General features: G+C 48.9%; 1 protein-coding gene across 2 annotated transcripts; it reads left to right on the plus strand.

Moving 5' to 3' along the window:
• Positions 1-4,850: 4,850 nt before the first annotated feature.
• Sparc (secreted protein acidic and cysteine rich) lies at positions 4,851-30,466 on the plus strand. Of its 2 annotated transcripts, none has more exons than XM_052195533.1 (10): positions 4,851-4,967; positions 14,654-14,723; positions 17,371-17,430; positions 17,698-17,785; positions 19,261-19,382; positions 22,963-23,083; positions 25,280-25,413; positions 25,921-26,069; positions 28,607-28,755; positions 29,332-30,466. In XM_052195533.1, exons 2-10 carry the CDS (start codon positions 14,667-14,669, stop codon positions 29,358-29,360), a joined length of 909 nt encoding a protein of 302 aa, XP_052051493.1. In that variant the 5' UTR covers positions 4,851-4,967; positions 14,654-14,666; the 3' UTR covers positions 29,361-30,466. The 2 variants fall into 2 exon arrangements, with proteins under 2 accessions (XP_052051493.1, XP_052051494.1); XM_052195534.1 differs by having other exon boundaries at positions 17,374-17,430.
• The last annotated feature ends 40,510 nt before the right edge of the window (positions 30,467-70,976 follow it).

Consider the following 70,976-nt stretch of genomic DNA (forward strand, 5'->3'; position numbering starts at 1 on the left):
GGGGAAACTGAGGCTGGGGGTCAAGTAACATGCCTCCATTTATACAGAATTAAGTAACTCATCCCAAGCTCAGTCTGAGAGCTCTGACTGCAAAGGCAGCCCTGATATCACTCTCTTGGACTGTCTTCTGTCTGCCTTAGCCAAGGTAGTCCTAGAGAACCCCAACTCCTCTACCTACAGATCAAATCAATCCACCACTCAACCAGGCCAGATAAAAGTCTTTTATGGATTGCCCAGCACTGAGAGAGAGCTCCCAGCAGCACCCAGGGAGAGTTCCCAGCGGCCCCAGGGGCAGTGTGGTGATAGGAGTAAAAACCTGAAGTCAAATTGAAGTCAAATTTCATCCTCCATGTGCTTGGCCTTGTCCTAATGAGTAGCCTATGTGCCCAGGGGACCAAGGACTAAATGACAATGAGATCTTTGTGTCCCCTGGCCAATGGAAAGGTCTGACTGCTGAAAGATGCAGTAACAAAGCAATGGGCTGAGTCTGTCTGGTGTGCCTGGCCTTGTGACTCTAGCAGCCTTGGCTCTGAGCCAGATACACAGAGGGCAAAGCCATGAAGGCTGGATACATGATCCTGCCCCTGTATCTGGAGCAGGCCGAGCTGGCAACAGCTCAGGCTGGGCTAGGATGTCAGGGCCCCAGGCTTTGTGATCCACAAGGTCCCATTGGCCTCATTAAGCCTCTATTTCTTAGTCATTCCATGAGAATGGGGCTGGGTTGAACTTTGTAGATTAGGAATTTCAAGGAGGAACCAAAAATAAATAAATAATCGAGGTGGTGTAACGTTGTTATGCATCCTTACAAGATGAAGGCAGGAAAATCAAGACCAAGGAACTGGCAGAGGCTCTTACAAAGCAGAGGGAAGTAGGTTGGGGATGTAGCTCTCTAGGCAAGATGCTCAGGTCGCTTGCAGGAAGACTTGGTTTCAGTCCTTCAGACATTGCACAAAATAGGCATGGGGAGCTGGGAGCCACATGCAACGGGCTAGAAGGACACAAGTGGAGTAAGACAAAGAGAGCTGGGAAGGGCAAGGACCTCAGAACCATGACTTGTCAGTTTGCAAGATGAAAAACAGGTCCAGGGGTTTGGAGAAGTGGCTCCGTAGTTAGGAGTGCTTGCTGATTTTGCAGAGGACCCAAGTTTGATTGCCAGCACCCATGTTGGGAAGCTAACAAGCACTGGGAACTCCATCTCTAGGGGAATCTAACACCTTTTTCTGGCCTCTCAACACACACACAGTTCTCATTTTGTAAGGGTCATCTATGCAAAACAACTTGCTTGGTCCAAAGTATATATTTTAAAAATGCTATTCAACTGGCTCTTCCAGTCCCCCAATGAAAAAATATATAGTGTAGACTATATATTAGGAAAGAGCACACATTTACTTTGTAGATTGAGGGTTTCAAGGTGTTACAATGTTATTGGGGACTTAGTAGCATGCAAGGAGCCCAAACAGCCCCCTTCCTGTACTTCTTCCTTCCCTCCCCACAAGTCAGGTGGTGGTGGCGCACGCCTGTGATCCCAGCACTCTGGTAGGCAGAGGCAGGCAGATTTCTGAGTTCAAGGCCAGCCTGGTCTACAGAGTGAGTTCCAGGACAGCCAGGGCTACACAGAGAAACCCTGTCTCGAAAAAACCAAAAAATCCAAAAAACCAACCCCCCCCCCCAAAAAAAAAAACCAAAACCAAACCAAACCAAAAAACCAGACCTTCCCTCCCTATGAAGACCCAGGTGAGGCAGCAGGCCTGGCCCTCTACGCTGTCCTGTCTAGATCAGGGTCAGTCTTCTTGCAGAACTTCTGCATTTTGACTTTTTGTTGTTGTTGTTGTTGTTGTTGAGACAGGATTTCTCTGTGTAGCCCTGGCTGTCCTGAAACTCACTGGCCTCAAACTCAGAAATCTACCTGCCTCTGCCTCCCAAGTGCTGGGATTAAAGGTGTGCACCACCACTGCCTGGCTTTGGAATTTTTTTTTTTTTTTTTTTGGCTTTGGAATATTTTAATGCTTAATTCAAATCCTCTCCGGAATTAAATCTCTCTCTCTCTCTCTCTCTCTCTCTCTCTCTCTCTCTCTCTCTCTCTCACTCACACACACACACACACATACACTTTCTCTCTCTCTCATTTTTTTTTATTTCTTATTTGTTTGTGTGTTTGTGACAGAGGTTCGGGTTGGGGTGAGAACATCACGGTGGGCAAGTGGAGCTAGAGAACAGCTTGAGGGTGTAGGTTCTTTCCTTCCTCTGCGTGGGCTTTGGGATAGGACTCAGGCTCTCATGCTTGGTGACAAGCATCTTCACCTGCTGAGCCACCTGGCTGGCCAGTGACATTCTAGCTCTCTGTCCTCCCAGGGACCTTGAGTAGCATTCCCATAAACTGCACCCCAACCCCTGGCCCCAGACAGGTTTCTAACTCTCGCACTCAAGGCTACCTGGGTCTATCTTTGGTCTAACTTTGGTATAACCTAAAGTCTATACTAGGTATAGTTTTTTTTTGTTTTTTGTTTGTTTGTTTGTTTGTTTGTTTTTGCTTAGGTTTACCAAACTGAGACACGAGGCTGCAGTTAATGTTAGTCTCCTTGCTGCCCAGAGCTATAGCTATCAATCCTGTGAAAATAGACATCTGTTCTATGGGCAGAGCAGATGTCTATTGAGTCTATTGGAACCCTAAATTTGGTGGCATAAAGTTCCCAGTTGTTGGGTCAAGGAGAAGACTCAGGGGTCTTATATGGGTCCAAAGGTCTCCTTAGGACTCTTTACAAGCTCTTTGGAGAGGGACCCTGAAGGAAGCCATAGCTCTTCTCTGCAGAAAAATGCCCAGGTACTCAGGAGGTCGGAGGGTCTCTGTCCCAGGTAAAACCTTCAGAGTCCTTTCTGTTCTCTTCAGGTAGAACAGTGGAAGACCACTTACTGATTGAAAAACAAAGCAAAACAAGCTAAAAACCTTCAGGCTAAGAGATGCATAAAGCCCTCCTTTCCCTGGGCTGCTGTCAAGGGAAGGAGGCAGATGGTGCTAGATGGTGTGGGAGGGAAGGAGATGATGTTTGAGGTATCTGCCTCCTGAGAGAGAGGCAAGGAGACTTATACGCTGAGTGGACAAGGAGGGCCTGTCTAAGACGGTGACATTAAAATAGAGTTCTGAAGGACGAGAAGGGTCCAGGCTCAGCAAAATCACGTGGGAAAGTGTCTGGCAGAGGAAAAGTAAGGATCAAAGAACTGGGGGGCATGGATGGCTTTGGGGTGCCCAAGGGACTGAGAGCAAGCTGCTTTGGCTAGAGAGAGTGGGTCAGGAGGAGTGTGGTGTATGAGGGCATGGCAGGAAAGGTAGGGACCCCGGTGTACATAAGCTTATCTCTAGATTGTTCCCTGCCGTCTCCAATCCCTGTTATCCAAACCCAGTGGCTGCTTCGATATCAATGCTTTCAGTAAGGCTCTGCCCGTTCAACCCTCTGGGAGATGCCTTGGGGGGTCTGCATCACTGAGCAAGTGGTTGAGGTACATGAGGTACATCCACACCCAAAACTCCCGCCTCATCCATTCTGGTACCTCCCCAAGTTGGCAGGCACAAAGTGTCAGTCAAGAGCTGCTGCCCGGATGGGGCAGTCTACGTTTCCAAAGGAAGAATGGGGCTGAGATGTAGACTCAGCATTCTCAGACCACTTCCAGTCAGGTGTTATGGGCAGGCCATTTGCCCTGCATGAGCCTGGGCCCTGGTTATTAAAACGGTCTCTTGAGGCTAGAGAGATGGCTCAGGGGTTAAGAGCACTGACTGTTCTTCCAGAGGTCCTGAGTTCAAACCCCAGCAACCATGTGATGGCTCACAACCATCTGTAATGGGATCCGATGCCCTCTTCTGGTGTGTCTGAAGACAGCGACAGTGTACCCACATAAATGAAATAAATAAATAAATCGTAAAAAAAAAAATAGTATGTAAGTCAGGCTGGAGATGCAGCTTCATTGGTAGCATGCTTGCTTAGAAGTATTAAGTCCCGAGGTCAAGCCCCAGCACTGTATAAACTAGTCACGGTAGGTAGTGCGCACATGTAATCCTAGCACCCAGGAAGTAGAGGTAGGGAGATCAGATCAAGGTAATCCTCAGCTACATAGTGAGTAGTCAATCTTGGCTACATGAGACTTCATCCAAAACCAAACAAAAACTAAATGAAAGGCCTGCTGTACCGACAACGGCTTCCCCATCAACCCTGGTTATTGTTTCTGATCTGACTGTCAATATTATTACTCTCTGAGTTCTAATCCCTTACTTGTCTATGGTTGGTGCCACTAGAGTTAGAGGGGACACTTTTTAGATTAAGATGTCACCTCATTATCAAGGATGATGCCACCGGTATCACCAGTGGCAGCTTGTTTTGTTGGCACTGAAAAAATTGAGTACTTGTCTTGGTCACAACCCCTCACAGCCGTGCCAGTGCACACTCTTTTGAATCACTCTGCCCTTCTCCACATCACTAAGCCCAAGAGAGTGCTTGGTCAAGTTCACTGGCTACTATAAAGTAGGACAAGGGGCTTAGCGGTGTCTTCGCGGCTCTTGGGTAATGCCTAGGACTCTTCAGTCTTTAGCCTCCGCTCTGAACAAGGCCTGGCCTGTTCTAGGTGATTCCTGCAGCTGTTCCAGCCCTGACCCTCATGTCTGTTTAGGCAGGAGCCCCAGAACAGATGAGGCAGGTGGGGCCAGGGTGTCTGGGTAGCACACAGCCTGCCCCAAGGCAAGGATGGAAGAAAGAAAAGACAGCTTTGGTTCTGGGAGAAGGGAGAGAGGCAGGCCAGGGGAAGGAGGAGACAGAGGAGGAGGGCCTTTGAGTGGAGGCGGAGGGTGAGACAGACCCTGCCCAGAGCTCCAAGTGGCTTCCTGCTGCTTGTCTCTAAACCCCTCCACATTCCTGCTGCTCTCAGACCGCCAGAACTCTTCTGCCGCCTGCCTGACTGTCCGCCTGCCTGCCTGTGCCGAGGTATGCACCTCCCTGTCAGCCCCTGCCCTTCTGTAAGCTTCATCAGCCCCTCTGTCCCATCACCACCAGCCTCAGAGGGGTGGGGGAGGTGAGCTGGAAGCCTGTTGCTCACTCACGGGGGAACTTGTTATCTCTGTAGCGCTGCAGAAAATATCCATGGTTTGCTGGAATTTCTTTCTCAGTGTTCTCTGGTGGCCGAGGCTATTGGTCTGTCCTCTGTCACCCTCGGTGGCAGCTGCCTCCTATTCTAAGAATCTGATTCTCCTTTGCCCATCACAACTGCCAACCCAGAGAAAGTCTGGCTGGCAGCCTGCTGGGTCTGGCTTCCTATTCTAGGAGAACAGACATCCAGTTCTGGGTCAGAGCACTGTTGTCCAAATGGGACTTTGCAAGAAGGATAAACAGATCTGTAAACAGCCACGGCAAGGTATTCCCATTAGTTCCTCTGGGAAAGCTCAGGTCCCTTGAATCTCTGTCCGCCCCCACCCCATTACCCTGTGGCGACAGTCAGCCTGAAGTGCCATTGTGTCTCCCAGCCTGGGGTTACCATTGTTCCCAGCCTAATTCTGAGAGCATTCACTAACGTTGCTTTTTACTGTATCTAGACATCTGAGAAAACAGTTTGATACAATCCAGAGACGACAGGGAGGAGGGTGTGATGGGGAGGAGGGAGACAGAGTGGTCTAGCTCCAGGACACCTTTCACACCACTACTGAGCCTACCCAAGACTCAGACCAGCCAGTGGAATACTTGTCTGCTCCAAGCTGTTCTGTAAACTTCCTGTGTTTGACACCTAGGATGGCTGAAATAAGTAAGCCTCACCTAAAGGGAACAGGCTTCAGTCTTCAGCCCTCGGGACAGACCGCATACCTGCAAGGGAGGCAGTGTCTCCACTGGCAACTCTTACGTTTCTAGAACCTTCCGAGTGCAGGGAGCAGAGTGAGATGCAGTTCGTTCCTGGAGTGGCAAGCTTTAGGTAGTTTGTGGGCGATCTCACATAGGCATCTCCCCTGGGTGTGGCCTTCCTGTTCTAAGGAAGAGGGATAGTTTTGGGGGTAACCAAATTCCCCTAAGACTTCCTAAGCAAGGTCTCTTAATCGAGCCTATAAAGTGGTCTATGAATGAGCTTCAAAGAGTCTCTGGAAGTAGTGTGTGAGTACGTGTGCATGTATGTGTGTGTCTGCATGCGTGTTTGTGTTGGTGTAAGAGATGTGGGTGCTTTTTAAGTTTAAGACATTCCCAAACAGAGGCCGGGCCCCCAGAATGGTGCGAGGGTACAATTCGGAGAATAGAAACAAATTTGTATTTGCCAAGGATTAAACCCGAAAGAAGTGGTTGAGGGAAGAGTTAACTCTCGTTAACTCAGCCATCAGCTGCCACATCGACAGAGCCGCGCTGGGGGAGGGGGAGGAGGTGGGGGTGGCTCTGAGAAGGAGTCAGCTTTTGAAACTTTCTCCAAGCCCCACCCACCAAGAGGCTTTTCTCCCTGGTGACTTACTCCGAGAGGAATGCGAGTTGCCACGGCAACCTTTTTTTTTTCCCCCTAGGGTCTCTGCCTACTGGCTGGGAGGGGACTCTGGGAAGGCTCAGGGACCTTTAGGTTTCAGTCCCCCAAGCCTCTGTCACAGCCACCACCCTACCCCACCCTTGCCCCAGATACGAAAAAGACCGCAAACTCCTGCCTGTCCCCATCTCCCACGTCCCACGGCCCCCAGGACTGTGATAAGCCTCTCTAGAACTACCCTTTGCGGGACAGAGGGTTTGGATCAGTGCTTAGAAGGTATCATTTGACCTTGAACTAATCTGCCTTCCTGAGCTCTGGCTTCCTCCCTATTTCGGGTAACAGCAGCAGTCCCTTGGAGAAGGTGCAGTAAACGGGCTAAAGCTTGCACTGGGAAGCACTTTGCAACCTCACTCCCTTCCTTCTGAAGAGACTGAGTTTTAGCACAAAGGGGATTATTCAAAGTCCTTTTTCTTTTGGCAGCTCCAACATTTGGAGTCCAGAGAACATCGCCTTAGTAAAAGTGGTGGCAGGAGTATTTTAAAAAATGCATTCTTTAAATTCATTTCAATTTGGGGAATCTTCTCATCAGTTTCCCAAGCGTAATGCATCCTCCCCTAAAGAAAGACTGGTGACCAAGGGTGGAACCAGGACTCAGTCGGAAGTGCTTACTGCATCAGCCTGAGGACCCCAGGTTTTTTCCTTACCTCAGACCTGGGGAGCCAGGTGTGGTGATGCCTGTCTGTAATCCCAATGCTACAATGAAGGCAGAGTCAAGCCAGTCTGCAGAGTTCAATGGCCCGCCTGTCTAGCTGACTCATTAGGTTCCGGTTAGAGAGAGAGAAGGCGTAGTGGCAAACACCTTTAATCTCAGCATTTAGGAGGGAGAAACAGGCTGGTCTTTGGGAGGTAGAGGTCAGCTGGTCCTATAAGTGAATTCCAGGCTACTGAGGGTTTCGTAGAAAGATCCTGTCTCAAAAACAAAAAATAAAAAAAAAAAAGAAAAGGTAAAGAACAACTGAAGAAGACATTGACTTCTGGCTTACACACACACACACACACATACACACACACATACACACACACACATACACATACACATACACACACATACACACACATACACACACACATACACACACACATACACACACATACACACACACATACACACACACATACACACACATACACATACACACACACACACATACACACACACACACACACACACACACACGCACACAAGGAAGAAGAACGAAAGGGCAGGTATTGGTCAAAAGCATGGGTTACAGCTCAATGATGACATTGGGAAAGATGCTCCCTGTCCTAGCCTCAGTTTCCCAATCTGTCAGGTGGGCACGATCTAAGCTAGATGTTCCCTGAACCCAGTCCCGGGCACTGGTTTCCTTGGAAGGAACAGCAGCCTGCCTGTTTAACAGGAGCCTCCTTTCTTGCTTTAGGAGAGGAAACAGGAAGAAGGCTCAGGAGGCACTATCCCATCCAGCTGTGGGCTCTGCAGCCCAGAGCACAGCTGGGCTTGTTATTTCCAGGGGCAGCTTTCCATGTTGAAAATAAGCTTTAAACTGCAGAGGATATGAGGCAAAGCATATTTGCCCTTCGAAGACTTTTAGACCAGCAGATGAGTCTGGGGAGATAAACAGGCAAACCCGAACACATGGGGCATAGAGTTTAAATATGTAGATACTGATTTTACCACCAGTCTGGCTAAAAATAAGTGCAGGATGTGGCCACGCCTTCACATTCCTCTTTGAGTGATATCCTCACACACGCATGCATGTGCGTGCATACACCACACAGAGGGAAAGAGATTCTTTAAGTACATCTTTTAAAAAAGTATTTTAAAATTTTTTTTTTTTTAAATTTGAGCTGGGTGGTGGTAGCACCACTTTTAATTCCGGCAGCAGCAGGCAGACCTGTGTGAGTTTGAGGCCAGCCTGGTCTACAGAGTGAGTTCCAGCACAGCCAGGGCTAAGCAGAGAAACCCTGTGGGTGCCTTCAGAGCTCAGGAGGGGGCATCTAAGTCTCTAGATCTAGAGTTACACACAAGTGGCTGTACACTGCCCAACATGAATGCTAGATGCCGATCGTGGGGAGTTTCTAATAGAGCTGTAAGCACTCTTAAAGGCTGAGTTATTTCTCCAGCTGCCACACCCTTCCCCCAGGTACTTCTTGTAAGTTTGAAAACCCAATCCTCACCTATTAGCAGATGCCGGATCAGGTCATATGTCTTCTATACAGACAGACAAGGTTGCAAACATGCATACTGTTAAATAGACTACTCAGCAATGAAGACACCTCTCTCTCTTTCCATATATCTGTTTCTGTCTGTCTGTCTGTCTGTCTCTCTCTCTCTCTCACCCCCCCCCACACACACACACACTCAAGCACACTTCCCGCATCCCACCTCAACACAGGCCCATGAGTGCCTTTATTTCCCAAAATACAAAAGTTGAAACTCAGAAAGGGAAATTAGCTCAGTGGAGATTATACAGCAGGCTGGTGTCTGTGTCCAGCCTCCCGACCTTTGGAACCGTGTCAGGTTCTGGTCAGTTGGAGCTGACCTTACTCCGTAGGTCCTAAGTCATTCATAATACTTAATTAACAACACTTCCTCCCTCCCTTTGCTGGTCTATCTCAACCTAAAGGACTTGGTCATTAGGCCTAAGACCCAACAAATGTGGCTCATAAGTGATTTCTCAGTTGCTTTCCAGTGGCCCCTCCTTAGCTAGCCTTTGACTTAAACTGACAGAAGAGAAGGCTGGTAAAAGCTTCCAGCCATCCCTGGAGATGGAGGAAGCTATCCTTCCCCTGTACTGTAGTGTGGATCCTGCTTCCTCCCAGCCTTGCTTGTGACTCCTGGGACAGCTGGGTTGCACAGGGCCAGGGCCAGGGCCAGCAAATGGCGACTTATCAGAAGCTTTTAGAGAAACAGCTTCTGCCTCGGTCAGGGGTGTGCTGGGCAGTACATCGCCTCTGCTTTCACCTGCCTAGCCCTAGATATGGAGTAGGGAACCCACGAACAGAGATAGCAGCTTGGTCCTTCCTGGAACTTGATTTAAAGCCCCGGGTTAAAGGATCTCTGGATCATCCTGTGCTGCATGTGGCATTAGGATTTCAGATCTCGATGGAAAAACCAATCGCAGTAAAAGTTGAGCTATTTCTGAATGTTTGGCTCAGAAACAACCTTGCCTAAGGAATTTAAGTGAACTATTTTCTCTAAGCTGTGAAATCTTTGTCTAACATATATAGGCACATATCATGTGGCCCACAATGGCAAGCCACTAGTAGTGGCTGTCAGAATGATGTTCAAAATTTTGATGGCACTCTAGACTTTGAGGGGGAAAGATTATATGATTGATTAGTAATGTCTGCCACATACACAGGAGGGGTGTGGGAAGGTTGGTATGCTATGGGTTTGAATCAGGTTTTCATGCTTGTCTAGCAAGTACTCTATTAACCAAACTCTCCCTTCAATCCCTGTTTTTGTTGTTGTTGTTTGTTTTAATTTCACTCATAGAACATAGTCCAAGATGTGCAAAGGGCGTTGGTTATCTTTGCAATCCTTTAGTCCTTTCCAGATGTTACATCTTAGATACTTTGATGTTTCTTATCCCCTCAATTTGTGGTCACTCTTGATGCAACAGGGATGGCTGGACAGTGAGTCCCTTTCTTCTGCCTTTTTTTGTTCTAGAGAGGATTGAACACTCAGCCTGGGCTGCCAACAGGCCCCAGTCACGTGGCCTAGAGGGTGCGGAGGCAGCAGGAACTCCTCCAGCCTGGTCTAGACAAAAGTGAAACGTGGCACTTTAGGAGACGCTGGAATTTCAGCAGGGCTGTGTCCAGCCACAGAACCCAGAGCCGCCTCCGAGCTGCCCAGAACCAATTCTAGGTTTTCGCATCTGTGACACTCTAATCATTTCCCACAGCTTTGTCTCTTCCAACAAGAAATAGAAATAAAAACAAAGAATCTGAGGCAAGAGGGGCGATGGAGCACACCAAGATATGCTGAGCGAACTCAGGAGTTCAGAACAGTCAGGGACTTTAGGGGCTTCGTAGCCGGAGGGTGTCTGTCTGTTCTAGGGGAAACCTAGAGCTATTTCAAAGATGTTGGAGTATGCTGTGTCCTCAGGCCCAATTCCTCCACTCCTGTTATACTGCTCTCTCTCTCCTCCCTCCCCCCTCTGTGTGTGTGTGTGTGTGTGTGTGCTTGTGGAAGTCAGAGGTCAGCCTCAACGTTACTGCTCAGACTCCTCAGGCTTCACCCTCCTTGTTTTTGAGACAGGGTCTTTCATTGGCCTGTATCTTGCTGATTCAGCAGGATTAGATGATCTACAAGGCCTAGATGCCTCCTGTTTCTGCCTCTCTGCAGTGCTGGAGTTACAAGCTTGTGCTGCCATGACTGGGTTTTACATGAGTACTAGGGATTTAAACTCAGGTCCTCGTGCTTGCCTAGCAAGCACCCTATCAACCAAACTCTCCCTTCAGTCTCTGGTTTTTTTTTTTTTGTTGTTGTTGTTGTTGTTATTGTTTGTTTTAATTTCACTCATAGAACATAGTCCAAGATGTGCAAAGAGCTTTGGAGGACACTGCTCTTTTGGAGCAGGCTTTCTCAACAAGTCCTTCGCACTGGCAGCATTTCAGGGTTCAGTAACCCACTGTGGTCTGGCCTGGTGATGCCTAGCACTCAGGAAGCAGAGGCTGGACGATCACAAATCGAGACCAGCTTTGACTGCATATTGAGACTTCATCTCAAAAAGAAAAATGGCTCCACCCCACCAGAACCAACCAAGCCAAGAGATGATGATTGAGGCCTGTAGTCCCAGCATTTGGGAGGTAGAGGCAGGAGGCTATGGTGGTTGAGACCATCTTTGGCTACAGATCAAGTTCAAGGCTAGCCTAGCCCCTGAGACCCTTAGTAAGCTCTCTGAGATTGCATTTCTCCATATGCTTTCCATCCGAGTTAGGTCATCTGAGGGTCTGTGGTCCTGAGCCACACTGTCAAAACGCCCATAGTTCTGAGGCTGCCCTGGGCTTAGGTACTCAGTGGCGCCTTCATGTCCACAGGGAACTCCCAGGAGCCCCTTTAGGTCTGAAGGGAAGTGAGCTAGGGGCTGGCTGTACTTTTCCATCCCATCCTTTCCGTCCAAAGAGCTAGACAAGTAACCTCTGCTTCAGGTCCTGCTGGCAGCCTCGGTTCAGTTTTCAGCTCTCTCCAGAGCAAATAAAGGCAAAAGAAAGAGACTCAATGTACGGAACGGGAAAGGGGGCGCCAGGGGTGTCTGCATTTGGCGGTCACAAAGCCAAGGGTAATACACCTCCACTTCCCCCTGCTGCCCAGGGCATTTTCCTGTCTACATCTCAGGCCACGTTGGCCCAAGTGGACATCCTCTTAATGACTACTCAGGAGCAGGTGTCTGCCAAGGCAAACATCACACAGAGTTGAGAGACCCTGCTGATACCTGTCACTCATGTGCTGGACTGCTGGCTAGAGGCGTGGCTCTTCCTTTCTAGGCTCCAGTCTTCCCATCTGTATTATGGGGCAGCAAGACCTGCCTCAGGCCCTCCTTGGAAAGCTGGCTTGTGAAAACACTGAGGATATTTGTATGTTTCCTCAAGCATGCTGGACTTAGGTTTGAGTGTGGAAGATCATGGCTGCCTTGTACTGACTACAGGGTCTTAACCTTGTGCCTGAGTTGACTGTTGTGTCTCCAACAAGCTTTGAAGGGTAGACTCCAACCTCTTTGGCCAGAACCTCAGAGATGTGTCTCATGGGCAGGTAGAAAATGTCACTCTTCATCGTAATAGTTAAAGCCCCCCCCCCCATCTCTTTACCCTAACATCCAGACGAAGAGAATTCTGGGATTGGTAATGCAGCAAAGATATAGACAATGATCATCTCCCCTGAGAGTTTCTACGTCTGCCTTTCTCTTTACCCTCACCCAACCTCTCAGCCTAAGGCCAGGAAGCACTCCAGTACTTAGGTTCCAAGACAGGACAGGATAAGGGGGTAGGATCTCAGCGACCCCAGATCTTTCTTTCTGCCCAGATGAGACACCCAGCCTTGGGAGTCGTCTCTCTAGCTCTCAAACCTGAAGCCATGACATATCCTAGCCTGGCTGCCTCTCCAGAGCTTTGACTCCTTTGCTGTTGAAGCCTGGCCTGGGTGAAGTTTGGGCTCCAGCTGCCAGCCACAGTTTGATCTTTCCATTTCAAACAACCCTAGACAAGCCCCTCATTGATGCCCCCCTCCCGTTCCATCTGCCCAAAGCCACACACAGAGGATGCTGGACTCGTGTTTTCCAAACGGAGAAGCAAGAAGGGAAACAAGTGAGCCACTGTGAGAGGGGGAAGAATGTTCCAGAAACTGCGTGGAAAGGGAGCACTAGGCCCGTCTGCCAGGTGGAGCTGCCCTGAAGCAAGAAGCAAGGCCAAGCTTCCACATCAATTTCTTTGATTTCTTATTGTTTTACTTTGTGGTCACACCATGAAATAGGAAGTGAGGCTCTTCCCCGTTTAGCCTAGCACAGAATTGTTATGGCCCCTTCCTCAACTCTGCCTGTTTTGCTATTCAGGTGTTGTCTGAGAAGTTCTGTGGTGCTATAGATTCACCTCAGGGCCTCGTGCATGCCAGCCAAATCCTGTATTGTTGCGCCACAACCTCAGCTCAAAGATGTTTTGGGGTCTTGACTTTTTTTTCTTTCTTCCAAATACTATTATCTGAGGGAAGCAGATGGATACTAGAGGAGGGGATATGCCGAGATCTGCTTTCCATGTATTTGGAGTTGGGGACTGAAAGCATAGGCTCTGCTCCTTAGCTGCACTCCCCACCATTGCTGCAAGCATTCTGAAGACCACCATCAATCATCTCAAACTCCACCTCGTCCGACGATGTTGACAGACAGGGAGCTAAGGTTTAGAGAGAATAAAGATTGTAACTCGTACACGGAGATAGGGACACTATTGAGGCAGAATAAGAATCCTGGATCCTGAATCTGAGCTCAGTGGCTTTGCCTGAGCTGCCAGGGCCTCTCCCAGCACCAAGCTTTGTCAGTTGAAAAAGTTGGAGAGAAGCTAGGGTTGGAGAAGCAGAGAGGGAAGTCTCAGGGAACCCATAAGGAAGGCACCACTATTGCTACCCTGACTGAAAGCTCTGAAGAGGCAGAGGGAGCCGGCTTGCTCTGTGTGGCTGTAGAAAGGGCCAGACAAACCACAAGCCTGAGGGAGGCATATCTAGGAAGAACTTTCTAGATCCATTTGGTAACAGAAGCCTGTCTGGTTAGCACTGGGAAGCAGATGTCCCCACCACATTTCCCAGAGGTCTGCTCCAAAGATCCCTTCCAGGCTATAGTGTGAGAGTTCAGAGTCCAGCATCTGGGAAGTGATCAGGGGAACATTCTAGATCTTAGCTGACATCCCTTCTTCCACACATGTACACCTCTAGATAGTTCCTTAGAGGATCCAAAGAATGCTGTCCCTGTGGGTAGGGTAGCGGGAAGCATGATCCCTCAGGTTCCTTCCTGGCACCCCAGACTCTCAGACTTTGTCTTAAATGTGGATCTCATTGTTTCAGATTCCTGTTGACTTCTCCCATTGCAGAGGAGGGAGTGTGGAGGGGAGGGGAAAAGGAAAGGGAGGAGGAGGGAGAGGAAGGGGGAGCAGAGGGGAAGGGGAGGAAACGCATGGAGCCAAGTAGGGAGCATGGGGGGAGGTTAAGGAATAGGGGGCAAAAGTCTTAGAACCAGAGGCATCAAAGGCCCAAACTTGACTTCTTAACCTGTTGTCTTCATCCAATCACTTAAAAAACCAGAACCGATGTACTAAGAACGGAGACCTCATCTCATGACCATATATAGAAAACTCTGTACCTTTATCCTCAATAGAAGGAAACTGGAGATGGGGGTGGGAAGCCAGGCAGCAGAAAAATGAATTCCATTAGCTGTTGCTTGCAGCTGCAGAGTTTCCCCTGGAGGCTCCAGGCCAGGACTGTTTTTCGCAGGAAGTAGGACAATGGGTGTTGGAGGTGCAAAGGGCATCTTAGCTCTAAAGGAGGCATCTTCTTCACTGGCGAGAGGTCAGCCCTTGTCTTGGTTAGCATTGCCATCTCACTCTGGGAACTCAGAAGGAAGCCTCTCTTGCTGACTCACCTTCTCTTCCCCTGCAGGGTTCCCAGCACCATGAGGGCCTGGATCTTTTTTCTCCTTTGCCTGGCCGGGAGGGCCCTGGCAGCCCCAGTAAGTACCCGGAGATGCTGTCTGAGTTTTAACTCATCCCCCGTCTTCTGAGTCTGCTCTGGATGCTCAAGGACATGTGGCTGGGTTGGTAGAGTGTTTACCTAGCATTGGTGCACAAAGCCTTGGGTTCAAACCCCAGCATTTGAGAGGTAGAGGTAGAAATATCCGGAGCTCAAGGTCATCTTCAGGTTTGTAGTGAGTTTGAGGGTGGCCTGGGCTACATGAGATCCTGTCTTTTAAAAAAAAAAAAGGAGCCCTTGCAGTGGTTCAGAGCACTTGCAGAAGACCAAAGTTCGATCCCCAGAACCCAAATGGTGGCTTACAACCAGGGGATCTGATGCCCTCTTCTGACCTTTAATGGGTATCAATAAAAGAAACAAATCTTAAAAAAATAAAATTAAAAATAAGTAAGTTTTTTTCTTAAGCCAATAAGGTTGGGAGAATTCATGTGAGGGAAACAGCTCTCTGTAAAGTTCAGAGCTTGCACACTAGTCCTGCACACTTAGCAGGACCTGACCTCTTCAGGGAGGGGGTCAGCAGCAGGGATGCTTGGGGGGACTGTTGGCGGGAAGGAAGCTGGTGGAAGGACCTAGATCCAGAGAAAGGAACAGGTCGGCGTCTGAGTCTGGGAAGTTGTTAGATGGTATGTAACCGGCTCTGGCTGAATTCTGGGGGGTAGAGAAGATGCAGACAGAGACTGCGGCTTTGGAGGCTGTTGGAGACCTGGGATAGATAGAGCAGCCCCAGTTGGATCTTGGAGTAAGTCTGGAGCTGGGGGGGGGGGGGTGGCCATTGGAATGAACCAGAAACGGCCTTTACTCTATCTTGGGAATGTGGAGCAAGATGAAACAAAAGAGGAACATTCAAAGAGAAATATTCAAAGAGAGCCAATCTGGCCAAGTGAGGTCCTGGCCTCCCGGCCCCTCCATGGCCTCACTATATACTCAGATTTGCTCCGCCTCCCACTACCCGCGCCTCAGCCTGCCATGGTGATGGTCAGGGCTACATATGCCAGCACTCCTGACTAGGGGCATTTCAAACTGCCATTCCCTGCTCTGTTCGCTAGCTGGTGGATGGCAGCTTCTGGCCAAATTCGTCAGGCAGGCAGATTTTGGCTGAGGATCGGTGAGGTTACCTTTAAGTTTGGAAAGGGTTACAACCAATCAGGGGCCCCAAAAGTTTCTTGTCACCCAACCTGCTCTTCCTGGAGTCTGAAATGTCAGGAGGAAATTTCCTAATAGCAATAAAATGAGCTCACACTCGAGAGGCAGGGAGGTTTGACTTCTATTAGAAGTCACAGAGGGTCTTCCCTGTCTGGGTCTCAGTTTCTCCATCTGTGAATTAAAAGGGAGTTCATCTGTGTCTTCATTAGGGATTTACTACTGTGAACAGACACCATGGCCAAGGCAACTTTTTTCTTTCTTTTTTTTTTTTTAAGATTTATTTATTTATTATATGAAAGTACACTGTAGCTGTCTTCAGACACAGCAGAAGAGGGTGTCAGATCTCTTTAGGGATGGTTATGAGCCACCATGTGGTTGCTGGGAATTGAACTCAGAACCTTTGGAAGAGCAAACAGTGCTCTTAACCGCTGAGTCATCTCTCTAGTCCCCCAAGGCAACTCTTAAAAGACAACATTTAATTGGGGCTGGCTTATAGGTTCAGAGGTTCAGTCCATTATCATCAAGGAGGGAGCATGGATGGCAGCTTCCAGGCAGGGATGGTGCAGGAGGAGCTGAGAGTTCTGCATCGTCGTCTAAAGGCTGCTAGCAGAATACTGGCATCCAGGCAGCTAGTATAAGGGTCTTAAAGCCCCCCCCCCCCCACACACACACACAATGACACACTTCCTCCAACAAGGCCACATCTACTCCAACAAAGCCATACCTCCTAATAGTGCCACTCCTTGGGCCAAGTATATTCAAACCACCATAATCTGCTTCTGTTGTTTTGAGGATATATTGAGGCCTGACTAACAGAAATGCTCCTGCCAATAAAATGAGAGACAGGTGAGATGGTTTGGAGGAAAGTGTATAAGAGTCAAGTGTGATGGCGCAAGCCTGGGATCCCAGTTCTTGGGAGGTTAAAACATAATCGGCAAGTTCAAGGTCAGCCTGGGCTCTGTAGCAAGATCCCTTGGAAATAAAAGGTAATAATGAAACGAGGGCTTGCTTCAGCAGTAGACTGAAACCGGTGTGATACTGAGAGGACCGGCACAGCCCTAGTGCAAGGGGACACCCAAATGCATGAAGCACTCCATACTTTAAAAAAAAAAAAAAAGACATAAAGATGAGGCCCATGAAATGGGTCGGCAGCCAAGCCTGACGATTTGAGAACCCACACCGCAGGAGAGAACCAAACGGCTTCCACACGTTGACCTTTGACTTCTTCCACACGTTGACCTTTGACTTCCACACATCTACATCGAATGGGCGCTTACTCCACCCTCCACATGAAGCTCACATACACAAATAAAATCACAATGATAACAGATTCTTTTTTAAAGGAAGGAAGGAGGATGGAGTAGCATTGTGAGCTCCAGCCTGAGGCATCAAGGCTTGTGTTCCCAGCCAGAGACACTTCAGAGAGGAAGCTGGCCTTGGCCTTGGCCTTGACCAACTCTCTGAACCCTGGTCCTCTTTTCCAGCAGCAGACGGAAGTTGCTGAGGAGATAGTGGAGGAGGAAACCGTGGTGGAGGAGACAGGGGTACGTACGTGGTGTGGTGGTGGTGGTGATGGTGGTGGTGGTGGTGCTGGTGCTGGTGCTGGTGGTGACCCCACCTTTGATCCCTTTCTGCCTGGTCCCTTCTTGGGGTCACCCAGACAAGTGCAGTGGGGCTCCTCACTGGGCCCCTCACACTCTCTTCTAGGTTTCTGAAGCTTCATTCAGGCCCCTTCTTTTTTGCAATCCTCTTCCAGGTCTGTGGTGGGGTAAGAACCCCTGAACTCATTTTCCTTTTCTCTTCCATGCCAGGTACCTGTGGGTGCCAACCCAGTCCAGGTGGAAATGGGAGAGTTTGAGGAAGGTGCAGAGGAAACTGTTGAGGAGGTGGTGGCTGACAGTAAGTCTCTTCCCTGTCACTTGGCATATCTGGATCACTCTCGGCTGTGTGGATGGAGGCTGAAGGACAGCTCACAGGAAGTTTCTAGCCAACAGGATGCATTATGGGGGCTCTGGCAACTGTGGAGGGCCAGCTGGAAACCCTCAGGCTAGGGAAGTCTGGGATAGATCTGTTTTATAGCCAGGCCATCCAAGTTGTGAAGGACAGAGGAAACTCCACAGTTTGGTGTCAGATTCTCATAGAGGTCATGGTCACATCCGGTCAGCAAGATTCCCACCCCGGGGCTTCAGCCTGGGCTCAAGCTCATCCTTTGGAGCCCATCTGAGAAATCTGCCTGACTCATTTAATTTCCACTTGGCCCAAGGGAAGCAAAGCCTGACATAAATTCTAATACCTCAAATAGAGAGACAGTGACTCAGGGTCTGAGGCATCTGTGTCCAAGGAGATAGACTTTGGAAGATTGTGGAGATTCAAACAAAGTTTAAACCTTTTGAACCAGGGCTTCTGGATCTCTCTCTCTCTCTCTCTCTCTCTCTCTCTCTCTCTCTCTCTCTCTCTATGTAAAGATTTACTTATTTACTTTATGTGTATGAGTACATTGTAACTGTCTTTAGACACACCAGAAGAGGGCATCAGATCACATGGTAGATGGCTGTAAGCTACCATGTGTTTGCTAGGAATTGAACTCAGGACCTTTGGAAGGGCAGTCAGTCCTCTTAACCACTGAGGCATCTCTCCAAGTCAGGGCTTCTGTATCTTAACAAAGCAGTGGTGTGGATGGAGGCCCCAAGGAAGTGGCTCAGTGGGTAAGATCACTTGCCGTACAGCCATGAGGACTGAGTTCGAATCCCAACACTCACTTCAGCTTTCTCAAGGGGACAGTTAAGGGTGTCCGGAGAGAGTGGGCAGGGTGTGCAGGAGCAGAGGCCAGGCCTGGGGTCTTGAGTCATATCCCTTTCCGCTCCATGCCCAGCCTTTGTTTACTGTCGTAGCTGGGCCCATTGTCTACTGTGGGCCTGGGTTCTTCCTTTTCCTTTGTGGACAGACACCTGGTTCTATTCCTTCAGACCTCACAGCTCAGTTGAGTCTGTGACGATAGCTCAGTCTTCCAGGTCACTCTAGAAAGCACTTTGAATCCAGACTCCCTGCACTGTGGCTGCTCAGCACAGAACTGAGAAGCTAGCTATTGTTTGAGTCACTGGGGGATCTGTATGCACCACAGTCTCTGAGTCCCAGACTGAGGTTCCAACCCTCTGAAAAGGGTCCAGTCCCGACCTTGAACTGAATCTCTAATCCCCAGACTGAGCAAACTGCTCTCCTAAACCTCACAGTTCAGCACAGAGGATTAGGTAGATGCCCAAAACTCTGGTGCTGAGAATGGAGTACGCACAGAGGCTGCCAGCCCCAAACTCCCATCTGTGTGGTGTGGAAGCACATGCCAGCCTGGTGAGCTGACACTGTGTTCTGTTCCCCAGACCCTTGCCAGAACCATCACTGCAAACACGGCAAGGTGTGTGAGCTGGACGAGAGCAACACCCCCATGTGTGTGTGCCAGGACCCCACCAGCTGCCCCGCTCCCATTGGCGAGTTTGAGAAGGTAAGAGTGGGGGCCTGGGTCCAGCAAAGCACAGTGTCTGTAAAGAAATCCCTGGACATGAGGGAGAAGCTCTGTTCTTAGAAGGCCCCTCCGTAGGACCAGTTACAACAGGCAAGTGGAGCTGAGTCACAGGCAGGAGAGCCTGCCTGGCCCCACTCCTCTAGCTGCTGATGAGAATTTTAAAGAGTTTACTTGGACCACCAGGTTCCAAGCTCTGTGTTAGACATGATCACTGAGAACTACATAGTCTCAGGAGGAATGCACTTCATACTTTTATTATTATTGTTATTATTAATATTGTTTTGTTTTGTTTTGTTGTTTTTCAAGACAGGGTTTCTCTGTGTAGCCCTGGCTGTCCTGGAACTCACTCTGTAGACCAGGCTGGCCTCAAACTCAGAAATCCGCCTGCCTCTGCCTCCCAACTGCTGGGATTAAAGGCATACGCCGCCACCACCACCTGGCTATTGTTATTATTATTATTATTATTATTATTATTATTAATATTATTAACAGTTTATTTATTTTGTGTGAGTGCATGTGGCATACATGTATGTGGACATCAGAGGACTTTCTTGATTGGTTCTCTCTTTCCACCATGTGGAGACCAGGATTCCAACTCAGGTCAGCTGGTTTGGTGTGGCACCTTCACCTGTTAAGCCATCTCACTAGCCCTTCAATAACTGTGTAGTTAGCAAAGCACTGCGCCTACAAATGGAGGTCTGGGTCTGCTTGAAGACTGACTGCCAACCTCATCTCCATCCTTTGAGGGCTGTGAGATTTTAGTTAAAACATTGAGCATCTCCAAGTCTTAGTCCCTCTACAACCAAAGAGGGAGAGAGAATCCTGAACTCCTAGAGCTGCTATGGTATTTGTCAGAGGATGTGATAAGGACCCAGCATTGTTATTTCCCAAATGTCTCCAACATGTATGCACCTACCATGCACTCATCCACCCACCCATACATCCAACATATATATATATATATATATATATATATATATATGCACCCACCCAACCATGCACCCATCCTTATGAATTCATCTAACCACACAACCACAAATTCACCCATGGATCTATGCACCCACTTAGCCATCCATCAACTCACCCACCTATCCACCCACCCATCTGCCTATCTATCCATCCACTCCACCCGCACATTTAACCAACCATCTTCTCATCTCACTCATCCATTCAAAATGCATCCACCCACCTAGCCATCCATCCATCCATCCACCCACTCATCATCCATCCATTCATCCATCTACCCAACCATTCATTATCCATCCATCCATCCACTCATCCATCTATCTACCTACTCACTCATCTACCCATCCACCTACCCACCCACCTACTCATCCATCCATCGACCCACCCATCTATCCACCCACCCATCCACCCGCCCACTCACCCACTTATCATCCATCCATCCATCCATCCACTCATCCATCCATCCATCCATCCATCCACCCATCTATCCACCCATCTACCCACCCACCCATTCATCATCCATCCATCCACCCACCCATCTATCCATCCATCTACCCACCCACCCATTCATCATCCATCCATCCATATATCATCCATCTGTCCACCCACCCACCCACCCATCATTCATCTACCCATCCATCCACATTCTCATCTATCCATCCATTTAAACAAATATTTTTTGAATACTCTCCTGTGCCAACCATTGTGCTATCCACCATCTGGCTTAAGACAGCAAATCTCGTTCTAGTCCTTCCAATCTAGCTGTGCATTTTTCTATTTTCTTTTCTGTCTCTGTAGACCAGGCTGGCCTTGAACTGAGAGATCTACCTACCTCTGCCTCCCAAGTGCTGGGATTAAAGATGTGTGCCACCATTACCCAGCCCATATTTTTCAATATCTTCCCAAGACAACCCCTGCCTTTGGGCTTCACATATTAGCTTCACTTTTAACTCTTTCCTCTTCTTCCCCATCCCACTGCTCTCTGGTGCTGTGGTCTCCCCTGCAGCAACGTGTAAGACTTTTCTGACTCAGCACTTGCAGGTCAGGCCCTTCCCCTATCAAAGGCTGCTCCTACCTGTGCTCCTGTTCTCAGTTGACCCCCAGTTTCTCTGTTTGGTTCCTCTATGACCGAGTTTTTCCAGCAGGACTCAACGAGTCAGTTGGCCCAGCTGAGGTTCACCCCAGTCCATATTCTGGATAGTCACTTGGATTACAGGGGAGCAGAGAGAGGCTGAAACATCCAGGGGAGTCTTTCTCTAGGAGGCTTACACAGGGCTCTTTCATCCCAGCACCAAACATGGGGCAGTGATATTTCTGCTCAGAGGAACCCTCTGGAGTTAGGTACTATATGGTATCTTTACCTGCTGAGCTATCTCACTGGCCGTTCATTTTTATTTGGGCAAACCCTGATGGTTCAGGCCTATCATCCCTGGTACAGAAAGGCTGGAGTAAGAGGAAAGTTGAAAGTTCAAGGCTTGGCTCTGCTACACAGTCTGTTCAAGGTCAGCCTGGCCAATGGAGTGAGAGTGTCCTAAAATAACACAATAAACGGATAAGGATTTTGATCATCGATAGAGCACCTGCCTCATATGCACAAAACTACTACTCACCTTTGGCACAGAAAAAAATGAATTCACCAAGGATTGATCCCATAGCTGCCTTCTGCTGAGTGTGGATCGATCCAGGCTACCACTGCGAGCATGGCTACTCTGCCTAAAGCATGCTCTGCAAGCTGCCTGTGATCAGTGAGCATCCTTGTCAACTAGGGATCTGTCATCAGCATCAAGCCAAGGCCACCTTATGCTGCATTCTTCCTTTCCTCCCTCCTTCCCCTCTTCCTTCCTTTCTTCTTTCTTTTTCCCCTCTTCCTTTCCTTATTCCTTCATTTATTTGTGTGTGTCTGTGTGTGCGTGTGCGTGTGTGTATGGCAAGGTTTCTTTTTCTTTTCTTTTCTTTTCTTTTCTTTTCTTTTCTTTTCTTTTCTTTCTTTGTTTCTCTTTCTTCCTTCCTTCCTTCCTTCCTTCCTTCCTTCCTTCCTTCCTTCCTTCCTTCCTTCCTTTCTTTCTTTCTTTCTTTCTTTCTTTCTTTCTTTCTTTCTTTCTTTCTTTCTTTCTTTCTTTCTTTCGAGGGCTTCTCTGTATTGCCTTGGCTGGCCTGAAACTTGCTTTGTAGACCAGGCTGGCCTTGAAGTCACAGAGATCCTCCTGCCTCTGCCTCCTGAGGACTGGGTTCGCCATGTCTAGCTTGAGTGTCTTTACTGCCTGAGCCATCTCACCTTCCCCACTGTGTGTTTCTGAAGGATAATGGCTCCTGGCATGCTTTTTCCACGCCCGGGTGTCTTTTCCACCTATCTCTTGCTGTTCTTGAAGTCTCTTTTGGGCCTTGGTCCTGTCTCAGATGTGCCTCTGCTCCAAAATCACCCATGGCCCTCATATGGTGGAACAGCAGGGTCTAGAGTGGGCTTCTGTGCCCAAATCTGTAATCCACTGTGTGTGTGTCTCTTCTCATTGTTTGGGTTCCCGTGTCGCTATGTCTGAAATGGCAATGACGGAGGTACTGGGGATAAAGGAAGTGCCCTGTGCTTGGCCAACAGGTGTGCAGCAATGACAACAAGACCTTCGACTCTTCCTGCCACTTCTTTGCCACCAAGTGTACCCTGGAGGGCACCAAGAAGGGCCACAAGCTCCACCTGGACTACATTGGACCATGCAAATGTGAGTGTCCTCATGCCTTCCAGCCTCCTTCCCAGGGAGATGGCTCTGTGCTCTCATTGATGCCAGCTCTGTGGTCTTGGGTAAATCCCATCCCCTGCAGGAGCCTTAGTGTACCCATTCATAAAATTAATTCAGGCTATCTTCTCTCCCATCATGGAAGACTTACCCATCATGGAAGCGCATTTTAGAGAAGATTGCAAGAGCCTTCCGCTTGCACCAAGACAACTGAACCATCTTTCTTTCTTTCTTTCTTTCTTTCTTTCTTTCTTTCTTTCTTTCTTTCTTTCTTTCTTTCTTTCTTTCTTTCCTGATGATGAAGATGTTCTTTCACAAGGCTAACTCAAATGATTCCTGCTTCAGCACTGTAAGACAAAAACAGTGTTTGACCTGGGCCTGCAGGATATTTTCAACATTTTGAATTTGAATGCTTTTCAAATAGGGACATGCCTGGAGCTCGGGAGATGGCCCACTAAGCAAAGTACTTGTGTGAAAAGGCTAGGTGTGGTAGCACACACTTGTACTCCTAGTGCTGAGGCTGTGGAGCCTGGAATATATATCCCTGGGGCTCACTGGAGAGTCATCCTAGCCTAATGAGTGAGCACCAGGCCAACGAAAGAGCGTGTCTCAAAAAATAAGTTGGATGGCCCTTGAGCGATATCTACAGTTGATTTCTGTCCTACACACATGTGTGTATGCACACATGACTGTGAGCACACATATATACCAAAATAAATGGATAAATACAATTAAACACCTGCCATTTTCGCCAGGCTCTATTCCTCTATTGGCACAGATCCTTAGCTTCTTATTCCATGATATTTCTCTTTCCCCTTTTCTGGAAGCCTGGAAAGTTTGAAAAGGGATGCCAGGGGCTCTGACTGGCCCATTGCTAGTGACCCAAGCTGTAAATTCTGCTGACTCTGGGGCCTCCTCCTTGTCTGAGTCTCCCAAGCCATACTCAGTGCCTGTGAGACAACATGAGCTGTGTATCTGTAGCATGTTCTACAGAAGAAGAGCATCATTCCCCATGGGCTGGGGCTATAGCTAAGTGGTGGAGTGACTGCCTGGGTGCCCAGGGGCCTGCATCCCATCCACAGCACTGCAAGTCAAATTGAAGCAAACTAAAACAAAGGAGAGGCCCTCCCCAGCCTGAGGTTTTCAGTGGTAGAAAGTGAGGGAAGTTAGTTAGCCCTGAGCTCTTAATGTTGGCGCTGGGATGTACAAGGGGAGACAGAGATTTAGAGATCCTTAGAGAAGACGAGGTAGAGGAAGTTGGTGGGGAGTCTTCGGCTATAAGGTAAGGCATGTTCTTTTTTTTTGTTTTGTTTTTTGTTTGTTTGTTTTTGGGATTTGGTTTTTTTGAGACAGGGTTTCTCTGTATAGCCCTGGCTGTCCTAGAACTCACTCTGTAGACCAGGCTGGCCTCGAACTCAGAAATCCGCCTGCCTCTGCCTCCCAGAGTGCTAGGATTACAGGCGTGCGCCACCACCACCCGGCTAGTAAGACATGTTCTAAGGAGCCCTTAGCAAGTGGCTATTGCTGAGGCCACCCACCTATCCAGCTCAGCTTCAAGTGGAGGGCAGTGGTCCTAGCCACAGAAGGGCTTTCCTTGGGCTCAAAACCAAGGATGAGCAGGCATCAGATCCCCCAGGGATCCACCCTAACTGGATCCAAAGCTGATGTTCTGATATTCTGGCTGTAAACAAGAATATCAGACGAATGACAGAAGCTTGGAGGAAATCCCTAGGTGTGCCATTCTGGGATGCTATGTTCCAAAGACAAGGATGGGGTTATGGTTGCTAAAACAGTTCTGGGATTTGTGCATGTTTGAGCCTTCTCCTCACTGCTGCTTTGCTCGACCTATGGATGCAGGCTGTATCAAAAATCTCCTAGAGGTTGGTTGACCTCCAGTTCTACTGGGATCAAACCCTGGCCATCGCCTAGAGAGGTGCCTACAGAGCCTCCATCTGGGTGGTGGAACCCTAGTAGGTGCAAGCCAGGAAGCAGCAAGGCCTTGAGCTTCCCCCATGCAGTCTTTTTTACTTATGAATCTAGGAGTCTGGATCAGAGAGACATAGGCACCATGGCCAGGGTTGCTCAGTAGAGTGCTCATGGAGTGTAAGACAAGGAGGAAAGAGTAGCTGGGTAGCGTGTCTGGCAGGTCTAGGTTGACCAATCTTGTCTCTTGTGCCCTAGACATCGCCCCCTGCCTGGATTCCGAGCTGACCGAATTCCCTCTGCGCATGCGTGACTGGCTCAAAAACGTCCTGGTCACCTTGTACGAGAGAGATGAGGGCAACAACCTCCTCACTGAGAAGCAGAAGCTGCGCGTAAGTGGCCTCCTCCCAGCTTGGATGGGTGTGCCTGCCTTTTATTTCCCTGGAATCTGCTGATGGAGATCTAGGATTAATCTCTAGAACCAGGCCCCAAGGTGGTCTATGCCCCACTTTTCAGGGTGCCTTCACCCTTGGTACCAGGACACAAACTTCCAGCTACCTTTGGAGGCTCTGAAGAGGTCTGTAGTAGACAGACCCAAAGCATAACCCTATTCTCTTTCCTTCTGAGTCAACAGGCCTTCTCCTTTAGGGAGAATATTGACACTCATGGGAGAGACCTAGTACTGATTTCTCAGCCTCTTCTAAAGCTTCCGTAGGCAGCGGAGGCTTGAGGCAGGGGGTGCTATGGTTTCCCATCTGTGTGTGGATAAGCCGCCAACTCCCACCAGCACCTCTCTCCTAGCCTCATTGTGAGCTCTGGTCTTGGCTGGCCTCTTGTTATGGGGATGGGGGCGATGAGGGGCCTGGACCCTCCATCACCTGATGATCCCGCCCCTGCAGGTGAAGAAGATCCATGAGAACGAGAAGCGCCTGGAGGCTGGCGACCACCCTGTGGAGCTGCTGGCCCGAGACTTTGAGAAGAACTACAACATGTACATCTTCCCTGTCCACTGGCAGTTTGGCCAGCTGGACCAGCACCCCATTGATGGGTAAGAGTCGGGGTCCTCAGGACCATAATAAACAGCTCAGCTCTGTCCTGGTCTGGGGCTGGTAGAGCATTAGAGGAGGCTAGGAGGCCCCTCAGCAACCTTTGCTGCGTCCCAGCCTAAGACTCCATGGTCAGCTTAGGGATGGAGCAGATGGTTCAAACATCCTGAGGGAAGATGAAGGCTTGGGAGGAAGAAAGCCCTGAGACAGGTAATGTCAGAGGAAGCAATCAGCAGCAGTACAAAGAATTCTTCCTAGGCCTGTGAAGGCGGGGCAGGGGACCCATGTGGGCAGAGCAAGTGTCCAGGAACAGCCTCCAATGTGTCCCAGAGCCAAGGCCCAGGGCCTGCTCATCCTTGCTCATGCTTGCTTATGGTTCTTCAGAGGAATAGGGCAGCCACACAATGGCCGTTTCCCAGATCCCTCCTGAGGTTCAGCTCCCTGGAGCCCACCTGGCCCCAGAAGTTCCTAAAAATTTCAATGCCTTCCACATTACATATCCCTGAGCTGGGTGCTCTTGCCTGTGGTCTGGGCAGTGTGAAGACTTCAGAGAGTTTGAAGAGCAGTACCTGAGCTGGCACTGAGAACCTACCCCCCACTCCGTCACTTCTGGCCTCCCTTTGCGGCCATGAGAGTAAAAAGCCCTGTTTAGGTCCCAAAGAGGCAACTCACTTGATCCTCCTGGGAGCCAGTGCCGCTCTTTGTTTTGAATATCAGAAACAGGTCTCTCAGGGGACAGGCAGGGCCACCTTCCTAGCATATCTGGGAGAGAGATATCAGGCCAGAAAGGCTTCTCTCTGAGATGCTCATGGCTCTATGTCCGGCTGTGTGCCAGGACATTGCCCACCCTGATGACCCCACCCTCCACCCCCCAGCTCCTTCCCAGTGGCTGGCTCTCCTAGGCTCTGGGAAGCTCTCAGCTGCTCCTCTCCCAAGCTCTTGCGGTGGCTGGGATCCAACTGAGTGATATGAGGGTATGGAAAGGAGAGTCCTGGGGGACATTCTGATCCCACGTGCCAAGTGGCCTTGAGAAAGTTTGAGATGGATTGCCAGAGCTGGTTGGCTGGAAAAATGTTCTAGCCTCCTCTTGGTCAGAGTTGTTGTTGGTGGCTTTGCAGCTGCCTGAGTTTTCTCACAGGACCGTGAAGGAAGGTCCCAGCCAGTTCAAATTCTGTGTGACTCCTCCTGTAAGCAGAAGGCTGGGAAGAACATTGGAGTCATAGTGTCCCCTGAAGTCCCTTGTGGGTAATAGTGTTCTCAGGACAACTAACTGTGATTCTGAGGAAAGAAAAGGAAAAGAAGCAAAGATCGTGCATGCTCTAGAGTCTGAGGCCAGCAGGGAGGACAGGGTGGAGGACAGAGGGAGGGCGACCCTGAAGTCAATCATTGCATGGTACAGAGTGGATTCCTGAAGATCAATATACCCTTCCCGTCCTACCTCCTAGCCAGGCCTCTTGGAAGTCAGAGCCATCGCTAGATTTTGTTGTTTACTTCTTATTTTTAGTGCTGGGGATGGAACCTCTCACCAACAGATTCTAGGAAGTGCTCCATCTATTACTGAACCACACCACATTCCAGCCCCTTACTGGAGAATTCTAGTCAAATACTCTACCACTGAGCCACGCCCACCAATCCTTTCCTGGTAGATCCTTAAGGGAGATTCTAGGCAGGTGCTCTACTACTGAGCTATATCCTTGCCCTATTAAGGGACCCCATTTAAGACCCCGTTTTAGGCTTCTGCAGCTATATCAATGAGAACACCAAATAGCTACAGTGTGGTCAGGCTATGGTGGTGCATGCCTTTATTTAATCCCAGCACCTGGGAGGCAGAGGCAGGTGGATTGCTGAGTTTGAGGTCAGCCGGGCCTACTTAGTTCAGGACAGCCAGGGCTACACAGAGAAACCCTGTCTTGAAAACAATAACAACAAAGAAAAGAAAAGAAAATCAAAGAAAAGAAAATCAAAGAAAGGGAAGGGAAGGGGAGAGGAGGGGAGGGGAGAGGAAGGGAGGGGAGGAGAGGGGAAGGGAAAGAAAAGAAAAGAAAAGAAAGGGAAGGGAAGGAGAGAGGAGGGGAGGGGAGGGGAAGGGAGGGGAGGAGAAGGGAAGGGAAGGGAAAGGAAAGAAAAGGAAAGGAAAGGAAAGGAAAGGAAAGGAAAGGAAAGGAAAGGAAAGGAAAGGAAAGGAAAGGAAAGAAAAGAAAAGAAAAGAAAAGAAAAGAAAAGAAAACCTGCACTGGGATCTCACAGACTTTGAGGTGCCATAACTGAGGTATTTCTATGTCCCCAGCACTCAGCCAAGTGTCCCTTACTATGAAGCCCATAGACTCAGAGCTGGAACAGCTTCAATTACTTCCCCTGTCAGATGGACTAGGAAGCTGAGGCTCAAAGAGGGCGGTGTGGGGCTATGGGTCTCTCTCTGCAGGACCATGGCAGAGCTATGGGTAAAGCCAGGATCCCAGCCCTGGGCTCCCACGCGGGCTTCCTACACTAGGCTGTGTGTTCTCCCATGCTCACACCCTTCCCCACTCTTCCCCGCCAGGTACCTGTCCCACACCGAGCTGGCCCCCCTGCGCGCTCCCCTCATCCCCATGGAACATTGCACCACACGCTTCTTTGAGACCTGCGACCTAGACAACGACAAGTACATTGCCCTGGAGGAATGGGCCGGCTGCTTTGGCATCAAAGAGCGTGAGTGTTAGGGCTTCGGGGTGGGAAGAAGTGTCCCTGAGGGATGGGATGTTGTCCCTTCCCCTCCGGTGGCTTTACCTGTCTATCCCCTTTGTCTTTTTTAACTTATCTCTGCTCTCTCTCTCTGACTTTGTGTCCTAAAGGTCTCTTTAGTCCTCACTCCTTATAAGCACTATTTTGGGAACTGGCTGCCTGGGGAGAGGAAACAGGAAGTGCAACTTGGCAATCAGCTCAAGAGATGGAGATAGGCCAGAGTCAGGGAGATGAAGGTCCCATCCACGCACTTCTCAGTGCCCTTGACTGGTCACTGGCCCCCTGGGTCCTGGGATGGGAGTGAATCCAACAGACCCTAGGACGGACACCGGGCCTCTGTTGTATTAGCATATGTTGATTATGCACAATCATGGATTTTATCATGACATCTTCACTCATGTACCTGATATATTTGATCATCTTCGTGACCCATTTCCCTCTCTGGCTCCCACCCCCATTGTCCCCCCTTCTCTTCCTGACTAGCCCCGTTCTGTTTTTAAGTAGTAGAGCCTTATTTTAACCCCGCCTCTTCTTCATTTGCAGAGGACATCAACAAGGATCTGGTGATCTAAGTTCACGCTTCCTGCTGCAGTCCTGGACTCTCCTCTCCCTCTGATGTTCCCCCCCTTCAATTACCCCTTTGTTTAAAATGTTTGGATGGTTGGCTGTTCTGCCTGGGGATAAGGTGCTAACATAGATTTAACTGAATACATTAACGGTGCTAAAAAAAAAAAGGAGTAAGAAAGAAAGAAACTCGAATCCAAATCACAGCATTTTCCCACATAACTCTGAGGCCGTGGCCATTCACAGCCCCCTCGTGCCCTGCACTGCCCAGTGTCTCACTGGCTGTGTTGGAAACCAAGTTGCATAAGCTCGCCTACCACAAGCATGAGATATCTCTAGCTTTCATTTCCATTTTGCATTTGACTGTAACACTCACCCAGACTCTCTGCTTATTTCATTTCGGGGGGATGCAGGCTTCCTGGGGTTTCCCCCTGGTGGTTTGGAGGTAGGCAAGGGAAGTTACAGACACAGATAGAAAATTTGGGCAAGGATGCTGTGAGACCTGAGGACTCACCAGTCAGAACCCAGATGGCAGGCAAGTTTAGTAGCCTAGGTCAACGACTGACAGAATAATCCAGAGCTGTGACGCACATACAGACTCCCGGCAGCCCAGGACCTTGCCCTCTCCTCCAGTCTTTGGGCGGTTCTTTCCATGTTTGGCTGTTGGTTTTAATTTTGGTGAGCCATGGGAGCCATGGGTGGACTAGAACATCACTCGGGATTCTCTTACTCAACTGCCAATGGGCTTTCAGGCTCTTGCTGGGAGCTTTTAGGCACTGAGTGGCTGTTTCAGGAAAGTGAGACTCAAGAGGAAGACAAAGAAGGTTGTAGTGTAGAGAAAGTGAGGCTGGTGAATTGGTTTGATTGTCACATCTAGATGGCTGTCTAAAGCTTCTAGCATGTCCCCTCACCTCTCCCCACCCCCTGCCACTTGAAACCTTCTACTAATCAAGAGAAACTTCCAAGCCAGCAGAATGGTCGGATCTCACAGGCTGAGAATTTGTTCCCCTCCAAGCATTTCATGAAAAAGCTGCTTCTCATTAACCATGCAAACTCTCACAGCGATGTGAAGAGCTTGACAAATCCTTCAAAATAAAAAGTAATGACTCAGAAACGGCCGTCCTGGGTGATGGTGTGTGCGTCTTACTCTCAGGTACTTTCTTTTTGGGTGTGCACAAACACGGCCATACTTGTGCACAGAAGCAAACACTCCCTTTCGCTTTTATTCACACACACACACACACACACACACACACACACACACACACACACACACATTCACACACTCATACACAAGGAAGCTATGCTGTGTGAGCAGTAATTTAACAAATGAAGAAGCCAGTTCCTAGGCTCAGATGGTAAAGTGCTTACCCAGTATGAACAAAGCCTGGGATTCCATCCTCAGCACAACCTAAGCTGGGTGTGGTGGTGAATGCTTGCAATCCCAGCACTGAGGAGATGGAGGCAGGACAGTCAAATGTCCAAAGCCATCATCAGCTACAAAGTGAGCTGGAGGCCAGTCTGAACTACACAAGACTTTATACCTCCCAATCCTCTCTCTCTCTCTCTCTCTCTCTCTCTCTCTCTCTCTCTCTGTGTGTGTGTGTGTGTGTGTGTGTGTGTGTGTGTTAGTTCTTTAATCATTCCAGCCACATTTCAAGTGTCTGAGAATCAAGGTGTGTTCACCCCAATACAAGGCATTTTCTTCACACAAAGTTCTAGGGAGCTGAGTGTAGTGGTGCACACCTTTAACATCAGCAATTGGGAGGTAGACATAAGCAGAAGTCTGTGAATTTGAGGACAGCCTAGACTATATAGTTATAGGCCAGCTAAGGCAGTATAGTGAGACCCTGTCTCGATCATCATCATCATCATCATCATCTCTGTCAAGGTGGGGAGTGAGAACTTGGCCCCTTGGTGGTTGATGCAATGATGATGATGATGATAGTAATAATAAAGGTCCTCAAAAGCCACAGAACATTTTATGAAGCTTGTGTCCCACAGACATACCAGTGCGAGTTTTCATGCTGATTTTCCCAAATTCCCTTGGAGAAGAAGGGAATTCACTGTAGAGGGCTACACAGCAGGTTCTTCTGACAATTTAAAGATGATTAAACTAACACAAGCTTCTAGAGCACAAACTAGCTGGACCTTGGAGTTCTTGTTTAAGGGAGAGGAGCAGGGCAGGGAACATCTGAGAAGTTTTGTTCTGATCTTATGATGTATGCAAGCCATTGATGGTATCTGGGAATCTGGGCAGGTAATCAGAGGGCTTAGGAAATTCCTATAGTGTTGCATTCACTAGCAGATGTTTGTCAGGTGCCTCCAGTGGACAAGATGTCCCACAAATAAGGCAGAAACATGCAACTGAACAGCTCCAGACAGTATGGTATATGACAGAAATGAAGACTGGGTGTGGGTATAGAAACTGTGAACCTGTTCCCTCTGTCAAGGTGGGGAATAAGAACTTGGCCCCTTGCTAGATGATGCAATCTTGCCCCTTGGCCAGCCTGGGTCAGATCATCTGTAGAACACACAGCACTGACCCCCAAAGCTCAGTTCTCAAGTAATGGGTTCTGGGGCTTGGGTGACTTGGCTACACCTTGAAAGTGGTGAAGGGCAGGGAGGGGCTGGAGTTTACCTGGCCTTCAACCTCCAAATGTGATTGTCTTCTATAGCAAATCTCCAAGAAGAGTCAGCATCAATGAATCAAAAATCAAGGCTGGGTTGAGGGTATGCAGCACAGCATAATATGAATTATCTGCCGATGGAGTTAAGAGAAGCATCAATCCTCAGAGGTAGTGCCTCCCGGCACTCCTGGCTCTGTCCTCCAATTTCTTTAAAGCAGTAGTTCTCTGTAGGTAGTGGTTCTGATGTTAAGGTCCTATGCCCAGGTTGGTTCTTGATCTGTCAAGAAAGCTATAAGCCAATTGTTGGGCAGAAGGTAGGCGGGGACTTCCGGGTCCAAGGATGAAAAGACAGCTTCAAGGAAGGAGAGGAGGAGGTTTTTTTTTTCTTCCCCCCACCCCCATGCTTTGGAGGGAGAAGAAGCCAGCAACATTGTGAGGTCTCAGGAGGAGCTGGGGCCTGCGGCCACTACTACAGGAGGGTTGTCAGAGATGTTTGTCAGGGACTAGGTGGGACTAGCCACTGAAGTTTAGGGTAGGTGGGAGGAGTAGAGATAAAAATATTATTAAGGACACACTTTTCTAAGTGGGAGATAGTAATGCCCAGCAATTGGCAAGTTGAAAAGGAACAAACTGTGTGTGTGTGTGTGTTTTGTCCAAGGATTCAAGGGAAGCCAAGTGGGGGCTGGTAGTGCAATCACTTCCCAGAGCTAAAGGCGGGTAGAGAGTAAAACTACATGCAATGGTTCTCAGTCTTCCTGATGCTGTGACCCTTTAATGCAGTTCCTCAGGTTTTGGTGACCCCCAAACATAAAGTTGTTTTCATTGTTACTTCATAACTGTAATTTTGTTGCTGTTATGAATCATCATGTAAACATCTAATGTGCAGGACACCTGATATGTGACTCCTGTGAAAGAGTCATTTGACCCCCAAAGGGTCACAACCCACAGGTCAAGAACTGCCGCTTTGAAGCAAACTTTGTAAGGCACACCTGTAGTCCCAGCACTTGGGGGCAGGAGCAGGAAGACCTCACATTTGAGGGCAGCTTGGGTTACATTGTGAATCCTAGGCCATCCATATTTCTATAACAAGACCCAGTATTTAAAACTAAACCAAATACAACAACCCCTTCATTAAAGCGCTTTAATATACAAAGGAAAATGTATCCTTACCCTAGACAGAAGGCCAGCTTCATGTAGCCTGGATCATGACTGTGGATGAGTTGATAGAGTGCTTGTTTAGTATGTACAGAGCCCTAAGTTCAAACCCAGAACCAAAATAAACTAGGCATGATGGCACAACACTATAATTTCAGTCTTTAGGAGGTAAAGTAGGAGAATCAGAAGAAGTTCAGATTTGTTCTTGTCTACAGGTGAGTTGAAAGCTAGCCTGGTGTGCTGGCTAGTCTTATGTTAACTTGACACATGAACTAGAGTTATCTGAAAAGAAGGAACCTCAACTGAGAAGATGCCTTCATGAGATCCGGCTGTAAGGCATTTTCTTAATTAGTGATTGATGGGGGAGGGCCTAGCCCATTGTGTGGGTAGTTTATCCCTGTGTTGGTTCTGGGTCCTATAAGAAAGGCTGAACAAGGAAAAGCAAGCCAGTAAACAGCACCCTTCTATAGCCTTTGCATTAGCTCCTGCCTTCAGGTTCTGGCCCTGCTTGAGTTCCTGTCCTGATTTCCTTCAATGATGAAAAGTGATATGGCAGTATAAGCCAAATAAACCCTTTCCTCTCTGACTTGTTTTTTGGTCAAGGTGTCTTGTCTTAACAATAGAAACCATAACTAAGACACCTGGGCTACATAAAATCCTATTTTAAAAATAAAAGAACACACACACACACACATACACACACACCAACCCTAGAGCTAGACCTTGAAGATAAATAGAATAAAAATACAAGCAATGAGAAACAATGCCTCACATGAGTGAATATGTCCCATGCTTCTTACATATAAAGAAATCAGACCTTGCCCTTGACAGTTCAAAGGAAGATCACATTACAAGTAATTAGACATTAAGCCAACCAAAGAACTTTCTTAAAATCATCTTGGAGCTAAAATGGTAGCTGTCCCACCATTATGAGAAATACAGGTCTTTGGGTCACCAATGAAGACTCAAGCATTTCCTAGAGAACGAGACCTCTGAGATGGGAGGTACCAGAGTCAAAGGAACCAGAAAAGGACACCTCTCTCTGTCCCTCCCTCCCAGGCACAGTGTAACTGAATAGAGTCTCTGCCAACACTCCAATCTCATGGCCCATCTGTGACAATTTTGGCAGTAATGTTTCTGTCTTCAGTCTATGATGCAGGGTACAGAAAAAGCCAATAAATCACCACCACGACCACCACCACCACCACCACCATCATCATCATCACCATCACCGCCACCATCATCACTGCCACCATTGGCTACACACCACAGTCTATAGACCTGTCCCCCTTCTCCTGCCTATCACATTTCTTCCCCAAGGACACATGTGCTTTGGGAAGGAACTCAGGGGCTTCTCAGTCTTGGTAATCTGACCCGGATGTGTAGTGTCCTCTGTAGTTCCTGCTGCAGGACTCTAAGTGTTAATACGTCCAAATCAAAACAGAAGAATAGGTGTACTCAAAGGAAACAGAAGGGTCCTGGGCAGGACTGGAAATGTATCTGTATTCCCAGACAGCTGTGCATGGGAAGCCTCCTCTCTTCTATTTAATGGTCAGTGGGTATCAGGACAACGGAGTCTTGTCTTCAAGGACTCTGTGATCTGCCTTTATCTACTTGTTTATTTAGGTATTCACAGGCATAGCTGGACCCAGTAAGTCTTTACAACCTGATTTCCATCTGTGCTCCCACATCCAGAGGGACCCAGCCAGTCACCAAGCCAAGAGGCATCGAGGAGAGAGTGCCCCCTGGTGGTGCTAGAAAGAAAGATAGGGATGTAGAATTGATTTAAAGTCATAGGGTAGTCCAATCTGGCCCCTCATTTTCTTATGTGGAATATGAGTTTCAGAGAAGCAAAATCCCTCAGGTAAGATCACTAACTGAAACACAAGACTCCTGGCTTGATTCAGTTTTCCAATGAACAACAAATACTTTAAAAAAAACCCAACAACAAGAAGAACAAGTGTAATTACCTCTCCGATGCTAGGATGTCTACTAAAAAATGGCTTGTTGGGTCCTGAGGTTCACACTAAACTGTCTGTTTCTGTGGTAATTGTAGCAAGCTGCTGAATTCATATCTGAGCTGGCCTGAAACCCAGACTTGACCAACACCTGTTTTCTCCCCATCACTCTGACACAGTTGCCCAGTGTCTTAAGACAGTGCCTCATACAGCCCAGGCTGGCTGCCAACCCCTGTAGCCTAGGATGGCCTGACCTCTGGGTCCTCCGGCTTCTACACTGCGATACTGGCTGCATCGAGTGTCTCTTGGTTTCAGCTCTACTCGGCCCTCAGCCGGGTTACAGGAAATGTTGATGTCTTTCTAGCAGAGAATGGTTGGAGGACCTGAGTCCCAGCTGTGCCAATCACCAAGAGTGATTCAGGTGGGAAGGAGGTGAGTCATTTCTTGAACTATGTCCTCATAGAGAAACCATGCAAGGTCCCATCACAGACCCATGCCAGTATCCCAGCTCCACGCTCAGAGTGAGAACAGCTTGGGCATCTGTGTTTCTGAAGATTCCCCAGGTGATTCTGAATGCGTAGCAACAACGAGGAACCATCCCTACCCCTGTCACAACAGAAAAATACAAGGGGCTTATGGAAGTCTAACGGGTATAAATTGGTCATTGTTAGTCTTGGAGGAGGGGATGGGCATAGTGTTCCTGGACTGTATGAAAAGGATAAAGTGAGATAAGCCACAAGCATTCATTGTTCTCTTCTTCCTGACTAGGGATAAAATGTGACTAGTCGCTTCATGCCCCTGCTGACGTCCCTGCCATAATGGACTGGAACTATGAGGCAAGAGAAACCTTTCCTTACTTGCTTTGTTTTTAATCAGCATATTTTATCACAGCAATAGCAGAAGACACCGAAAAAGCAAGAGCTGGGTCTTGTGGCTATTTCCTCCAAACTGAAACATTCTTTTACAGAAGCTAACGAAACTTATAATTGTCCTCCTTAAAGCAGTGTGGTGGCCTCCTTCCCTGCTCCAGTCTTAGCCATGGTGAGATGCCCTTGTAGGAGTTGTCAGAAATGACCACTCCTGTCAAAATGGTGGCACCGCAACCTCTCCTCCCGCCAGTGGTCCGCTACCCTTTCCTGCCTCAGCCTACTATGGTTATGAGGAGCTGTCCATGGTGGCTAAACCTTTTCCCCTGCCTCAGCCTACAGCCTTGCTGAAACACCACTGCAGGAGCTGCCCCACAGTCTACAGTGGTAGCACCTCCTCTCCAGTCTCCACACCCCCCTCCCGGCAGCTCCACCAGAGAGATGGTGCCTCAGCAAAGCCAGCTGCAGCCTGAAAGGGCTCCCCACCCTAACCCAATTCAGGGAAAAGGGGGTGAAAAATCCCCCATCAACCTCTGAGCTTCCCACAAACTCCACCAATTCCTGATCAGGAAACCCACCAATCCCTGAGCTCCCCAAGCTCAGGACTTGAAATCCTACCAATCCTTACTCTAGAAATCTCTGCCCTGAAAAGCTCCACCACCCCGCCCCCCCAGGACATCCTATATAAGCACTGTTCTTTGTCCAGTTCCTTGCTGCCCACTCCTGGGAGCAGAGGACAATCATTCCTGGATTTGTCCCTCCACACACCGGAACCTCCAATAAATCTCTGCCTCAGTTACTGCCTGGAGTAACTGAGAAGAGAAAAAACAAAGAAGAGAAAAAAATGAAGAAGAAAGGCTGAGGTTCCTGAGCTCAGCTGGGGACATCATCCTTTGGGAGCTGCAATGCCTTTGCTGAGGAGGCTTCCTAAGAGAGGTGTGAACCACGTCTCAGGATGTCCTTCTCTTGGGACACTGTCCCCCTCACAGCTGTGTGGTTCCTGGACCCCCGTGTCTCAGGATGCACATCTACGTGGATACCTTCCCCCTCAGAGCTGTGAGGCTCCTGGCTTTCCAAGTCCCAGGATACCCTTCCATCCGGGCAGAAACACAATGATGCCCAGGAAACTGAAAAGTGCGGAACTCAGAGACTCTTCCGCAAGGCTATGGCAGCAAAGAACAGCTATTGGAGAAGACACTTGTGGGAGAAGTTGCCTGCAGGTTAGCTGTACAGCTTCAGGGATGTAGCTGTTGTGAGCTGTCACTCATGTTACCCCAACTAAGGGTGGACCTGGGTGGAGCCCTTTTGTCTATTGTTAATGCCCTAACTAGAGTAAATAGACTTTTAAAAGGTTTTTTTCCAGGAGAAGTCACACAACAGCTGGGTATAGAGTCCTGTGGGTGGAGGTACCTGCTTCACAACTGAAAAGACCTGGATTCCATCTCTAGCATAGTAAAGGGAAAACGAAAAAAGCAAAACAAAACAAAGAACCAAGCTATGCAGGAGGAGGCCCCTGGAGAGCTGCACTGATTAGTCTTTTGAAGGCCTTCTAGTTTCTCCAGACTCTGCCACAGCTTCCTAAATGGTCCCAGAGGGTAGTGCAGTCACTATTGGCAGAGTCTTACTTGCAAATTTACTGAGCACTACCATGAGAGACCAGAAGGGGGCAGGCTTTCCTTAGGAATGGACTTTTTGCAGCTCAGGCTGGGTAGCAGCTTCGACTCTGGGTTTTTAGAACCTTGGAGAATCAAGGTGGCATCATTCAGTACACTGTTATACAGGTGGAGAAACTGAGTCTCACTGTCATACAGGTGGAGAAACTGAGTCTCAGAAAGAAAAGGTGTGACACAGCTCACCACCTACTTCTCAGGACACCCTCAGAATCCCCCCAGAGAGAATCCCGGAGATCCCTGGATCCTGGGGAACAGGACACACCTCCAGCTCTCAGCCAAAGGATAGCTGAAGAGGTAGCCCCAACCTCGAGCTGGAGCCTGGCTGCTGACCTCAGAAGAGACCATAGCTTGCTCAGGTGCAACGGGAGAAGCTTGGAGCCTCACCTCTGACGCAAATGCAGGCATGAAATGGAAGATCACATGATGACAGCCAAACCACCTCCAACTCCTAGCCTCAGATTTTCTTTCAGTATTTAAAATACCTCACAAAGGGAGAGCTACTGGACAGAAAAATCCCACACTGTGCACAAGGCTGTGAAATGAGGCAAATAGCATTCACTATTTCTTGTACATATTTCAGGAAATACACTAATGTTACATGATAATAATAAAATTATATAAGCAATAATCTATCTATCTATCATCTATCTATCTATCTATCTATCCTTATTTGAGTTGTACATTTGTATTATACAGTAAAATAGGACATCTTCTAGAAAGGAAGCAAAAAAGAAGCCACAGTTAGGGAAATGTGCAGATATTTCAAAGACACACCCATCAGTGCCCATGGTATGTATGGCGATCAGAGAAGAACTTGAGGGAATCGGTTTTATTTCATCATGCAGGTCCTCCAGATCAAATTCAGAACTTGCTGGCCTGTGCTTTTATCCAGTGGCCCTTACATTTTAAGACAGAATGTCTTGTAACCCAGGCTGGTGACTCTGAACTTCTGATCCTCCTGCCTCCACCTACAGGGATGTCTGCCGTGTCACATCATGCCTGGTTTATGTTCTTTTGGGCACTGACCCCAGGGCTTTGTTATGTGCTGGACAGCACTCTACCAACTGAGCCATAACCAGCCCTTCATTTGTCTTACTCTATAACCCAGGCTGACATGGAACTCTAGTTTGTAGCCCAGGCTGGCCTCAAACTTGCTGCAGTCCTCCTGCCTCAGCTTCCTGATTTCTGAGATCACAGCTGTGTAACGTCACACTTGGGCTGTGAATTTGTTTTAAAATTTGAACCGTCATCCATCTAAAGTGGTGGCTTTTGTGTGTCCGTCCCCTTCTTTGTGGGAACTTTACTGTGTGACACAAACATACCTGTTTAAAGTTGCCCCTACTGGTGGCCACAGGTGCCCTGTCCTGTAGAGCAGGCTGCAGAGAGGAACAAGTGCACACATTTCCACACTGGGCAGGCTTTCTTCTAGAAGGATCCCTGCAAATGTAGTTGCTGGGCAAAGAGCACACCAGCGCCCCATCCTCCGTAGACAATGCCAAGCTGTCTTCCAAATGTGCCAGTTTCCACTTCCTCTTCAGGAGTCTGAGGAGCCTTCTTCCCCCTAGGGGAAGTAGTCACCCATTCATCCCTGCCACCTCTTTTTCATTTCTTTCTTCATGTGTATTGTGTGTAATACGCATGCGTGTTCACATAAGTATGAGTACATGTGTATGTATACGGTCAGTGTGTGTGTGTGTGTGTGTGTGTAGGCCTGAGAGTTACTGTCAAGGATCTCCCTTGATCCCCCTTCTGGCTTGTTCTTCCAGGCAGAGTCTTCAAGGCAATCCCACAATTTGAGGATGTGGAGAGTCTTGCTAGCCAGCTTGCCCTGAAGACGTTGTGTCTTGGACAGACGGGCCTCCATGTCTGCCTGGCATTTGTGTGGATTCTGGGGATCTGAAATCTGGTGCTTTTACTTGGGCAACAAGAACACTGAGCAACCTTGGACTCAGATAGGCTGGCTGGTGCCCAAAGGTCTTTATATCTGCCCTGCAAAGGGAGAGGTGCTCACGCGGGCTTTCTTTCCCCTTCCCTTTATGCCCCTTTCCTCCGGAAAAGAGTGGGAAGGCAGAAGGCTGCTGTGGAACAGCTCTCCACCTGAACCTGCCTCAGTCCCTCCTCCAAGGCCCCTAGCCATCTTCCCACACGCTGAACAAGTCCTGGCCTCCCTCCCGGGGTGCCCATGTGGTGTCTGAGATAACATCTTATCGAGTCCTTTGCCAAAAAGCCTGCCTTTTTCTGCCCCTGGAAGGAATTAGTTTCACTTGTTCTGAAGGAGTCTCTGCATGCTCTTTCTCTCCCTCTGCCAAGAAACCTGAGAGGCCCTGGATTCCTCTGCACCTGGATGCAGAAGACTCTGTCAGTTTAATCTGCCCAGCTCCTTCCAGAGGGCTTGAGAAGTTGGGGCTGCAAGCTACTTAAAGGCTTAGAGAGGAGAGTGAGGGAGCGTCTGCCTACCTTTGGCTAGGCCTCTTGGATGAAAGACCTGTGGAGAAGGGAGTGTTTACTGGGCTCAGCAGTTACTGAAGGGGCCAGAGATCCCCTGGGGCTGCTCAGAAGTGACCCACCAGCCAGATCACCAAAGCTGCTGAGCAAGACAATTTCCACCTCAATGTTCTCAGCCGGAAAGGCACGTGGTGTTGTTTAGGGGGGAGATCAGAGCTACTATACTTCATACAACCCCAGAGGATACTGTTTGCTTGGAGTGGTGACTCCTCTCCCTCAGGCTCACAGTGACTGCCATGACTACAACACAGAGCCAGCAGGAGGAGTCTCACTGAGGTTTTGTTTGTTTGTTTGTTTGTTTTGTTTTTTAAGCTTAATTAATTTATTTTTTTTTAATTTTTGTTTCACGTGTTATGGGTGTTTTGCATGCACCTGTGCACCTTGTGAGTGCCTGGGGCCTGCAGAGGCCAGGAGAAGGCAGTGCATTGCTGGAGATGGAGTTATAGGCAGTTATAGTGAATCTCAACACTTGGGTGTTGAGAACTGAACTCAGTTCTCTGGGAGAGCAGCGAACACCCTTAACCGATACATCTCTCCTGTTCCTTAAAATGTCTTTTTGATAATTAGTTAATAATCTCTGTATCTGTCTGTATTTCCCTATTTAATGTGTGTGTGTGTACATGTATGTATGTATGGGAGTGATCACACCTCTGCATGAGGAGGCAGGAAAGGGACATACAGTCTAGGAGCTGGAATGACAGGTATCTGTTGGCCAAGTAGCAAGAACCTCCAGGAGGTTTAGAGGACAGAACCTTCCTTCACCCACACAGCCCTGGAAACGTTCAAAATGTCTGTCCATCACTCATCAGTGGTAACTTGATGAGGGTACAGCAGCAAATGGCTGACATCTCTGCTCTGGGAGGTGGAGGCAGAATGATCAGGAGTTCAAGATCTGGGCTGGTGACGTAGCTCCACCGATAAAACACCTGTCGAGCATGCAGGAGGCCAGGAGTTCCGTCCAGGTCCACATAAACCAGTCATGGTGGTGTACACTGGTGTCTTAGTCAGGGTTTCTATTCCTGCACAAACATCATGACCAAGAAGCAAGTTGGGGAGGAAAGGGTTTATTGAGCTTACACTTCCACATTGCAGTTCATCACTAAAGGAAGTCAGGACTGGAACTCAAGCAGGATTGAAAGCAGGAGCTGATGCAGAGGCCATGGAGGGATGTTGCTTACTGGCTTGCTTCCCCTGGCTTGCTCAGCCTGCTCTCTTATAGAACCCAAGACTACCAGCCCAAAGATGGAACCACCCACAAGGGGCCCTCCCCACTTGATCACTAATTGAGAAAATGCTCCACAACTGGATCTCATGGAGGCACTTCCCCAACTGAAGCTCCTTTCTCAGTGATAACTCCAGCCTGTGCCAAGTTGACACACAAAACTAGCCAGTACAACTGGTAATCTCAGCACTTGGGAGGTAGAGACAGGAGGATCAAAACTTCCAGGTCATCCTCTGCTACAAAGTGAGTTCAAGGCCAGCCTGGGATACTTGAGACTGTTGAGAACAAACAAAGATCAACTAAGGTCATGCAAACCTCACCCGCACCCCACTCCTCCCATCACAGGAGAGCCTGGTTTCTCATGAGAGTAGATGAAGAAGCAGGAGATTCCTGGAGGCGAAGGCTGGTGGTGTTGCAATCAGGATCTTGGGGGTCTCTGCTTGGGTAGCTGAGTGGGAGGGAAGCACAGCCCTGCTCCCCCTCTTTCCACCTCTGCCCACCTCCTGTTGCCTTGGGCTAATAATCTCTAACCTCAACTACAAGACCTGTTTGCACACCAGCAAACAAACAAGACAGCAAACAAAGAGCCGTGTGTGCGGCTGTAACCAGCCCCGCAGGTGGCTGGGCTGTATTGGAAAGCAGCGCTGGGCACCGGCACAGATGGCATTTGGGCAACAGTGGGGTGAGGCTTACTCTCCTGACTGCCGGGGACCACCCTGCCCCGTACCCCTGCGGTGGTCACAGTGTGCATCAGGGGCCAGCTGGGGATGGGTTACATAGGTTGAGCACCCTGCCCACTCCTCTTATCCTCCTGAGGATGGGTGTGGGTGACCCCAGGCTACCTCAAGTGTGTGACCAGCTGGAATGGTCTGGAAAACTGGTGAGTGCAGTTGGACTCAGAGATTCAAAGGCAAGCCTGGAGCTGGTCACACCCTGCTCCCTGGGGGTTGGCAACCCCTGCAAGGAACTTAGTAGGTGACTAGCAGCAGGCCCCTCCCCCATAGGCCCCTCCCTGTAGGCCCCTCCCATAGGCCCCTCCCCCTGTAGGCCCGTCCCCCTATAGGCCCTTCCCCAGGCTTGTTCTTTTCCTCTGCAGCCACAAGGAAGGAGGGGAGAAGCCTGCAGAGTCTGGGAGCTGGCCTGCTGCAGGCACCTCCAGAGTGCACAGTATTTTCCTTTCCTGACTCCCTATTTAGAGCCTAGAAGCATCTCTAAACAGGACAGCTTAGGACAGGTACTTTCTAGCCCTTATCAGTTTACCTCTGCATCTCCCCTCTTATTCCTGCATCTGCTGCTTTGACACAAGCTGCCTGTGTCACCACCATCTATAGGATGTCTGACATTGCTCACCAACTCATTCTCACACTTCAGTGAGGGCCCGGATCACTGTCCCCTCCCCCCACCCTACCCCCATCCCCATCTCTCCTTTCTTCTATCTTTCTCCCTCCCTCTTCTCCACCCCATCTCTCTCTTTCTCAGCGTTTCTCTCTCTATATATATTTTTTCTTTTCTTTTTTTAAGATCTATTTATTTTATTTTTATGAGCACATTGTAGCTGTCTTCAGACACACCAGAAGAGGGCGTCAGATCCCATTACAGATGGTTGTGAGCCACGATGTGGTTGCTGAAAATTGAACACAGGACCCCTGGAAGAGCAGCCTGTGCTCTTAACCGCTGAGTCATCTCTCCAGCCCTCTCTCTCTCTCATTTTTAAGACAGGATTTCTTTGTGTAGCCCTGGCTGATCTGGAACTTGCTCTGTAGACCATGCTAGAGTCAATATCAGAGATCTGCCTGCCCTTGCCTCCTGGGGACTGGGATTAAAGGCTAAAGGCATTTGCAGCCACACCTGGCTTTTGCACACCCTCTTATATTTGACTCAGTTAGGAACGCAGAGAGGCCTTGGCCTGAAGCTAGATGGAGACTGTCTTTAGCCTCTCCTCTGCCATAGATGGAGACACTGAGGCCTCTAGCTGGGCAGGTCTGGAGTGGGAGTTGAACCAGGGGATAAGGGTGCTCTCTGTGGCATGCCCACAGAGACAGAGAGAATCTCAGTCTCTATATCTGAGAGCGTCTGTGTGTCTGTGTGGTGGTTAAATTGAGAATATGCTCCCATAAATTCAGGTGTTTGAATGGTTGGGCCCCAGTTGGTGGTGCTGTTTGGGGAAGGCTTAGGACACGTAGCCTTGTTGGAAGAAGTGTGTCACTGACTTTGAGAGCTCAAAGACTTGCGTCAATTTGAGTTTGTGCTCTCTGCTTCTGGCTTGTAGTGTAAAATGTGAACTCCCAGCTTGTTGCCCCAGTCACCAGGACTGCCAGCAGCCGCCCCCTGCTTCCCCGCTGTGATGGTAATGGATTCAGCCCTTCCTTGGTGACAGCAGTAGAAGACTTAGCTAAAACAATCTGGATCAGCTGTGTTGGCAGAAATCCCCAAGGTAGGAGTTGTAGAAGGTTAAAGGAGACCTCTACAGCATGTTTTCCTTTAAAAGTTAATGATTCGAGGGCTGGGATGGGACTCGGATGGCAGACTGCTTGTCAAGCTCCCACAAAGCCCCGAGCTTGATCCCTATCACCCCAAATCCTCTCGCCTCTGTTGGTTTCTAAGTGCTGGGATTACAGGCATACACCATCCACACCTGGCTCCTTGCATTCAGTGGGGACTCAAATCTCAAAGCACACTGAGTAAAATTTGCTCTGTCCGATGCGACTCCATATCAACCAATGTCTAAAATTAGGATCAAATGTCAATAACCTGTATCTAAGAACCACAGATCTTTTTTTTTCTTAAATTTTATTTGTGTGTATTTACACATGCACATGTGTGTGCATGTGTGTGTCCCTGTGCCTTGTTTGACATGCTTATGGTCAGAGGACAGTTCTGTCAAGTCTGTTGGGTCCTTCCACCACTGTGTGGGTCCCAGGTACCCAACTCAGGTCTGCAGGCTTATCCAGCAAGTGTCTTTACCTGCTGAGCCATCTCACCTGTCTGAGGTGCAGTTTTGGCTTTTCTTCTAGTAGTTCTGCATGAGGCCTGCTGAGATCTTCCTTGTATACAAGATCATGGAGCCTGGAAAGAGAGGAGCTGTGACATCCCCATGTCCTCTCTCTTGCATGCTCACTCCCCATACAAAACATCTTAGATCTAGAGGACCCCTTACCCCAGCTCTCCTTGACTTTGCTTCTCGATACACTTCTTTCATGTTTGTGGTTACCTGTGGTCTGTGGCTTTATTCACTGGACTTGTGAGTCTGGCCTCTGGAGTTAGGAGTTCTACTGGGTACATTGTCTAGCACCTTTGTACCAAGCCTTTGTGAGTCTGTCAGTCTCTCTCTCTCTCTCTCTCTCTCTCTCTCCTCTCTCTCTGCTTCTTGATCTAGGGAGATGTGAGAATGGATTCACCACCACAGCCATGAGCATCTGTGGCCGCCATACCTTCCCTACCACGATGGATAGCATTCCCTTAAACCATGGCCCAAATACATCTTTCCTTCCTTAAGGGAATCCCTGAGTGATGGGACTGTTGAGAGGATTAAATAAAATTGGGCATGCAAAATGCCTATATCCAGTCACTGCTATCCACCGGTGGCCATTATTATGAATGATATAAGGAAGGAAGAAAACCTGATCACGAAAGATCTCAAGGGTGTGTTCATCTGCTTTCCACCACTGTGACAAAATGCCAAGGGGAGGAAAGGTTTATTGGAGTTGAAGTTTTCATCCAGAAGTTATTTGGGCTTATGGTGCCTGTAACCGAATGTGTGTGTGTGTGTGTGTGTGTGTGTGTGTGTGTGAGAGAGAGAGAGAGAGAGAGAGAGAGAGAGAGAGAGAGAGCTCCAAGAGCATGCTCTGGGGATCCACTATATTGCTATTACCCAGGCCCCCTCCTAGGTCTCCAGTACTTTCCCATAGCCCCTTAGATGATGCAGTAGCCTTTAAGTGGGTGGACCCCGAGGTCTTGTGGAACTTAGAGTCCTCAGGATCCACCCAACCACTTTCCAAAGGCACAAGGGCTGCCTTAGCGCATTGTCTTGGGGAGGTGGGGAGATTTAGTTCTAAACCATAGCAGGGGGTGGCTTTTCTTTGTTTTGAGTTTTTGCTTTTGGGATGAGATCTCATGAGACAGAGGCAGAAAGACTGGAAGGGTGACTGGCCTCAAACTTGCTATGTAGCCAAACTTCCAATCCTCCTGCCTCTGTCTCATGAATGCCGAGATCAATTATACCCGTTTGCCCCACCATGCCTGGACCAAGGAGTGACTTTCTCTGTGTTGGCTTTTAAGGCAAGATCAGGATCTGTGATGGGAAGATGTAATTAGACACAAGGAAGAGCTTCTCTAAAACCCTTAGAAGAGTAATGAGCTTTTGGGGTGTTGGAGGGGGAGCCACTGGAGAGCTACTTGGAGGGGCATCACCGAGGGCACTATCTTCAGATGCAGATTAGAGAAGTTGTGTGAGCCTTGGGGGTGGGACAAGCAGTGGCAGTCCCAGTAGCTCACAGGGAGCCATCAAGTCTTTAGGCATTTGGGTTCTGACACGCCTAGCCTGGGATCACTTCCAGCGCTCAGCCTCCAGCCCCAGAGCTGTCAGTCACTCAGCTGGAGCAGAGGAATCGGTCTGGATCCAGGATGGCTCAGAATCTTGTGAGGGAAACTCTCAGAAGTGACTTCTCTGGGGCTGAGATCCCAGCATGCACTGCAGAGCATCAAATAACAACAGTTGACAGCCTTTGCATCTGCAGGGGACTGGCTGTGTGAGCCACACAGCTCCAGACTGTCATCTACAGCACTTAGTGTTTTAGGAACATTGGCTCGGACAACCAGATCCTTTTTTTTTTTTTTTTTTTTTTTTTTTTTTTTTGGCTTTTTGGATTTGGTTTTGTCGAGACAGGGTTTCTCTGTGTAGCCCTGGCTGTCCTGGAACTCACTCTGTAGACCAGGCTGGCCTTGAACTCAGAAATCCACCTGCCTCTGCCTCCCAGAGTGCTGGGATTACAGGCGTGCGCCACCACCGCCCGGCGGACAACCAGATCCTTAGCTTCAACAGAAATGAATTTCAGGTCAAGCCAGTGTGGGGTAGAGTTGGAAGTGGTTAAAAATATTTTAATAGAGATTTTTAAATGCAAGGGTTCGATCAAGGAGAGAGAGAGAGAGAGAGAGAGAGAGAGAGAGAGAGACAGAGAGAAACAGAGAGAGACAGAGAGAGACAGAGACAGAGACAGAGACAGAGAGGGAGAGATGCTTAGAGAATAAAACATTTCAAGTGTGGATGTGTGCTTTTTCCTGGGATTGGAGGAATAAAATGCCTTACTTGGGAAGAGGGAACATCAGCGGAGAAGCGCCCTCATGAGATTGTCCTATAGGCAAGGTTCCACTCAGGGGGCATTGGTAGATGTGGAAGGACCCAGTTCACACTCCTGGGCAAGTAGTCCTAGGTGGTACAAGTAATTAGGCTGAGCCTGGCAGTGGAGGCACACGCCTTTTGATCCTGGCACTCAGGAGGCAGAGGCAGCTGGATCTCCCTAAGTTTGAGGTCAGCCTGGCCTAGAAAGTGAGTTCCAGGACAGCTAAGGTTACACAGAGAAACCCTGTCTCAGAAAATTAAAAACAAACAAACACACAAAAAATAGAGAGAGAGAGAAAAATAAGAGAAAAAGAGAGAGAGGGAGAAGGAGAGAGAGAGAGAGAGAGAGAGAGAGAGAGAACACAGGCTGAGCAAGCCACAGAGAGCAAGCCAGTAAGCAGCCCGCCTCCGTGGCCTCTGCTCCAGCTCCTGCCTCTGGGCTCCTCACTCCACTTGAGCCCCTGTCTTGCTTTCACTCAGCGAAGGACATGATTGGCACCTGTAAGGTACACGGCCCCAGACTCTTCAAGTGTTATGTCAAAGCAATAGAAATGAACCTTAGACCCCGCTGGTCCCGCCACTGCTTTGCAGGGAGATGACTCCACGTTAGAGAGTCTGTGAGGTTGGTTGGCTCTATTTCGAGACTCCTAAAGCTTATGAAATCACAAGATTACAGGGTGACCACTGGGTGATAGCTAGTGCATAGGGTCCCTCTGTCCTGTCCAACGAGAATTTGAACCACCCGAGGCTTTCTTTCTGCCATAGAGCCAAGATGGTGACTCTGGTAAATGCTTTTCTCCCAAGTAGAAAACTCTGATCCATAAAGATTGTGGCCAAACCACTGTGGTACCTGCATTAGTTACTTTTTTTTTGTAGCCGTTTCCACAAAATATCTGATAAGAAACAACTTAAGGGCTGGGCCGTGGTGGCGCACACCTTTAATTACAGCACTTGGGAGGCAGAAGCAGGCTGATTTCTGAGTTCGAGGCCAACCTGGTCTACAGAGTGAGTTCCAGGATAGCCAGGGCTACACAGAGAAACCCTGTTTCAGAAAAACAAAAAATACCCAAACAGCTTAAGGAAGGAAAGGTTTATTTTGGCTCAGAGCTTGAGTATAGTTCAGGGCAGGAGAGTCATGGGAATTTTAGCAGGAGGCTGGGAAGGACAGAGAGGAATGCTGGTGTGTAGTCCAGGACCCCAGCCCATGGGCTGATGTTTTCATATTCAATGACTGTTTTCCTTCCTCAGTGAGATCTTTCTGAGAATACCATCTCAGATGTGCCCAGAGATTATTTCCATGCCAATTCTTAGTCCAGCCAAGATGGTCATCAAGGTTAATTAACATAGCACCCACAATTTAGAAAGTTCTAGAAAAACTTTATGAAGAGTAAAAAATGGAGAAATGACACACACCAAAAGCACCTGTAACCCAGATCCCTAATCACAGCACCATTTAACAGGTACTAAGTTTGACAGGTACTAAGTTCTGAAGCCCTGCCTTCTGCACAGCTTCAGAAACTGAGGCCTATGGAGGCAGAGGGTCATATTAAATATCATCTTGGGAGTGGGTCAGATTTAAGTAGTATGTATTCTCAGTTTCAGACCAAGATGGGTTTGGATTATAGAATGCTGGTGTTTTTAATGATGTAAGAGAGACGATTCAAAACTATAGACAAATTGGAAGCCATGTGTGGTGATTTTCATATCTCCCTCTTAGAGCAGAGGGAACGTTTTCCTCTGCCGTGGGGAACCCACCTGGCCTTTCTTTCCATCCCATACCCTGGGTCAGGCAGGATGAGGCAGAGCTCAACTCTGTCCCTCAGGAAGGTGTGCCTGGCTTCCGGCTGCCAATCAATAGCACGTGACCAGTTCTGAAGTCTTTCTTGAGGATGCCTTTGTGGCCTCCTATAGGAGCCAGGCTAGAGCTAGCCCAGGAACCAGATGCCACCATGCCACCCACGCACAGGGCCAGACTTGTGCAGCCAGGAAAATAACTCACCCGTGGGTTGTCCTATTTCAAATTCCAGGATCCCACTTCGTTCCTTTTAACCTAAGTGTTGGCACAACCCACGGTTGGCAAATCTGCCTCTAGAGAGATGAGTTGTTAAGTTCATCAGGAGGCTGATGCCATGCTGCTGAGGGGAGGGGGTGGGGCGGGTGAGCTGATGTTCTCTCTCTCCTCACACTTTCAGTTTACACGTTAAGTAGAGAGCCATGGTTGACCCTTAGTCCAGGGCTGGGAATCAAACCCAAGGCCTTGCACACATAAGGCAAGGGCTTTGCCATAGAATCAGACCCCAATCCCCTTATTACAACTTGAGGGAGTGTGTAGTTGCTGAAGATGTCTTACCCAGGGCCGTGATGTGTGAGGAGTGATGAATCCAACTCACAAGTGATCCTTGTGAGGCAGACGCTGGCTTAGCATAGAACCCGATTTACCTTCCCCCCAACCCCCGAGACAGGGTTTCTCTGTGTAGCCCTGGCTGTCCTGGAACTCATTCTGTAGACCAGACTGGCCTTGAACTCAGAACTCCGCCTGCCTCTGCCTTCGAAGTGCTGGGATTAAAGGCGTGTGCTGCCATGCTCCACCCACTTTTTAAAGTAGTTCAAAAGCCTGTGAGGCTCGGACATCTTTCCTTTTGCCTTGTTCACGTGGGCAACCTTACTGCTGAGCTTAGGTCGGACACAGTGGGGAGAGAGTTGTGACGGGTTTGAGGACATGAGAGCAGGAAGTCCCGTGGCTTTGAGGGGTGTATGTGGGCATCCTCTAGTCTCGGACATTCCCCCAGAGTTGTCTCTGCTGTCTGACCTTCCTCCCCTGTAGCTAGGTGAGCTTTGGAATGGGCCTCAGAGATGATCCACACCAATCTTTGTGGGGGTAATCTTTTGGGGAAACTGAGGACACAGTTTGGGGTTTGTCATTTCAGGGTATGTATACCTCAGGACGGTGACTTCCCAGAAAGATGTGAGGTAAGGTTGGCGAGAGAGGCTGGGACTAGCCTGAGCCTCTTGGTCTTTGGAAGAGCCTGGACTTGAACTCTGAGCTACTGAGTGTATCCTGGGGCCTGTAGAAGAGAGTCAGTCTTGCTGGATGAGAGGCAGGCCTGGGAAGCCTCCCCTGCGTGGGCACTCAGCCCCTGCCCTCTGACCAGCCCCATAGCAGCTTTGGGGAATCCCAACAGCAAGTGGGGTGGCCTGCAACTGGGAAGAGCTCAGGCACAATGGCCCACGCCCATAATCCTAGCATTTGGGAGGCTCAGAAGGGGGATGGTCACAAGATCAAGATTAGTCTGAGCTACAAAGCAAGCCCCTGTCTCAAAACAAAAACTAAAACAAAGGGCCGAACCTCCCAAAACAAACAAACAAGACCCAGATAAATGAGAAGACCAGGAGGATCCTGTGGGGTCTGTTTTCCACCCCTAGTTTTTAGAAGATTCTCTTGGAGGTGGGGAGGGAATCAAAACTCCAGATTTCAACACCTGTACATTCTTCCCAGGAATCTTCTAGGCCAGTCACACTTTGGTGGTGTAACCTTGGACAAATAGCAACTTCTCTGGGTCTCCTGTCCTTATTCATAAAGGGGGAAAATAATTTTTTTCAAAGTTTAGTTTCATGACAGCGATACATGTCCCCTAATCCCAGCATATGGGAGGCAGAGATAGGAAGATTAAAACTTCAGGCTAGCCTGGGTTACATAATGAGGTTATACTTAAAAAAAAAAAGTCCTTATACCAGGTGGTGGTAGTACACACCTTTAATCATGGGCGGCAGAGGCAGGTGTATCTCTATGAGTTCGAGGCCAGCCTGGTCTACAGAGTGAGTTCCAGGACACCCAGGGCTACACAGAGAAACTCTGTCTCAAAAACAAAACAACAACAAACAAGACAAAACAAGCAAACAATGAAAAGATTAGTCTCTGAGTATCCTCATCTGTGTGATCTGTTGTCAGTCTTGGGACTTACTTTCGTCTGTACCCTTACTTAGCTCCAAATAAATTATCTTGCTTCTTTTGGAAAAAAAAAAGTCAGTGCTGTGGAAACGACTCTGTGGTTAAGAATAAGTACTAAACTTGCAGAGGATCCAAGCAAGTTTGCCAGCACCCACATCAGGAGGCTCACAACCACCTCTAACTCTAGATTCCGGGAATTTGCTGCCCTCTTCTGGCCCCCGTGGGTACTGCACTTACTGCACACATGCCCCACTCCTACCCCCACTAGGAAAAAAAAAAGTAAGCTCTTTCACTAAAAGTTGAGAGGATTAAGTGAACCGTGTATATAAACATGTTTACAAAGTAATACAGTGGAGTTAGGCATGACGGTTCACGTCGGTAATTGTGTGATTTCAGCCTGGGCTACACGAGACCCTACCCCCACCTCCAATATAAAACAGTGGTTTAATACTTAGGCCCTGGAATTACACAAACTCAGTTCTGCCGTTACCTAGCTGTATGACTCAGAGAAAGCCACTTAACCTTTTTTTGTGGCTTAGTTTTCCTGTCAACAAAATGGATTTAACACTAGTTACAACCTCAAAGGCGTGTGGAGGAAAATAAAGGCGCTGATGGGCTGGGACCTCGGTCCACACCGCCTTCCTGCTTCCTGCCTGAGACATGCTCTTTACTGTGCGCATGCGTGTGTAGCACGCGTGTTTCTGTAGTCTCCCCTCGTTAAAGAAGCATGCTCTTCACTGTGCGCATGCGTGTGCAGCAAGCACGTTTCTGTACTCTTCCCTCGTTAAAGGAGCATTTATTTATTGGTTCATTAGTTTGTTTACTTATAGGGAAGTTTGTGGGTCACAGCTCACGTGTGGCAGTCAGAAGTCAATTTTCTCCTTCCACCATGTGAGTCCTCGGGAGAGATCTCAGGTCAGAGTTGGCAGCAAGCACTTTTACCCTGAGCCCTGCCCCCTCTTTCTTTCTTCCTCCCCTCTCTTTCTCTTTCTCTCCCTTCCTCTCCTTTCTCTCTCTGCCTCCTTTCCTCCTTCTTTCTTCTCTTCTCTCCTTTTTTTCTTCTCTTCTCTTTTTGAGACAGCACACACTTAGCCCAGGCTGGCCTCAAATACATCATGTAGCTGAGGCTGATCTTAAACCCTTGATCCTCTTGCCTCTACCTTACAAGTGCTGGTTTGCAGACATGCACTATGACACCGTCTTGGACTGACATGCATTATGACACTTTTTTTAAAAAAGATTTATTTATTTTATATATGTAAGTACACTGTAGCTGTCTTCAGACATACCAGAAGAGGGCATCAGAACCCATTACAGATGCCTGTGAGCCACCATGTGGTTGCTGGGATTTGAACTCAGGACCTCTGGAAAAGCAGTTAGTACTCTTAACCACTGAGCCACCTCTCCAGCCCGGGCCCCATTCTTTTTTTGTCTTTTAAGACAGGGTCTCTCTGTATATTCTTAGCTGTCTCTCTGTATATTCTTAACTTGGTAGCCCAGGCTGGCCTTGAACTCACTGAGATTTGCCTGCTTGGACCCCAGTTATTTTGTAAGCCCTGAGAAGTACTCGTCTATTAACCAGCTTGTTACCAGTGCACAGTTAGGCAGCTCCCACCATCTCCAATCATCGAGGTAGTAAACATGTCACCTTTCTGGACTCCTTCCTGTTCCTGTCGGCCTGTGGCCACTTCACGGATCATGTATAGAAGGGTCCCGGGGACAGTAAAACAGCTATACATGTCCTATAGTAACCTGGGCTTTGTCTGGGCACGTGGGTTTCTCATAACCAAGTGCTGCCCCACGATTGCCTTTAGCCACTGCTCTAAGCTTCTGAAAGAAGAGCCTTGATGCTGGTTCCTATCCCCGCACCTGTCATGAGGATTGAAGTCTTCAGTCCTGCCTCAAGGCCGAGTGTTAAACCCATTGTGATTCTTGCTCTGTCTGTCTACCCTCTGCAGAGAGGAATCAATCAATGGAGCAGGGACAATGGTCAGAGAGGGCAGAGATTAGGGGGTGTGCTGGAGCCCCAAAGATCCTTCAAGTCCTAAGTCTTAGAATGGCTGGGACTCTCCTGAGCGTGTGGAAGAGAGGTGATGTTTGCCAGAGCCCCGTGGGGATCGCACAGTGATGGATGCTTCCCTCGGCTGCATCCTGTATCAGCTTGTTCCTGGTGCATGGGTTTGCACAAGAGGATAGAGAGCAGGGCCTACCCAGTCCCATCCAGCCCTCACCCTGAGGCATCAGAGCCCGTCCATGCTCAGAAGCCTCGTAATTTGCTCTCATTTATTCTGCTTTGTTCTGGGATGGGCACCACGGGGAACCCCCAGGCAGAGGCTGCAGGCCTGATCATGTCTCCCCATCTCCCTTTTTCCTGACCTAGGAGGGCAGCCTCTGAGGGGTGGCTGCCTTTCCACACCAGGGGTCTGCTCTGTGGAAATGGTGAGTCTGTTAGTTCCAGACTAACTTTCAGTGTGGCTGGCTAGGGAACAGGCCTGGGGGCGGTTCTAAGTGCTGGGTGACTCTGGGTCAGGTGTTCACCTATCTGTGCGAGCAGGTTCCTTTCTGTCAAGTGAGGTCTGCCGCTGGCATCCCTGGTCACTGTCTGGAAGATTCCCTCAGCATTTCGTTTGACACCAGTGCCTGGTCAGACATTCTGCTCCAGGGCCTCAGGTCCCACATGCTGCTCCGACCTCTGTTGTCTTCTCTCTGCCTCCATTTACCTTCCCCAGTTTCCTGCTTTCTCGTAGGCCTTCCAAGATGAAGACACACCTTGGCTACCATGCTTGGGCCCAGGTTGTTGGAGGATTTCATCACGTGACACTGCAGAGTACCAGGCCGCTAAAGTTTCCTGCCATTCAGATTCATTGTTTTAATTTTAAAAGCTAAGCAGAATGAGGGCTCTGGGAGGACAAGCACCCAGACTCCTCAGGTTGTGTTGATTTTAACATTTGCTATTCAGTTCTCCACTGCCCACCACCCACGCCTCCCCCATGTTTTCCTTCCCTTCCCTTTTTATTTTTTCTTTAACATTTATTCTCTCCCTCTCTCTCTCCCTCTCTCTCTGCCTGCCTGTCTGTCTGTCTATCTGTCTGTCTGTCTGCCTGTCTCTCTCCCTCTCTCTCTCCCTCTTGGATAGATGTATGGATAGATGTATGGATAGATGTATGGATAGATGTATGGATAGATGTATGGATAGATGTATGGATAGACAAACAGAGGGATGGATGGACTGACAGACAGAGGAATACATGTGCAGTCAGACAGCAATTCTCAGGCACTCTTTCTTTCCTACCACGTGGGTCTTGGGGATTGAACTCAGATCATCAGGTTTGGCAGCAAGTTCCTAAAATGTCTGGACCATCTTGTCCCCTTTCCTTTTTCTCTCCCCACTACCTTTCTTTTTGGCTTTTTAAGACCGTTTCTCAATGTAGCCCAGGCCGGCCCCTAACTCTCGATCCTTTGGCCACAGCCTCCTGAGTACTGGAATTAAAGGCATACATCACCATGCCCAGTTCCAAAGCATTTTATTATCTTTGCTTATTTTTTGTTTGCTTTTGGTTTTTGTCAATGGAAAGATGTGACTTTAGTATTGGTTACTTTTCTCATTACTGTAATAAAATATCTAACAAAGGCAACCCAAATGTAGCCCAGCCCATGGAGAGCCTGGAATGGATGAGGCTCTGAGGCTGATCCGCCCCACCCCCACCCCACCCCAGCGTTGGATGGACCAAGTGTGGCCTCAGTATCTCAGCACATCTGGAAGGTGCATGCAGGAGGATTAGATGTTCAAAGTCATCCTTGGCTACATAGGTTGCTTGAAATTAGCCTGGGCTACAGAACACACACACACACACACGCACACGCACACGCACACGCACACGCACACGCACACACACACAAACACTCAGTACCCTGCATGTGAGGACAGAGTACTCAGCTGACTCAGATGGGGAAGGGGCTGCGGTAGAGAAGGCCTTTCAAACTGTCTCAGCAGCCGCAGGCAAGGCTTGCTAGGTGGTGGCCGTCATTCGTCATTCCCCCTATTCGGAGCTGTTCTGCTTATTTTCGAAGGGTCAGCACACCGCCAGCTTTCCCTGTCCAGGAAGGGCTGGGCATCCCACCTAGGCTGCTGCTTCTCATCCCACTTTGCATACTCCCGAAGCTTCCTCTGCATGGCCGCTCCACACGGCCATGACTCCAGGAACTTGGCTCCCAACAGACTCAGGAACCACAGGGTTTATTGAGCTGTGATTGTGTCTTAGGTCTTTTATGCATATTAAAGTTATTTGGTTTTAACAGAACCTATGAGGATAGTTATTTACTTATACGTATGCACTACATATGTATGTGTGTATATATCTTTATATATTTATTTAGATATAGATTACATACAGAGGATATAATTTCTGGCACTAGAGAATTTGTGCCCTTGCACATTTTGGACAAGCACACTATCAGTATATCCCCCTCTTCCCCGGCCCCCCCCACCTCCACCCCCACCCCCCACCCTGCTGCAAGGTCTTCTGCATCCTAGGCTGGCTTTGAACTTGACATGCAGTTAAGGACGACACTGAACCCATGATTCCCCTTCTCCACCTCCCCAGCCCAGAGATTACAGGTCCAGGCTACCATGCCTGACTTTATAGGGTGCTGAAGACAACAAACCCAGGGCTCTGTGCGCGGTGCTCAGCCCTGCTTGCTTTTGTTTATTTGCTCTAAGATAAGGCTGTAACCCAGCCAGCCTCACACTCCTAAGCCTCAACCTCAGCTTCCCAAGTGTTGGGGTCACGAGTGCAAGCTCCAGGCCTGCCCTCTTCTTACTGCTAGATTAATTTTCAAAGATCTATTTTTGAAAGATTTATTTATTATATCTAACTACACTGTAGCTGTCTTCAGACACTCCAGAAGAGAGCGTCAGATCCCATTACAGAGGGTTGTGAGCCACTATGTGGTTGCTGGGATTTGATCTCAGGACCTTCAGAAAAGCAGTCAGTGTTCTTAACTACTGAGTCATCTCTCCAGCCCCCCAAAGATCTATTTTTATTTTGTGTGTGAGTACTCTGCCTGCAAGAAAAGGGAGGAAAGGTTCTACTGGTTCCGTTGCAGAGGAAGTAGTCCACAGTTCCTGCTTGTGACCTGTGGTGGGACTGACTTAAGGTGGAAGGAAAGCTCCTCACTTCCTTCCTACCAGGGGGCAAAGAGGTGGGGGCGGAGAGAAAGAGAGAGGAACAAAATATTCTCTTCAAGTGCTCATCCCCAATGGCCTAGTTCCTTTAAGTAGGCCCCACCTCCTGATATTCCCCCACCACCCAACAGCCCCTTAAGCTATGAATCTGAACATAGACTAGTACATTCTTGAGGTCAGAGCCCTTGTGATCCAACTATCTCCCAAAGATCTCCTCTCTGAACACTTGCACCCTGGGCCAAGCCTTAAACATAAGCGCTTGTGAGGCCATTTAAGATCCAAGCCTTAACAGGTTTGGAGACCAAGAAAACTCAGGAAGCACTGCACAGCCCAAATAGAAGGTTCTAGTCTTATATCATCACACTGGTAATGCGCCAAGAGAGGCCTATGCAAGGTGTGGTCCTGGCTTTAACCCTGTGCCTTACCGATGGGTCCACAGGAGAAGCTCTGTCACACACCATGGCCCGTGACTCAGCGCATCTGTGCTTGTGATTGACACATGGGATTCAATCCTAAATCCTTCTCCAGGTTCTTTCTATGCCTTCCTGAGAGCGAAGGTGTGTCTCTTTTGATCTGTGATTCCGACAGTGCCTACAATGTCTTCCTCACAGCCTGAGATGCCAATCTATATTGGATTGCGCATATATATATATATATAAAATGTGTGTGTGTGTGTGTATGGTGTGGTGTGTGTGTGTGTATTGTGTGGTGTGTGTGTGTGTGTGTATGTGTGTGGTGTGGTGTGTGTGTGGTATGTGGTGTGTGTGTGTGTGTGGTGTGGTATGTGTGTGGTGTGGTGTGGTGTGTGTGTGGTATGTGGTGTGTGTGGTGTGGTGTGTGTGTGGTGAGGTGTGGTGTGGTGTGTGTGTGGTGTGGTGTGTGTGGTGTGGTGTGGTGTGGTGTGTGTGTGTGGTATGGTATGTGTGTGGTGTGGTGTGTGTGTGGTATGTGGTATGTGTGGTGTGGTATGTGTGTGGTGTGGTGTGTGTGTGGTGTGGTGTGTGTGTGTGATATATGTGGTGTGTGTGGTGTGGTATATAGGTGGTGTGGTGTGTGTGTGTGTATGTGTGGTATGGTGTGTGTGTGGTATGTGGTGTGTGTGGTGTGGTATGTGTGTGTATGTGTGTGTGGTGTGTGGTGTGTGTGTGTGTGTGGTGTGGTGTGTGTGTGGTGTGTGTGTGTGGTGTGTATGTGTGTATGTATGGTGTGTGTGTGCGTATGTGTGGTGTGTGGTGTGTGTGTGGTGTGGTGTGGTGTGTGTGTGTGTGTGTGTGTGTGGTATGTGTGTGTGGTGTGTGTGTGTGTGGTGTATGTATGGTGTGTGTGTGGTGTGTGGTGTGGTGTGTGTGTGTGTGTGTGGTGTGGTGTGTGTGGTGTGTGTGTGTGTATGTATGATGTGTGGTGTGTGGTGTGTGTGTGTGGTGTGTGATGTGTGTGTGTGTGTGGTGTGGTGTGTGTGTGTGGTGTGTGTGTGTGTGTGGTGTGGTGTGTGTGTGTGTGGTGTGGTGTGTGTGTGTGGTGTGTGTGTGTGTGTGTGTGGATGTGTGTGTGTGTGTGGTGTGGTGTGTGTGTGCATGTGGTGTGTGTGTGTGTGTGTGTGTATGTGTGTGATGTGTTGTGTTTGGGTGTTCACCTGTGCTTGTGGAGGCCAGCGGTTGACACTGAGTATTTCCTTTTACAGAAGAAGCCCAGGCTGGAGCCATTGCCTAGCAGGCACAAGTTCTAACTCCAGTGCTGGGACCAAGAGAGAGTGGTGGTTCTGCCTGCAGTCTTTGAGCACGGAGGCAGAAGGATGAGAAATGTAAGCTTATCCTCAACAAATAGAGACCAGCCTGGGCTGCATGCGAGCGGTCTCAAGAAATATAAGTTTACAAACATTCCTCCCAACTTGGTGACAATCTAGCCGGTGACTTGTTGGGGTTGGTGATGAGAAACAGAATAGTGAAGGCAAGGGTGGCCCAGCAGAAGGAATCCTGCAAGCATGCACCAGTCCAGTGCCACACCTCGGCAGACCAGGAGGAAACGTCATACAATATGCAGAATGTTCGAGAAGCATCCAGGGGAATCCGTCTTCTGATGGCGTTCCTGATTTAATCTTTCTTATGAATTTACCGATTGCTCTCTTTGGTTTGGAGCCCTTTGGGGAGGAATCCCAAATGCATGTGTTTTAGAAGGATTTTATCCTAAACTGTCAAGTCACAATGTGACTGTTCAAGACTCTGCCTTTCAACCGTTTGTATGTTTGGTTGAGACAGGGTCTTATGTAGCTGACCTTGAGCTTACTGTGAGCCAAAGACGGTCTTGAACATCTGATGTTCCTGCTTCCATCTTCCGAGCACCGTTTTGCTTTAATCTGCTTTATTTTAAGGCAGAGTCTCATTATGTAGCCCTGGCTGGCCTGGGACTTACCACATAGACCAGGCTGGCCACAAATTCACATAGGTGCGCCTGCCTCTTCTGGGTTTAAACGTTTGCACTTTCATGCTCGGCTAGCCATTTGCTTTTGAGACGGGGGTTCACTATGTAGCAGAGGTGACCAGGATCTCACAAGCCCCCCGACTCAGCCTCTCACGCATTGGAATTACAGGTATCCACCACATGTCTGCCTCTTTTTAATATTCTGACAAAGGTTCCACGCCGAGTCGGTTAAACGACTAGAGCCCTCAGGGGCTGTGTTGATTCAGTTTAAGGACTCGCCAAGAGCGTCCTGTCTCCCACTTGGCAGCCTGACTGCGCTTGGCTTGGCTTTGAACGATGTCACCCATCCAGAGATTTGCCTGAGAGTGGATCTTGTTCTGGAAGCTGACAGACGCACAGTGTCAGAGGGAACAGGCCTCTCAACTGACGAGAAAGGAGACTGCAGGCTACAGACTCCTGCCCCCCGAATCAGGGCATTCCTGTGCGATCTTGGCTGAACTGGGGGACATTCTAGAACTTTAGATCCTCAGTTGACAAATGGAAAAAGAAATCTAACCTCTTGCCCTTTCAGCACCTGCTCTAAGGATCAAATAAGGTAAAATACATAGAAAAACAGAGAGCACTTGTCTCCTCTGAAGCCTTTGGTGTCCTCTGCTCTCTGCTGAGGCCGTGTAACGCCCTTTGTCCTAAAGCACAGCTGTCCTCTTGGTCTACACTGCTTTATCCCCCTCCCCTCTCCCTGCCTCAGGGACTTGATTCCTGATGTCTTTGCTTGGCAAGCAGTTTCCCAGGTGCTCACACTGGTTCTTCAGCCTTCAGAGACTCTCTGCTCAACCTTTGCCTTACCTGACATGCCTTTTCTACTCCCCTGTCCCTGGTTAGTGTCTCCAGCACAGCCTGGTACATTGAGGAGTTATGGGTCTGTTTATTTTTTTTTTAAAGATTTATTTATTTATTATATGTAAGTACCCTGTGGCTGTCTTCAGACACACCAGAAGAGGGCGTCAGATCTCATTACGGATGGTTGTCAGCCACCATGTGGTTCCTGGGATTTGAACTCAGGACCTTCAGAAGAGCAGTCGGTGCTCTTAACTGCTGAGCCATCTCTCCAGCCCCTGTCTGTTGATTCTTTAACTTTAAAACGTCAGTACCACGAAGGAGCTGAGACTTAACCTTTTCTGCTACAATCCTGGCACTTAAAATCTGGCATACATGTACTTTTTTTTTTTTAACCAAAAAAACAAATAAACAAAAAAACACTTTCAAAGATTGAGAAGAAGAGGGAGGAGAGAGAGAGAGAAAGAGAGAGAGAGAGAGAGAGAGAGAGAGAGAGAGAGAGAGAGAGAGAGAGCGCCAGGAGAGAGTTATCTAAGAGTATGGAGCAGGGCAGGCTGAGGGGATGGTACTTCAGAGTAACCAACCACACGGCCGGCCGGGAGCAAAGGCCAGGAGACCCACGTTTGTTCTTGCCCCAGCCCCACCTCCCGGCTTATGTGTATTAGCACAGAGCCCCAGAGTAATTACCAGAGGTCTTTGGATTGTTTACTCCTTGTTAACCACCCCCTTTGCTCATTTAATTGGTCCAAAGCCCGTGGCATGGGTAACTAAGTGTGCAACAGCTTGGCTCCCAGCCAGAAGCAGGGGCAGCTGGATCGCACTGTTCTGGGGCTCTGGGGCCCTGGGTGCAGTTCATACCTGATGGCAGAGCGTGGACAGGCTTCGGCTGCAGAACATACCTTTCATGCCCTGGTGCTGTGCTCAGTGGGACTTGCTCAACCTCAGGATTCTCCCCCCTGCAGGGAGCATGTATGCCCAGTGTGACTCCCCAAATCCCCCGCTCTGTGAGAACCCCACACAAATGGGCAAAATAAATCTCAGCTCAGGGTTCTAGCTCAGGGGACTGGGATCTAAAGCTTATGCCTGACTGCCCGCCTCAGGTTCTTTCTGCTTCTCATTTGCGGTCTGGTCTCTCTTGCCTACCGCCTGCTGCTTTCCTAGGGAGACCCTGCCTCAGATTCTCCTCACAGGCTGTTTCTTTGAGTCTCCCGATGTATCTGATTCTTTCCTTCACAGACTGTATGACTTCCAGAAGGTTCTAATCCCTCTTTAGTTCTCCACTTTGCAAGTGATCCGATGGATGAGTAGATTCATCCAAACTCTACTCTCCGCTCAAAGTGGGCATGTCACCAGAGTGTCGTGGACAGTCACATGACAAGGACGCAGGGGTTTCTAGAGACCTCTCTTGAGTTCAGAGTTCCAGGTATTATGCAGAGAGTGAGAAGTGGGGGTTTGGGGGTATGCTTGCCTAGTGTGCACACGGCTCTGGATTCGATCCTCAGCACAGATACAAACCAGACATGACGGTTCACACCTGTCATTTCAGTACTGAGGTGACCGAGGCGGGGGTCTCTAGTGATTCAAGGTCACTGCTGTTCCTTATCGAGTTCAAAGCCAGTCCCGGCTCTGAGATCAGCAGAACAAATGCACACTGTAAATTCCCACTATGGAGAAGTGCTACAAAGTGACACTTAAGGGGCTGTGATGAGGGATGGGGGTTGTAGTGGAGAGGTCAAGTGGATGCTGACCCCGGAGGGGAGGGGAGGTGTGAGTCTCAGGTAGGAGGTGTTGGTGGAGGGCCTGTTGCTGGAGGCGGGGACAGATGACAGAGGTGTTGAGGGCAGAGCTCTGTAGAGAATATGCAGTTCTCCTGGAGAGCCACAGGAATAACGGAAGAGCTTTAGGCCCCTGACTTAGTTAAGTCTTTTTGCTGTCTCCCTGGAGAGCAGACAGCAGGGGTGAGGGTCACCCAGGCAGAGGCAGCAGCTGCTTGTAGGCAGAAGGGCTGGAAGGGCAGTTTGGAGGAAAACAGGTCCAGAGAATCCAGACTGGAGGACCCCATGAGCTCACATGAGAAGGCAGGGCACTGTGGCACACATGTGACGGACAGTGAAGTGGATTTGGCTTCCTGACGTGACCCCTGAAGAAGGGCTCATTTGCCAGAGCTCAGCTCCACTGTCTCTGCAACGCTTGAAACAGTATAGGGCATTTCCTGTTTCCTGCTGTTTTCTCACAGAAGGGAACAGGTGACTTCCCCCTTCCCTATATTCTCCGGGCTAAGAACAATGTCAGCCTGGAGTAGCCCTCATAAGATACCCAGAACCATCTGTGGAGCTCCTGTCTCCCTCAGGGACCTCGCAGCTCGGCCCAGGGCTGTGTCAAGAGGCATCTGTGTGTCCACATGCTCCAAAGGCACCTACCAGAACCTACCAGTTCTGTGGGTAACCAACCCAGGAGGGAGACAGTTCCTTCCTGCCTCACCCCTGCTGTCCTGGGATCACTGGGCCCTCTGATGACTGCACCTCTGCACCCGTCCCTGCTGCAGGAGCCCAGGCCGCCCAACAACAGTGCTGTGTAGCTGCTTTTACAAATCAAGTGTTTGAAATTCACTAACAGTGTTGAGCAGGGCACGGGCAAAGTGCCTGCTGTGAATGAGTTCAGATTCCCCACAGCACATATATTAAAGAGCTGGGCATGGTGGCAAGCACCTGTAATCCTACAGCCAGGAAGGTAGAGACAGGAGGCTGGCTCCCTGGGCTTGCCTTCTAGACAGCATAACCAAATTGGTGAGCTAAATTTGTTGGGAGACCCCACCTCAAAAAATAGCATGCTAAACAATAGAGGACACCTGGTACACACACACACACACACATGCACACACACATGGGGGCACACATACTTGCGTGCACACATAGAGGTGTGCTTTGGGAAATGTCAGAAAAAGAACTTTGGAGTCCCGGAGACTTAACTCAGTAATCCAGCCTTCCTTTGGTTGGGAACTCTCTTCCATTTGGTTTGTGATTCAGAATGGCTCAGAAAAGGGATATTCCTGCCTCTTTGGGTCCCCAGCACTCCTCAGAGGAGAAGTGCCACAGCAGAGACTTCTCAGAGAAGGAACTTGACTCCTGCACTCGTTGGCCCAGCCTGGCCCATGACACAAACTGCTCCCAGTTCTATGGCTAATAAGAAAGTCAGCCCTGGGGCACTGGGGCCTCATAGTAAAGTTTTAGTAGCCTCGGTGGATTTGATCCCATACTTCTGAGAAAATGAGTCACTCCAGGTTCAAATGAGGAATCTGTGGACAAGCCTCAACAGTCTGCTTCTAATTTGGGGATGGAAAGGTGTTTACAACCCCCCAGAGGCAATACAGACTAGAGGAAGGAGCGCTAGGCGGGTAGCCTTGTCTCCTGCCATCCCACAAGCCTGTTCTCCTGTGTGCCCGGAATCATATAAGTCAAGGATTTTTCAACAGAGCTTAAGATGTTAGCTCTGTTGTCCCTTCTTATCTTGGCCTGAACTTCCTAACAGGCAAATACTGCAGTGGAGAATCCTTCTGCTTCTGACATTTTGAGAAAGGGGCAAGGTGTGTGTGTGGGGGGGGTATCTGAAAGACAAATGGAGTCGGCTGCTGAGGCTGCTCCCTGGGGCTTCTGGGTGAGAAGCCCACTGTGGGAGCCAGGGCAGTTCAGGAGGGTTAGTTATAATGGCTAGGGCAGTTAAGATATCTTCTGCCCAGTCCCCTGCTGTTTGGGATTAGTGCGGAATGGGTTAAAGTCACTGAGTGTGGAAGGACTAGTCAGTCACCTGGTCCTCTCCTTCTGGAGTCCTCGCCTCCCTTTGTTCTCAGGGATCTGCTCTGCTTACTGGGGTTAGGCAAGCCCTGCACTGGGCTGGGAGCCATGCCTCTCTGGCACTAGATTCAGTACTGTAGTAACTTGCCCTCGCTCTGCCCCAGGCAGAAACCTGAAGGGAAGGCAGTGGAGAAAGCCTCCACCCTCAGACCACAGACTTGCAGGAGCTAGAGACCAGTCTGGAGAGCAAGAGTCCAAAGCACTTATTTGGCAGATGGGGGAAACTGAGGCTCGGAAATGGAACCGTTTCCCAGGTTCTCCCAGCAAGTCAGGCACAGACTTGAACGCAGGTTTCACAATTGAGGTTTCACTGAGACTTTCTTCTCTCCTGGGCTGAGCTGCAGGCTTTGAGGACAGTTCTTGGGTTGAAGTTGTCACGAACAGGTAATACTTGAGCAAGGGGGCACGGTGCCAAGTGCCAGCAAAGCAAGAAAAGGGGGCTGGCTGGGTGGAACTGCCGTCCTGGTATTTATCCTGGGTTTTGTTGGGTAAGTCCAGGCACTCCAGATGAGCAGTGCCTTGGAGCCTCGGATAGTGGTCAGCAGAGAGACCCGGCCTGATAGAGAGATCCCTTCAGCTCGGGGCTCGGCCTTTGAAGCAGGTGCAGCTTCAAGCCCCGTCCGTCCGTTCCTCTTAGTAGCTGTGTGGCCCTGGGCTTAAGCTTTCTGAAGCTGAGCTATGGTTTGCAACATGAATTAGCCTTTCCCCAATGGTGCATTGCAGGCAGAGCACAGAGAAGGTGCTGGAGAAGGCACCGTTGCGATTGTTCTGCCTGGCCCTTCCTCGGCTGCCATTCTCAGTCTCCCCGTAGCATCCCCTTCTTCCTTCTCAATGCTGTAGCTGCTTCTGGGGCTTCCTCCTTGTGGGATACAAATCTTTCAAAGACAGCAGAGGCAAAGGTGCTTCCTTTCTAAAGGGCCTTGGAAGCCATGATGCATCACCCATCCTGCAATCTAGATCATTCTGTGACTCCTGGACCATCTCCAGGTAGACCAGCTGTTGGTGCACTTAGGCACAGTGTAGAGGAAACGGACACCAGGATGCCAGAGTCTCAGGTGCCTGTGAGCTGCACAGCTATGGGGTCACCCCTTACCTCTTTGTAACAGATTATCCATTTCAGTACAGGACCAGAATCCCCATCTTCCCTGCCTCATAGATGTCTGCATGCAACAAGGTGCTTAGAAATGCAGAGCTTGGTGTTGGGGAGACAGCCTAGCAGGCAGAGTGCTTGCTGTTCAAGTGTGAGGACCTGAGTTTGAACCCACATGAGAAGGAAGGCCTGGTGGCATGCGTCTGGAATCCCAATACCAAGGAGACAGACACAGGGAGTCCCTTGAGCTTGCTGACCAGTTAGTGAGAATCAGTGCACTCCAGGATCAGTGTACTCCTGTCTCAACTAACTAACTAACTAACTAACTAACTAACTAACTAACTAACCAACCAACTAACTAACAAACTAAAGATGGAAAGAAATAGAGAAAGGCACTTGGCATTGTCTTCTAGCCTCCACATGCACACACAGTTTTACACACACACACACACACACACACACACATACACACACACACACACACACACACACAGGAGAAGTCAAAGCCTTTTACACGGCTCTTCCTCCAATCCCTGTTCTCCTGCCTTAGCCAGGTTCCCTGACGGTCCTGTCTATATTAGCCTTTAAGGGAAATCAGTGGCTTGGGGGGACAGCTGACCCCATCTCTGTCTCAGAGTTAGGTGTGAGATCTGGAGCCAACCAGAGCACTGAATTTCATGGAGTCGCTGGGATTGGCTAGAAATAGCCTGTAGCCCACTCATAGCCAATCTGTGCCTATCCTGGAATTTTTGTTCCTTGAGTGGGTGAAACTACCTGTTCTCATTTCTACAGACAAAAACTTGAGGGGAAAGGGCACACAGAGCTTCCAGGGATTGTCAGGAGAACTAGATCAGAGGTATACAGAAGGCAGTCTCCAGCCTGCACATCTGCCTATCCGGCCCCACACTGAGACCAAAGCCAAACTGCTTCTGGGCTTTTCAAGGAATATTAATTTCTTTCATTGCTTTTTCCCTAGCTTTTATTTAATCAATGTTTTCATTTAGGCATGCACTACTCTGATTTGGGATTATGTCACTTTTAATTAGGAAAAGAGAAAGAGAGAGAGAGAGAAGCAGGGCATGGTGCACTCCTTTAATTCCAGAACTCATGAGACAGAGGCAGGTGGATTTCTGTGAGTTCAAGAACATCCAGGTCTACATAGCAAGTTCCAGATCAGTCAGAACCACATGGTTGAGCATGGTGGTGCATGCCTTTGGTCTCAACAGAAGCAGGTGGATCTCTGTGAGTTCAAGACCAGCCTGGTCTATAAAGCGAGTCCAACACAGGCTTTTTACACAGAGAAACCCTGTCTTGAAAAAAAAAACCCAACCAAAACAAAGAAACCAAACATACAAATAAAAATAAAAATAAAAATAAAAAACAACTGACTTCAGATGAACAACCTTTAGGAAACTCAACTTTGTTTTGGTTTATAGTCTCAGAGGCTTCAGACTTATTAGCTGACTTCCTCTGAGTCTGTGATGATACAGCATGGTGGGAACAGGTGGGGGCATAAAGCAGAGACAGAGGGAGAGGTGGGCCCAAGACCCCTTTTAAGAGAACATACCCAGTGACCTAACTTCCTCTACTACATCCTTCCTCCAAAGTACAACCCTACCTTATAGTTCAACTTGTGACCAACCCTCTAGCATTTGTGCCTCTGGGGGATGTCTAGACCCAAACTGTAGCTCAGGATCAGAAGTAGTTTTAGCTTCTGGCCCAGCTAAAAGAACTGTAGATGGGGATTGGGGCCAGGGAAAGACAGGTAAGTCCCAAAAGGCATGTAATAATGAGCCATGCCAATCAATACATCTTTATTTCTTCCTTATATTTCCTCGGCATCTTGTATCTTGTGAGGGCCATGTTACTTAGTTTTACACCACGACACCTAGGGGAAATCAAGCAGGAACATACACACAGCCAGCATCATCCTGCCTCCTGCTTCCTGCTTAGAAAGTAAGAAGAAATGTCTGGATCTGTAGTAGCCACATTGTGATCATGAGGCAGAAGCAGAAGGAATTATAGCAACCAAGTCCAGACATTACAACAGAGTCACTGACGATTCCTATAGTTGTCTGCCTGAGTGTTTCTTGTAGTTGGTAAAAGTAAACTCCTACTATTGAGGCCATCCCCCTCACCTTCCTAGCATAGCCGTGGCCATTTTGTTCCATGCCCACCAGCTATTTCATATTGTTGCTGTAACACACCTGCTAGTCACTGATGCAGAAAAACAACTTGACTCAGAGAAGGGTCAAGCTGACCACAATCCTGTTATGTTCTGTATGTTCTGAGGTTTGTTAATCTTAAGAAACTCGACAACTGTAAGCTCTATTTGGGACCAATCAGATTAATGGTCAGTTAGAACTGCTCTGTCTAGCTAGCCAAAGTAGCTTGAATCAGAGCTGACCACTGGGCAGAACTTCCTGCACCTACACATGAGCTCATTGTGGTTTTTCTCTTTATAAGCCAGCTCTGAGAAATGTTCAGGGTTGTAGCCTCAGCCCCCAAATTCTGAGCTTCATTCCTGATTGATCAGTCTTAGGGCGTGCTGTCAATAAACCATCCCTGTAAGACTGAGATCAGTATTTGTGTGGTTTGTGGGACTCCTGGACCCCATCAGTTACTGGAGGAAATGGAGCTGGACAACCAGGGTGACATAGAATGACCCTGTCTCCAAGAAACCAACCAACCAACAAACAAATATAAAGAAATAAATAAGTAGATAAATCAATCAATTAATAAATAAATAACCCCAAACTTCCTTTGGGGGTCTGGAGAAGATGTCTGACTGGTTGACTACACACTCCTCTTGCAGAGAGGAATTGATTTTGCTTATGTGGAATGCGGTGACATCACTGACCCAAGATTCAGGTAGGAACAATAGCAAAGAAGACACTAAATTATGTTTACTGTAGCAAGCCTTGCTGGGGAAGGCTCAGTTACTATATGATAACACCAAAAGGAAGGGGCTAGGACACTGCGCCGCAGGCAGCCTTTAGTTAGGACCACACCGCTGAGTGTACTGTAGACACCACTGTTTCCTAGTGGCCACAACAAACCCCACAGTGTATTTTATTCACAGGGAGACGTCTTGCCAGAAATGACATGTTCATTTCATGTACTACACAGACTCAGTTACGCAACAGTCACTGCCATAAAGGAAAGAGACAGAAGTGTCCCTGACGTAAAAGGCACCGAACACTATCAACGAGGGAAGATAAAACACACAAAAAAGAAAAAAACCCTGCTTTTCAGTGCAGGAAAGATGGCGTAACATTTTTGATAGCTTGTCACAGTCCAACTTCTGTTGCTGTAACAACATACCAAAGGCCAGGCAATTTATACAGAATAAAAGATTTTTTTTTCCCTCTGGTTTCACAGGCTAAGGTAAATGTGGTACTGGTTTCCAGTGAGGGTCTTGTGGAATGACAAGCCAGACAGCATCAGGCCAGCCTAGAACTTGAGCATCTAGGAGTGTACGTATGCTCTCTTCATTCTAGTACAAGAACTTGGGAACACACCTTCAAACTATAGCAGAGTTAGGGCCTCTCCTATCAGGTCATGGCAGCTTTATAATGGTCATATAGTCATTGAAGATGGACTCATGGGACTATGGGTATGTCTCAGTGGCCGCCAAGCCTGGGTTCCGTCTAGAGTATTATGTAACCAGAATTTGGTGACATAGCTGAATTCTTGTACTCAGGAAGTAGAAGCAGGAGAATTGGATCAGCCTCAGCTACAGAGGGAGGTCGAGGCTAGCCTGGGCTGCATAAGTCTCTGTCTCAAACAACAACAACAACAACAACAACAAATTAAAGTGAGAGAGACAGAGTAGGCAGAGAGACAGAGACACAGACAGAGAGGAAAAAAGTAAGAGACAGACACAAGAATGAGCTTTTGTCAGAGAAAACAGGGGAGGGAACAGTATGGAGCTTGAGAAAGTCAGATCTGTCAATCAGCATTTTCCCACTGCCAAGACCAGCTCACAGGATGCTTCAGAGGCCCAGGAAAGCTGAGGACCTGCATTTTGTCATTCTAGGACAGTTCTTTCCAGGTACACATGAACACACACACACACACACACCCTTATAGTCTTCTCCTCCCCAAAGCAAAGTACAGTACTAGCATCTCTGGAAAACCTTCCTAAGTTCTACCTGCAGGGGCAGGAAGCACTCCAAGCAACCATGCCTAAATCACCTCTCTGTGCCCCCATCTCCCTCTTCCTGGTTTCATCAGGGCCCTGAGTGCCATCCCTGACTTACTCAACCTGTCTCAGCCCAGAACAGAGGCCTGTGGTTTGCACAAGTCAGGGCACAGCCTGAGGTAGGGAAGGGGGTGCTGGTGGTGATGAGGAGGAGGTCACTCTCAGGTAAGGACCAGGAAGTGATTCAGGTGTGGGCTGTGTCTGGACTGAAGTTTCAGGACTATGAGCTAGTCAGGAGCAACCCCAGGCTGTCCATAACCAAGATCCCCACTCCCGACACTAAAGCTACTGGAGCCCACTTCTCTATTAGGTTACCCTTAGGGGTTGAGAGTCTCTGCCATTCAAGCCAGTTACCTTCATTTCTGGGTCACAGTCTGAGCTTCCTACATCTCAGTTTCCAGTTAGTGGCCCTATCTCTGTCACCTTCCCAGTCCATGCCTGGGGTCCTTCTTCCACAGTGGTACTTCATCTGAGGCTGACCCGTGGGAGCCAAGGTGATGCTTATCAAGGAAGCTTAAAGGCGGTGGAGGTTGGACTGATCGTATGTGTTCTGTGAGCCCCTAGGTATAGCCACTGTCCCTGGGAGGGGTAGGGAGAGAAAAGGGGAGGAAAGGAGAGTGGAGAGGAAGTGGGGAAGAAGAGATGAGAGAACGGAAGGGAGAGGAGAGAACCAAGCAGGTAGCTGGAGCCATGGGCATCAAATGTGCCCTGTGGTGTTTGGTATTCAAAAGCAAAGAAGTCTCAAGCATGCCAACACCAGGCCAGGCTGTGACAGTGTCTAGAGCACAAGTCTAGACTACGTGTTAGACAATATCAGTTTAGGCCAGGCCTTCCCCGGGATAGGAGTACCAGCTCTGGGGTCAGTCACATGGATTCTAAAACTCAGAGACTTTCTTGCTGTGTCGCCTCAGACAAGTTCCAACTCCCTCAGCTGACACAGGAGGCCATCCTTAACCCCTCCCTGCCCTGTGGGACAGCAAAGGGCTGTGCATACCAGCAAACTTCAGGCCCAGGATAAGTCTGAGAGAGGAGGGTCTCCTTTTTTTTTTTTTTTTTTGTTGTTTGTTTGTTTTTTTGTTTTTTGGATTTTTGGATTTTTCGAGACAGGGTTTCTCTGTGTAGCCCTGGCTGTCCTGGAACTCACTCTGTAGACCAGGTTAACCTCGAACTCAGAAATCCGCCTGCCTCTGCCTCCCAGAGTGCTGGGATTATAGGTGTGCGCCACCACTGCCTGGCTAAGAGGAGGGTCTCAAGACCCAGAATCCCACGGGGCAGAGGAGAGCAAACACACCTGGCACCCACCCAGCACCAGCCTCAGTCATGAGATGCAGCCCGATGAGGATGTCGCAGTCAGCCACTCTCCTCCTACCCCTGAGCCTCTGTGCATGGCGTCACCCACACATCAACAGGCCCTTGGACTACACATCCCAACAAACGCTGCTTCCTCAGGCAGCTCACCCCTTGTTCCCTGCCCTAGCAGAGGCACGCTGATGTCCAGGAACGTCATCCTTTCCGCTCTGTGGACTCTCATGCCCTTCTGGCACTCTCCCATAACAGCCCCATATTCACTTCTCATTGTCAGAAATCCCATCAAGCCCAGCTCAATGCGCAGGGACGGGATGGACAGATAAATTGTTGCTCTCTAACATAGGTTCCCAACATGCTTAGGCTAACCTCTGGTCTGCAGGCTTAACGTGTAGAGCACCTTGGAGCAAACATTTTCCATTCTCCTCTGTAATCTCTCTCTGTCCTTCTCTCTCTCTCTTACACACACATACACACCTTCCTGCTTTTACCTTTGAGGCTCATGACTGTGTTTGGTAGAAACAGTGGGCCAGTGGGGAGCCCCTAAGAGCTCATGCTCAGGGAACTAGGATCATGCTTTCACTGAACAAACGAGTGAATTAATATGAGAAGCAACATCACTGAGGCACTGTGGTCACACGCCGCAGGCATGTAAGGATACAGAGAACTATCAAAAACTGTACGAAAACTCTGACCTGGTACTATTTGGTTTCTTATTTTGTAATTTACATTACATTTATTTACTTACTTACTTACGGGGGTGGGGATAGTCAACCCTTAGTGCACAGGTGGCACTCAGAGGGAAACTTGGGGGAGTACCTTCTTTCCCTTCATCATTAGGATCCCAGGAATCGAACATTGTCGTCAGGTTGGTGACAGGTACCTTTACCCACTTGCTGGCTCCTGGTGCCATTTTCCCAGAAAGGAAGTCTGGGAGTCACCAGCAAGGGGACAGCTTGACATGACACATGGCCTCTCCTGTGTCGCTTGCGGGGCATCTGGTCTTTGCTGAGCCTCACCTAATCGACAAGGCAAGCATTGTAAATGAGCCCTTCCCCCACCCCCACCCCCTTCCCGCAATCCCCAACTCTGACAGCTCGTGACTGGAGATAGAGTTTCGTGTTGGCTTCTTGCTCTCAGGACTCGGGACCAGATACAAGGTTGGCCCTGACGATTTCAGAACAAGTGAGGGCTCTGTCTTGTGTCCCAGGCATGATTTCCGTATCTCTGGCTTTGCCCTTTGCTTAGTGTGGCTGGTTGTCACTGTGTCCACGGAGTTGCCTGGCCCACCGGCCTTCTGTCCACTGGGCTTCTGGCACACCCTGGAGCTGGGCCAGGGGGAAGCTGGTAGGGGGCCTGGCATGTCACGGTGGCTACCCTGGAGAGCCTGGCTTTAGTTCTCCTTTCCTAAACCCACATACATTTCTTGCAGCCAATA

The sequence above is a fragment of the Apodemus sylvaticus genome, chromosome 10, assembly GCF_947179515.1.
Source record: "Apodemus sylvaticus chromosome 10, mApoSyl1.1, whole genome shotgun sequence".
Lineage (NCBI taxonomy): Eukaryota > Metazoa > Chordata > Mammalia > Rodentia > Muridae > Apodemus > Apodemus sylvaticus.

Coding starts and splice junctions, on each gene's coding strand:
- Sparc (XM_052195533.1), top strand. CDS start 14,667: ATGAGGGCCTGGATCTTTTTTCTCCTTTGCCTGGCCGGGAGGGCCCTG. Junction 17,431..17,697: donor CCGTGGTGGAGGAGACAGGG/GTACGTACGTGG, acceptor CTTCCATGCCAG/GTACCTGTGGGTGCCAACCC. Junction 26,070..28,606: donor GACCAGCACCCCATTGATGG/GTAAGAGTCGGG, acceptor CTTCCCCGCCAG/GTACCTGTCCCACACCGAGC.